Consider the following 64,740-nt stretch of genomic DNA (forward strand, 5'->3'; position numbering starts at 1 on the left):
TCCTCAGGTCCCTCGCACCCCCGTGCCCTAGAATGGCCGCTGGGACTGCTTCTTGGTGCCGGCCGGTCCGTCGCTGCCTTCTGAGCCGAGCTGCAGGGCTCTTCCCGGCGGCAGCCGAACTTGACGTTTCCTGTGGTTGCCCCCAGCTGTAAATAGCAGAGGTGTATTAAAGCAGTTTCGGTCCCCGCACTCTGTGATGACGACCTTTAATGCAGCACCGCCCCAAGTCAAGCGTATTCCAGGGATTCAGACTCAGACGAACCTTCTTGTCCTCTTTAATACCAGACGCTGGCGGTAATTTGCTCAGCTGCATGACTTCCTTTAAATTGAGCAGGTGTTCTTTAAATACTTGTGGACACAATCTTGTGCCTTAGCATTCCTAGATCAGGAACCATGTTTCCTGATACATGCATGCACCGCTAATATAAAGACCTCTATGCATTTTTGCTGAAGGGCTTTTGTGGCTTTCAAGATGATTTTCTTTCAGGTCACATGTTCCTATAAATCGCTGGCTGCTAATTACATGAAAGCAACACCTAGTCAGTTCATGAGGAGTAATGAGCCTTTACATGCAGTGTCCAAGCTAGTAGTCATTCATCAAAGGTAGCTGGCTGTATGTTTTTATTCATCCAAAGTGCTATAAAACTGCTAAAGCATTTCCCCTCCCTGAGCCTAAAACCAAGTGTGTCACCCTGGAGATAAGCATTGGGATAGTGTGTGGCCAAGTGCTTGCTTGCTCTTAGAGCGCCTTAGTCATTGCTTAAGAGGAGTCACACGTGAGTACCTTTACTTTCATGTCGTCTTCTATGTCCAGTGCATGTTTACTTGAATGAATTATCTGCATTAGAAAGGTATCTAAAACTGACGGAGCGTTCACTTAGCTAATGTGTAGTTTTATTTTTAGAAGGCACACTTTTAGGTACCTAATTTTAGGGATCAACAAAAACAACAAAACCCACCATTTTTCAAAAAGAGAACTATGGAACAGAAGAACATTTTTTTGTTGTTGTTGTCCGAGATAGGGTTTCTTTGTGTAGCCCTGGCTGTCCTGGAACTCACTCAGTAGACCAGGCTGGCTTCAAACTCACAGAGATTCGCCTACCACTGCCTCCGGCATGCTAGGATTAAAGGCGTGCGCCACCACCGCCTGGCAGAATTGAATTTTTTAAAGAAGAAAATCATTTATTGCTAAAATTGAGTAGTTGTCTAACTTTGCACTTTCTTTTATTTAGGTAAAGGAATCTGGTATCTTAGCTCTATTATACACATGGTGAATGCCTAACAGTTATTCTTGAAAAAGCTAAGTGCATGGAAAATGTTCTCATCAAAACATGTTAATTATGTGTGGTAACTAATTAATTAGCTAGGTTTTGTCATTCCACATGTATGTGTACTTCAGAACATCATGTAGACTGCAAATACATACAATTTTATGTCAGTGTAAAAAACTACACTTTTTAAAAATTCTGCTTTTTAAAATAGAGGAAATATGTAGGCATATGTATGCATGCATGAACAGTGTATCAGAGTAAAAGAATTTAAATTCTTAAGGGTGAGCGCATGGACTCATTACCTAAATGGACTGTGATATTCACAGTAATTAAGAACAATATGGGTGTTAATTTTAAATAATTTATCTCATATAAATAGTACCATGGATGGTGCATAAAGAAAACTATTATTTGAAAGATAATACTTTTCTATGCAAGACTGTAATCATAGCTTTTTGAAGCTGTTATCATGTAGAGCCTTCTGTTCCTTATCAGCCCCTTCAGAGTGCACTGCAGTTTTTCTTGGTCTGAGTCAAACCTTGTAAATGTTCCATGCTCAAACACTGAAATTTGAGGGAGGCTGCATTTGGTTTTATTTGTCTGATTGTCAAGAGAGGTTAACCTGTTAAGTTAGTCTACATCTATTGCCATTTGCTGTTTTTTGGTGGTGGTGGTGGCGCTAACCTTTTATCTATTGCTAAGTTTTGACCTAATATATTCTCAAATAGTTCATTCTTATCTCTGTGTGGGAAAATGCTCTAGGGATTCAAAACCTTGTTTTTCATGACCTTACAACAAAGGCAAAGTAGGATTCAACTTAAATACTAGAAAGAATAACTTTAAATCTAAGAACTGGCAACATTTTTGAGGCTTTAAAGAATACTTTTATTATCCTCTTGCATTTCTCTGTAAATTTATAAACATGCATTCCTGGGGACTGGAGAGATGGCTCAGCAGTTAAGAATGCTGCTCTTCCAGAGGACCTGGACTTGATTTCCAGCAGCTACATGGTGACTTCAAACTGTCTGTAACTCCAGTTCTAGGGGAATCCTATGCCATTTTCCAGCCTTCCAGGGCACTTGACATGTACACAGTGTGCAGACATACATGCAGACAAAATATCAAAACACAAAAAATAAAATAATAATGAAAATACTTACAAAGCTTATATTCATGAATAACATGGTATTTGGTTTTCTGTGATTTTGCACATGATTAAAAGAAATGAAAGCTCACTTTCCACATGTTAAAAATGAGTTCGTTTCTACTGCAATACAGCACTCCATTGATTGAGTCCTGCTACTAATGGGCTTTGCTGTTTCTTATCTTTTGCTGGTGTGGTCATTCTTTTAACATGCCTCAAGTGGGCTATTGGGTCATGACTTTTCACCTTTGGCGATGCCATCACTACTGGTTATACCGTATTCTTGCCAACCTCCTATAACTTTTTGCTAGTCTGCTGGATGTAAATATTCCAGCTTGGGCTTTGCATTGCATTTTATTTTTCTGATGAGGTTAAGCATCTTCACATGTGACTGCTGGCCACTCGGAATTCCTCATCTGTGAACTCTTTGCTCTTGTCTTCTGTCCATTTTCTTTGTTTATTTGACATTTACTTACTGTCCATAGGGAGTCTTCATGTTTTCTGCATCTTACTTTGAGGGCTATGTGTGTTGCAAATTTAATATATTTTTTCCTTTCACTTCAGCCTGTTTACCTTTCCTCTCCTTTTTGTTTTCTGTTTTCTCGTGATTTGCTTCCTTTGTGTTCTTCCCATAAAATCTGATAAGACTGCAGTCCAGCTCTGAAGGTAAATGCTCCCACTAGCAATTCCTGTAATTGACCAAGTCAAGCAAAACCCAATGAGCACAGAGACATATTGTCCCAGTGTCTTGTCAGTCACAGACAACCCAGAAAAAACTGTGGTGATGGTTCCCTTTACGTTTTTATTATTATTTATAGAGTCTCACTGTATAGCCCTAGCTGGTAGACCAGGCTAGCCTTGAACTCACAGACAACCACCTGTCTGTGCCTTGTGAGACCTGGGATTAAGGATGTGTGTGCCACAGCTGGCCCCTTGCTCTTCTTGTTAAACTTATTTTTGCTGTTCTATTTTGGGATAATTTTAAAAACAGCATATATCTTAGTTTTTTCAAATAACAGTTAAATGCCAAGTTAAACCCCAACCCCTCCCCCACACAGGGCTAGAACTCATGCCATGGGCTAGCAAACACATGCTTTGTTGCTGAGCTGCATCCCAGCCCAGCTAGGTTACTCAGAGCAGGAGCTGACTCCAGACTCCAGAGTAGTTTCCTAAACTTAATCTATGTGAAGTTTATACACTGAGTGAAATGTTTAGCTTCTCCCTGCCAGTGCACACACTGACTTCCCCTCCAAGCCCAGGCCTCTGGTGCTTTCACATGTCCTGCCTTCTGCCTGTCTTAGTGCTGGGCTTGTGATGTTAACGTTTGTCCTACCTTCTGCCTGGTGTAGCACTTGCTTTGTTAGAGTAGCTGATAAATCTCCTTTTCCAAAGCTCACTTCTAATAAACTGAGTGAAGATTTTGTTCCTAAGTTTTCTGTTTTTATAAACTTGCTTTTAAAATGAGTCATAGTTTTTTCCTCTTAACATTGTAAAGTTTATGGGTTGGAGTCATTTAATCTAGGTCCAAGTTCTCCTTTAAACAAATTGGATATGTGGGTACATATATGTAAAATGTTTACCTCAGACTGAAATGGGTTTGTCAAGATGTTAGCTCCTTGTGAATATGGCAGTATTAGTGTGGTTTAGAAGGCAGACTGAGGGTCATCAACTGACAACTGGGGTCTTTGAAGCTGATGTGTGATTCATAGTATTTTCAATTGTAGACAACTGAATAAGTTTAATACTAAGAGTATTTCCCAGTCCACTTAGTGTAGTTAACAGCAGTTGAGTCTCTAGCAAATATCATTTTTATTCACTTCATTTCCTCGTTCATATAAAATTCTTTATCTTGCTTAAGTCAGAGTTGTAAATCTCACACTCTGATAACAAATTCATACAATTATAAAATTGTTTAGATGAAATTCAAAGGTGCTAAAGCAATGGCTTAGAGGTTTAAGAGCACTGGCTACTCTTTTAGAGGACCCAGGTTTGATCTTTAGCACCTACAAGTTGGCATCCAATCCTCTGTAACTCTGGTTTCCAGGGGAATCTGATGCTGTCTTTGGCCTCAGACACCAGCCAAGCATGGACATGTAGTACACAGACACATGCAGGCAACATACCCCTTACATAAAATAACCTTTTAAAGATGAGAGCGGGGGGGGGGGAGAGAGGGGGGAGAGAAAGAGAGGGAGGGAGGGAGGGAGGGAAGGAGGGAGGGAGGGAGGGAGGGGGGGTGGGGAGAGAGGCGTGTAAGACCTAGGATTGCTACAAACCTTTAGAAGGATTTCGTTTTGATTTGGAGGGCTATGTCTGACACGCACACACGCAGCACTTGCTGCTGGAGATGCAGCTCAGTTGGTAGAGTGCTTGCAGTGCACACACAGAGCCCGGCATAGACCTGGTGTTGTCCCTCATGCCTGTGATATGAGCACTAGGGAGAGGGAGGCTGGAAGATCGGTGTGCAAGGCCAGCTGAGACTCATAAGACCTGTCTCACAAACAAGCACACCCTGTAAACATGCAGCCGTGGGACTGCGTGTTGAACAGTGTTACAGAGTAGGTAGTCTTGAGGGCTGAGCAGACATGTAGCCGAGACTGTCTCTAGGAATAATACCGACTCATTTTTTAAGTGCTGATTTCTTTCTTCACCTTGTAATTTCCACATTTGGCCCAAAGCACTTTGAAATATGGACAACAGAGGGTTGTAATGGTTATATATAATGGATATAAGCTTTTACTTAGTTAATAACCACAGCCAGTATTTGGTTTTTAGGAGAGTTGAAGTGTCAAAAATAAGTCAGTTTACACCAAGGGAGCAGGATACTCTGAGCTTTTTCCTAACCAGTTTTAGAACAGAATGGTTTCCTGGGAAGCCCCAGTTTTTTTCATGTATCAGTTAGTGATTTTACCTTATTGACTGCCTTTATTTTTCTGATTATTACCTACTTGCAGTTTAAGGCAGATGATAGAGTAATTAATTTCATTTGATTAACAGTCCCTGGGTGCTGTGCTGGTGTCACCTCTCTCCGCGTCTTCCTCTTGTCTCTGAACACGACAAGCTTTCAGGATGGGCTTAGGCCGCGTTCCCTTTCTCCCCCACCTCAGAACACCCTGGCCAAGTCACCCTGGCTCTGCCGCTTGGCTGTGGCAGCTTCCTGCTCTGTGTTCTCATACCTGCTCTGTTACCATCCATTTTCCAGAGAGGCTGGAACACAGTTTTTAAAAGGACACATGCCCCTAGACTGGCTGCCTCCCTCTGTCACCCCAGTGGTGTCCTTCACCTATACGCAGCGCAGCCAGTCTTGTAGTGTTGTCCAGCTTTGTCTGTCTGTTGTTGTTCCTCAAACTAGCTAAGCCTTTTCTTTCCCTCGGGCTTTCATTCTTTCTCAGTATGGAGTTCTCTCCCACCAGTTCTTCACATGTCTGACTCATTTTAGGGGGGTAGTTTATCTTACTCTACAGTCTGTTCATTTTAGGGGGTAGTTTGATTATCTTACTCTACAGTCTGACTCATTTTAGGGGGGTAGTTTATCTTACTCTGCAGTCTGTTCATTTTAGGGGGGGTAGTTTATCTTACTCTGCAGTCTGTTCATTTTAGGGGGGTAGTTTATCTTACTCTGCAGTCTGTTCATTTTAGGGGGGGTAGTTTATCTTACTCTGCAGTCTGTTCATTTTAGGGGGGTAGTTTATCTTACGCTACAGTCTGTTCATTTTAGGGGGGTAGTTTATCTTATGCTATAGTCTGTTCTTTGCAAGATTTCCTCACCCTGTCACTTTCTCTCACATCAACCAATATAATTTCATCGTGTGTCATTCTTACTTATATATTTGTTTGATATCAATCTTGCCATGTAGAACACAATCCTTGAGAGGGCAGAAAGCTTGCATGTCCCAACTCCTGAAGTGCCAGTCACATAGTCATTGGTCAGAAAGCATTCATACAATGATCATCTCTAATGAGAAAACTCGGAAGGAGAATCTGAAGATAATATCATTTGTAATTCTGGTGGCTTTTAAAGATGACTACCAAAGTTGTGATTAGATGTTTCCGGGACACTTTAACCTCTGTCATATGTCACAAGCCTTTCATTTTGTCACAGAATAAAGGAATTGAAGTAACTCTGCTCCAATAAACAGTTCAGGCACCTACAGGACCCCATACATTGACATCTTCTATCAGGAAGAGATTGCTGTGTGAAGTCGCCCCAACCGTGACGCCATGGTTGGTCTTCCCGCATGGAATCCCTGGGACGTGACTATAGTCTTAACATATACACAAGCCACTGAGTCGCTGTGCAGTAGAAAGACTGAATAAAAGACTCTGCAATCCTCTTGTACAAGTTAATCAAAGGGGGAAATCATCTTAGTGTCTATGTGTGAAAATGGTGTGAAAACCTGTTCACACCTCTCTCTTGCAGAGAGTAATTATCTGGTGGGACAAACAAAAGACTGTGTTCGAGTGAGGCACCCACCAGGGTACCCAAGCATCCATGGACTCCTTCAACAGACACAAACAGTGCGGAGAACAGATGGATGTTCTTTAGTATTGAATTTGATATGGAATGAAAGGGCATGAAGCCTTAAGCTCTATGCCGCTGCTCTTAAATTGCCTGTCTTTTCTGTTCTGACAGTAGGGAATTTTCCTTGTTTTGGTGGTGTTGGGTCCATAAATCAAAGTAAAGACTAGCTACAATCTAGTATTTACAAGTGTTCTATTGTTGTGGAATGTTAGCTGGAGATATGTTGCAGTTGTTTATGATGTGGAACTTTTGTTTAATGATGCAAAGATGTATTGCATTCTTTTTTTTTCTTTTTTTAAATTTATTTATTTATTTATTAAAGATTTCTGCCTTCTCCCCGCCACCACCTCCCACTTCACTCCCCCTCCCCCATCAAGTCCCCCTCCCTCATCATCCCTAAGAGTAATCCGGGTTCCCTGCCCTGTGGGAAGTCCAAGGACCACCCACCTCCATCCAGGTCTAGTAAGGTGAGCATCCAAACTGCCTAGGCTCCCACAAAGCCAGTACGTGCAGTAGGATCAAAAACCCATTGCCATTGTTCTTGAGTTCTCAGTAGTCCTCATTGTCCATTATGTTCAGCAAGTCCGGTTTTATCCCATGCCTTTTCAGACCCAGGCCAGCTGGCCTTGGTGAATTCCTGATAGAACATCCCCATTGTCTCGGTGTGTGGGTGCACCCCTCGTGGTCCTGAGTTCCTTGCTCGTGCTCTGTCTCCTGCTCTTGATTTGGACCTTGAGATTTCAGTCCAATGCTCCAATGTGGGTCTTTGTCTCTGTCTTTTTTCATCGCCTAAATGTTGTTCTTTGGGTTCATCTTCTTAATTAGCTTCTCTAGAATCACGCATAATAGGCTCAACGTCCCCTATTCATGGCTAGGAACCAAATATGAGTGAGTACATCCCATGTTCCTCTTTTTGGGTCTGGCTCACCTCACTCAGAATAGTGTTTTCTATTTCCGTCCATTTTCATGCAAAATGCAGGAAGTCATTGTTTCTTACTGCTGAGTAGTACTCTAATATGTATATATTCCATACTTTCTTCATCCATTCTTCCATTGAAGGGCATCTAGGTTGTTTCCAGGTTCTGGCTATTACAAACAATGCTGCTATAAACATAGTTGAGCATATACTTTTGTTGTATGATAGGGCATCTCTTGGGTATATTCCCAAGACTGGTATTGCTGGGTTCAGTGGTAGGTTGATCCCGACTTTCCTGAGAAACTGCCACACTGCTTTCCAATGTGGTTGCACAAGTTTGCATTCCCACCAGCAATGGATGAGAGTACCCCTTTTCTCCAAAACCTCTCCAGAAAAGGCTATCATTGGTGTTTTTGATTTTAGCCATTCTGACAGGTGTAAGATGGTATCTTAAAGTTGTCTTGATTTGCATTTCCCTGATTGCTAGGGAAGATGAGTATGACCTTAAATGTCTTTTGGCCATTCGAACTTCTTCTGTTGAGAATTCTCTGTTCAGCTCAGTGCCCCATATTTTAATTGGGTTGATTAGCCCTTTACAGTCTACTTTCTTGAGTTCTCTATATATTTTGGAGATCAGACCTTTGTCAGTTGCGGGGTTGGTGAAGATCTTCTCCCAGTCAGTGGGTTGCCTTTTTGTCTTAGTGACAGTGTCCTTTGCTTTGCAGAAGCTTCTCAGTCTCAGGAGGTCCCATTTATTCAATGATGCCCTTAATGTCTGTGCTGCTGGGGTTGTACGTAGGAAGTGTTCTCCTGTGCCCATGTGTTGTAGAGTACTTCCCACTTTCTCTTCTATTAGGTTCAGTGTGTTCAGACTGATATTGAGGTCTTTAATCCATTTGGACTTGAGTTTTGAGCATGGTGATAGATATGGATCTATTTTCAGTCTTCTACAGGCTGACATCCAGTTTTGCCAGCACCATTTGTTAAAGATGCTCTTTTTTTTCCATTGTATACTTTTAGCTCCTTTATCAAAAATCAGTTGTTCATAGGTTTGTGGGTTAAAGCTAGGGTCTTCTATTTGATTCCATTGGTCGACTTCTCTGTTTCTATGCCAATACCAAGCTGTTTTCAATACTGTAGCTCTGTAATAGAGTTTGAAGTCAGGGATGGTAATGCCTCCAGACAATCCTTTATTGTATTAGATTGTTTTGGCTATCCTGGGTTTTTTGTTTTTCCATATAAAGTTGATTATTGTCTTTTCTAGATCTGTGAAGAATTTTGATGGGATTTTGATGGGGATTGCGTTGAATCTATAGATTGTTTTTGGTAGAATTGCCATTTTTACTATGTTGATCCTCCCAATCCAAAAGCAAGGGAGATCCTTCCATTTTCTGGTGTCCTCATCGATTTCTTTCTTCAAAGATTTAAAGTTCTTGTCAAATAGAACTTTCACTTCCTTGGTTAGAGTTACCCCAAGGTATTTTATGCTATTTGTGGCTATTGTGAAAGGTGATGATTCTCTTATTTCCCTCTCTGCTTCCTTATCCTTTGTGTATAGGAAGGCAACTGTTTTTTTGGAGTTGATCTTGTATCCTGCCACATTCCCAAAGGTGTTTATCAGCTGTAGGAGTTCTTTGGTAGAGTTTTTGGGGTCGCTTATGTATACTATCATATCATCTGCAAATAACGAAAGCTTAACTTCTTCCTTTCCAATATGGATCCCCTTGATCCCCTTATGTTGTCTTATCGCTATTGCTAGAACTTCAAGCACTATATTGAAGAGGTATGGAGAGAGTGGACATCCTTGTCGTGTTCCTGATTTTAGTGGGATGGTTTTGAGTTTTTCTCCGTTTAATTTAATGTTAGCTGTCGGCTTGCTGTAAATAGCTTTTATTATATTTAGGTATGATCCTTTTATCCCTAATCTCTCCAAGACCTTCATCATAAAGGGGTGTTGAATTTTGTCGAATGCTTTTTCAGCATCTAATGAAATGATCATATGGTTTTTATCTTTCAGTTTATTTATATGGTTGATTACATTGATAGATTTGCGTATGTTGAACCAGCCGTGCATCTCTGGGATGAAGCCTACTTGATCATAATGGATAATTTTTCTGATGTGTTCTTGGATTCGGTTTGCCAGTATTTTATTGAGAATTTTTGCGTCGTTGTTCATGAGTGAGATAGGCCTGTAATTCTCTTTCTTGGTTGGGTCTTTGTGTGGTTTTGGTATCAGGGGAACTGTAGCTTCATAAAAGGAATTTGGCAATGACTCTTCTGTTTCTATATTGTGAAATACATTAAGAAGTATAGGTTTAGCTCTTCTTGGTAGGTCTGGTAGAATTCTGCATTGAAACCATCTGGTCCTGGGCTTTTTTTGGAAGGGAGATTTTTGATAACCATTTCTAATTCTTCGCGACTAACCAGTCTATTTAGATCGTTCACCTGTTCTTGGTTTAGCTTTGGTATATGGTACTTATCTAAAAAAATGTCCATTTCTTTTGCATTTTCCAGTTTTGTGACATACAGGCTTTTGTAGTAAGATCTAATGATTCTCTGAATTTCCTCTGTGTCTGTGGTTATGTCCCCCTTTTCATTTCTGATCTTATTTATTTGCGTGTTCTCTCTCTGTCGTTTAATTAGTTTGGATAGGGGTTTGTCGATTTTGTTGATTTTCTCTAAGAACCAACTTTTTGTTTCATTGATTCTTTGGACTGTTTTCTGTGTTTCTATTTTGTTGATTTCTGCCCTCAGTTTGATTATTTCCAGTCTTCTACTCCTCCTGGGTGCTTCTGCTTCTTTTTTTTTCTAGAGTTTTCAGGTGTGCTGTTAAGTCCCCAATGTATGCTTTCTCCGTTTTCTTTAAGTGGGCACTTAGTGCTATGAACTTTCCTCTGAGCACTGCTTTCATCGTGTCCCATAGGTTTGATTATGTTGTCTCTTTATTTTCATTAAATTCAAGGAAGACTTTAATTTCTTTCTTAATTTCTTCCTTGACCCAGGTGTGGTTCAGTAGTTGACTGTTCAGTTTCCATGAGTTTGCCAGCTTTTTGGGGGTAGCATTGTTGTTGCCTTCTAACTTTAATCCGTGGTGATCTGATAAGACACAGGAGGACACTGATATTTTTTTGTATCTGTGGAGGTTTCCTTTGTTACCGAGTATGTGGTCAATTTTCAAGAAGGTTCCATGAGCTGCAGAGAAGAAGGTATATTCTTTCCTATTTGGGTGGAGTGTTCTATAGATGTTGGTTAAGTCCATTTGCTTCATTACCTTCAACAATTCTCTTAAGTATCTATTAGTTTTCTGTCTGATTGACCTGTCCATTGGTGAGAGAGGTGTGTTGAAGTCTCCTACTACTAGTGTGTGTGGTTTGATGTCTGCCTTGAGTTTTAGTAATATTTCTTTTACATAAGTGGGTGCTTTTATATTAGGGGCGTAGATATTCAGGATTGAGACTTCATCCTGATGAATTGTTCCTGTTATGGGTATAAAGTGTCCATCTCGATCTCTTCTGATTGATTTTAGTTTGAAGTCCGTTTTGTTAGAAATTAGTATGGCCACACCTGCATTTTTCTTAGGACCATTTGCTTGAAAAACCTTTTCCCATCCCTTTACTCTGAGTAGATGCCTGTCTTTGTGGTTGAGATGTGTTTCTTGCAAACAGCAGAATGTTGGATCCTGTTTTCGTATCCAATCTTTTAGTCTGTGTCTTTTTATAGGTGAATTGAGACCATTAATATTAAGTGATATTAATGACCAGTGGTTGATTACTCTGGTTATTCCTATTGTTTTTTGTAGTAGAGTTTTTGTGTCTCCCTTCTTTGAGTCGTGCTGGTGAAGGGTCGCTAGATGCTTGGGTTATTGTAGGCAGTGTTGGCTATGTTGGATTCCTTGTGTTGTGATTTTCCTTCTATTACTTTCTGTAGGGTTGGATTTGTGGCTACGTATTGTTTAAATTTGTTCTTATCCTGGAATGTCATGTTTTCTCCATTGATAGTGAACGATAGCTTGGCTGGGTATAGTAGTTTGGTTTGCATCCATGGTCTCTTAGTTTCTGCAGTACTTCTATCCAGGACCTTCTGGCTTTCATGGTTTCCATAGAGAAGTCAGGTGTAAGTCTGATCAGTTTACCTTTATAAGTAACTTGCCGTTTTTCCTTTGCAGCTCTTAATATTCTTTCTTTAGTCTGTATATTTTGTGTTTTGATTATAATATGGCGAGGGGATGTTTTTCTTTGATCCAGTCTGTTTGATGTTCTGTATGCTTCTTGAATATTCAAAGGAATATCTTTATTTATGTTGGGAAAGTTTTCTTCTATAATTTTGTTAAAAATATTTTCTGGACCTTTGAGTTGTGACTCTTCTCCTTCTTCTATCCCTATTTTTCTTAGGTTTGGTCTTTTTATTGTGTCCCATATTTCCTGAATGTTTTGTGACAAAACTTTGTTGGTTTTGCTGTTTTCTTTGATCAGTGCGTTTATTTTCTCTATGTTGTCTTCAGAATCTGAGATTCTTTCTTCTATCTCTTGTAGTCTCTTGATTATGCTTGTTTTTGTAGCCTCTGCTCGTTGTCCATATCATCCAACTGGTCCTCATTTTGTGTTTTCTTCCTTGCTTCAATTTCCGTTTTCAATTCTTGAACTGTTTCCATTACCTGTTTGATCGTTTTTTCTTGGTTTCCCACGGCATCATTTACATATTTACTCATTTCATCAAACTTTTTGTTATACTTCTCATCCATTTCTATAAGGGTGTTTTTTACATGTTGTTTAAGGGACTCTATTGCTTTCATAAAGTCAATTTTTTCCACTTCTTCTTTGTTAGGGTGTTCAAGTCCTTCTGTTGTAAGATCATTGGGTTCTGGTGTTTCCATGTTGTTTTTCATATTGTTGGGTGAATTCTTGCCTTGACGCCTGCCTACCTCCTCCTAACAATGCTATCTAATGGGTTTTTAAAGTCAAGAACAGGTTTCCCTGATGGCCAAGGGCTCTGCTTACAAAGTGCCCTCGCTCCGTTTCCTGGCTCCCACCGTGGGCCAAGATCTCTCTTACCACTCAGAAGGATCTTCAGGACCAGGACCAGGCTCCCCGTTTGCCCAGGACCTCGTCCACAAAAGGCCTACCCCTCTGTAGGCCAGCCACCAAAACAGAGAAACTCCCGCTGTCCTCTGCCCCGAGCTCCCGACCCAGTGCCCAAACAGGCTATACTGGGTGATCCCGCAGCCCCGCAGAAGGGAGGGGGAGTGGAAGAGGGCCCTGGGCACAAGCTGGGATGGGCCAGAAATAGAGAGGTCGCAGCAGAGGAGGAGCAGCCCCCCCAGAGCGTATCAGCCTTAGCAGGCTTACGGGGGGGGGGGGGGGGGGGGGGGGGGGGGGGGGGGAAGGGGGTCTGAGAATGCTCCTGCTCCGTTTCCTGTGTCCGGGCGCGGGCCCAGAACACTCTCCCCACTCAGGAGGGTCTTCAGGGACAGGACGCGGCTCCCAGTTTGCCCGTGGACCTCGCCAATAAAAGGCCTTCCTCTCTACAGGCCAGGCCCCAAAAAACCTACTTGATTTAACTGTGTGGGCCGGGGTTCTGTGCTTCCGTTCGCCGCTTCCGTCCGCCACTCCCGTCCGCCACTTCCGTCCACCGCGGGCCAGGTCTTTTTTTTTAATTTAAAATGACATGGAAATAAAAGCATTTTTATTTATATTCATGTAGGATGTCTCCAGTTCCTTGAAGAAAGGTTAGGGGAAGACAATATCAGACATCAGAAGTATAGGAATAGGTTGTATTGCATTCTTTTATGTTGAATTTGTTTAATTCTGTGAAGCTGTTTTACTTTGCCTGTCTAAAACACCTAGTTGATCTAATAAAGAGCTGGAAAGCCAGTAGCGAGACAGGAGAAAGGATAGGTGGGACTGGCAGGCAGAGAGGATAAATAGGAGGGGAAAGCCGGGAAGAGAGATCTAGGAGCGAGGAGGAGATGGGGTGGAGGACTTCAGAGGTCAGTCACCCAGCACAGCAAGCCATGAGTAAGAACAGAAAGGTAAAAGCTCAGAGGCAAAAGGTAGATGTGACAATTAGGAAAAGCTGGCTAGAAATAAGTCAGGCTAAGTAAAAATAAGAGTCCGTGTGATTGTTTGGGAGCTGAATGGTGGCCTCCCAAAGACAAAAGAGATCAAAGAGCTAAGAATTTTTTTAAAAAGCCCAACAACATTCTATACAGCTATAGAAAAATGCATTCATTAGTTTCAAAAAATTCAGACAACTCAATATTTATCTCTAGGCTGTGTCCATACTAGAAAGGACCCATCTAGTGTTCTCCTTCCTCCTCCTCCTCCCTCTCCTCTCCTTTTCTCACATCCCTTCCTCTCTTTTCTTCCTTCTCCCCTTACTAAGTAGCATGGACCCTGAAGTCTCTGAACAAGGCGGTGACGACAAGAACACTTCTGTCTGTGTTGGCCGAGAGGATGACATTAGAAAGTCGGAAAGAATGACGGCTGTTGTCCATGACAGAGAAGTAGTCATTTTCTACCACAAAGGGGAATACCATGCTATGGACATTCGCTGCTACCGTAAGATTTCGTTTTTAGAATTTGTATTTGTTCATCACAAAACTATCAAAATTCAGTTTAGTGATTAGATATAATATCAATTCCTTTTCAGATTCTGGAGGACCCTTACACTTGGGAGAAATTGAGGTATGTAAAATTAAATTTACTCTAAGCAAATTCAGATGTTTCCAATATTTTTATTATTTTAACCTCTGTGGGAACCACTTTAGCACGTCTGTTTCTGGTGTACAGGACTAAAGCACATGCCCATGTGAGCACTATAAAACTGTCAAGGGTTGTAGCCCATGAAGAACTTGCTACTCAGTGTGTCTGCCACAGCCCAGCACTCTTGACACAGTGGTACCTATTGGATATGGAGAAGCCCGCTCCCACAAACGCTTACTGAAGTTAAGCAAACAGCTGTGTTTAAAGCAGATCCAGGTGGTGCCCATGCTCCTTAAGGCTTGGCAACACGTCCATAGGACAGTTTAATAGTTGGGATCATAGATTTCTTGTCCATTTGCACTCAGACCTTCAGTAACTCCCAGGCCTTACAATTCTGCTAGAAGCTAGTGAAAATTCCTCTGGCAGCACTGGAAGCCCCACCCCTTTTTTGTGGCTCAGAGGCCGCGTGGTCTTCTGCCAACCAGCCCTCTTCCGCTGGTGCTCCCGCTGAGTTCTAGCCCGCGACAGAAACTCCATTGTCCTCCTTTTGCTTAGGGCTGGATAAATTGGAAATTGGAAATAGGAGAGGGAAGCACTGCTTTTGTAATAAACATTTTTAGTATTTATTTAAATATATTGATATAAACATTTGTAATGTTTATTTGCTTATTTGTGTATGGAAAAAGAGAGTCACTGTGTGGACATGGGTCTCCTCTTCCATCACGTGAGTTCCCGGGAACTCACATCATCAGCCTTAGTGGCAAGTGCCTTCACCTGCTGAGCCATCCCACTGGCAAGCTCCCCATTGTTTATGAGACAGTCTCATTGTGTAGTCCAGGCTGGCATCAAGATCCTCCTGCCACAGATCCTGAGAGCGTGCAAGTCCGCCTGGTGTGGTTCTTTAACCCGGTTCTCCTGTATTAGATTCTTAACTAAATCTGAAACCTATCTTAAACTTGTAATGTCAGCCTATTAAATCTTTTGTTTTTCCCCTGTAGGATTTCAATGGACAATCATGTATAGTTTGCCCCTGGCATAAATACAAAATCACTTTGGCAACAGGAGAAGGATTATACCAGTCTATAAACCCTAAAGACCCATCAGCAAGACCTGAGTGGTGCTCCAAGGGAATAAAGCAAAGGATACACACTGTGACGGTGGATAATGGCAACATTTATGTGACACTTTCCAAGGAGCCTTTTAAATGTGACTCTGATTATTATGCCACTGGAGAATTCAAAGTGATTCGGAGTTCTTCCTGATTAAAAAATACATATGGTAGCAAAATTATGTGTATGTTTGAAAATATTTTACAGTAATTTTGTTCCAGTACCAAAGATAATTTTTTTCCAACATAGGTATATGTAACTTTTTCCAGGGCCTGCAGATGGGCCAGAGGGGCTCAGAGCTCTTGCTCCTCTTCCTCACCTTCACACCTCACAGTCGCCCTGACTCCAGCTCCAGGGAATCCGATGCCCTCTTCTGGCCTGTGTGGGCATCAGCACACATCTCATAAATAAAATACATAAAAATAAAAGCAAGTATTTTTTAAAGTCCTGGATTTGGAGGTTTTTGAAAGCACGTTTACTTTAGTATGGCTCTGGGCCACTGAAGGTCGACAGAATATATCCCATCCCTCTCTGGACTGATTGGGATCTGTCCTTTAGAGGCTGAGATGATCTGCTTAGGAAGGTTACACAGTCAGTAACAGATGAAACAGAAGGTGTAACAGGAAAAGTTGAAGTGGGAAAAGATTTCTTTTAAATCCGCAGTCACAGAATGGCCTCCGTCCCTCTCTCCTATGGTTCCCAGCATTCCTCTGTTCTTGTGTTGCTTTGTCCACAAATTATCTGCCTCCTGTTTTAAATTATGGTTTTTATAGTTTTAGAAGTAAAATTAGGTACACTGAGACACTCAAATTTTAATTGTATACTTTTGCTTACAAATGTTTAGCAGACATTTATTTATATCTCAAAATTGTCTCTAATGAGGCCATCATATGTGTTGTACTTAAAAAGGAGAAACTTAAAACTAGACATACGGTACACACCTCTAATTCCAGCATTCTGAGGCAGAGGCAGGTGCATCTCTGTGCATTTGAGGCCAGTCTGGCCAGTCTACACGGTGAGCTCCAGACAGCCAGAGCTCCATACTGAGACCCTATCAGGAGAGGGGAAGGAGGGTACTAGATGTAAACCAAATAAAACTTGGTTTGACTTGTCTCTTAACAGCGCTAATTTCTGAATTTAAAAAACCACCTATGCTAGCAAAGTCTCTCAGGAACCAAAGTACTTTGTTTGCATGAAACTTTCAAATAGAAGTTTAAAAGAATTTTGGAGAACAGTGTGTGCGTGCATGTATGTGCATGTGTGCGTGCGTGTGCGTGTGTGTGTGCGTGTGTACAGGTTCCCATAAATGTGTAGTATTTGTTCCTCAGAGTTTACAAGCAGACTGATGTTCTCTTGGTTTACCCTGACCTTACTACACCAGTAATTTGTGGCCACTGCTGCTCTGGCTGCCTAGGACCAATATCGTGCTTGTTATTGAGCATTTAGAGCAACACCCTAGTGTCTGTCATGGAGAACTTAGCACTCACTCAGTAAAATGTAGGTGTAAATGGGGCCAGAAAGGGTGTATAGGATATGAATTCACGGTGAGACTGTTAGAAATAAAACTAAGTCTCAAACATAGTAATTTTCATGATGCAGGGTGAATTAAGTGTCTAAACCTAGTGCTTAATGTTCTCCTTTACCCGGACTTTGACTGGGTTGTTGTGAAAATGAGCCAAGAGCCCCAGAGAGACAACTGGCTAGCAGCACTTGCTGCTCTCACACGAGGGACTGCAATGTGGGCCGCGGCACCCACCTAGTGACTCACGGGAGCTTGGACCTTCTGCTGTATAGTAATACATTTCCTTTTCTCTTGGGATATGGGTCACATGACAAAAGAGATTTGTTACTCATTTCTGATAATACTAACAAGCCAGACTTGGTCTTTTCAATAATGTTTCCATCAACAGTTACTCCCTGGGTTCCGAAAATGCGCCATCTCTGAGCAGAGTTCATACAAGCCTGTTATTTCTTGGATAGCCACAAATCTTATCATATCTTAGAATATAAAGTGCTTGAAAGCAACTGAAGTTGCTCCATTCATCAAATCTTGGACTTGGTTTAGAGGAACAAGGATAGCAGCATTTCTGTCAGGAGCCAATGGCAGTGGCAAGCAATATGGATTCTTGTTCTAAATTTCTATCTTTAAATTTGCAAATAAAAGTGATCACTTTGCCAGCTTCAGTGCTGTGACCCTGTAGTCCTGGCATCGCAGGAGGTTGAGGCAGGACAATCATTTGACCCAGGAATTCAGAGCCAGAATGGGGATATGACCAAACTCCATTAATAGATAACAACCTCACCTTATCATCCTATCTCATCAGGTATGCAATTTTTTTTTTTTTTTTTTTTTTTTTTTTTTTTTTGGTTTTTCGAGACAGGGTTTCTCTGTGGTTTTGGAGCCTGTCCTGGAACTAGCTCTGTAGACCAGGCTGGTCTCGAACTCACAGAGATCCGCCTGCCTCTGCCTCCCAAGTGCTGGGATTAAAGGTGTGCGCCACCACCGCCCGGCAGGTATGCAATTTTTTAAATAAATTTATGGCATCTGAATTTTAAGTCCTTCATAACTTTACAAGTGACTTATAAAATCAGAAGGGAGACTTGGCTACTCTGCCTGCAAATATAAAGAAATACAGTTTTTACTATCTCTGAAAGTGTAGCATTTTTTAAATAAAGTTTTTGTCTGCTGTATGAATGCACACCACACTTCATCTGGTATGCAGAAGCCAGAAGAGGGCATTAGATCCCCAGGGGCTGAAGTTGCAAACAGTTGTGGATGCTAAGAACCGAATCTGGCCTCTCTGTAGAGCAGCAAGTGCTCTTAACTGCTGAGCCATCTCTTCAGCCTCAAAATGCATAACTTTTTGTTATGAAATTTTCCTTTCCAAATAAGCATTTAGAACAATTCTTAATTAAAATATAAATGAATTATGAACACATCAATATTATAAACAGTATAAACTCTAGCTCAACAAAATATGAATTCTCTTATTCATTAGAAATATTGTATAGTCAGGGCAGGGAAGATGCTCAGTGCTTAGGGGCATGTTCTGTTCTTCTAGAGGACCTGTGTTTGCTTTCCAGCATCCTTGTCAGGTGGCTCCTGGAGATTTGACACTCTCTTCTGGCCTGTGTAGGTACCTGCACATATACATATGTAAAATATGTAAAAAAATAAAAAATCCTGGGTAGTCAGACATATATTGTACATTGTTTCCTTTTATTCTCTATGCTATATAAATACAAGAGAATGATGTCATCATTTTCCCTGCTCTGCCCCTTTAAAAAGAGCATTCAGCATATGAAAACTAGTCTTCTGGTTTTGTCTGATGAGATGTTCCCATGGATAGATGACTACTAAGCTCTCTGGAGTGGTATTTGCCTCTGGATTTCTCATTCATTCAGTTCAGCGGATTGGTCAAACACAGAGTGTAAAACCTGGATCTTGTTACTCTGCTTGTTGGCAGGAGGCTTGGCGAGAGTCGTGAGGTGGTCCGGCTTCTCCGGCAGTGATCTGTAAGGTTTCGCTGTGATTTCACCTTCCGAGAACATGGGCTGTGGAAGCGCAGGCTCAGAAAAGGCTTTCCTAAAGTTCTCACTCTCTCTGTTTTCTCTTAGAGATTCTTCTTCTTGGAAAATGTTCTTTATCTTTGCCAGCACGGCATTAACACAGACTGCCTGTATCAATAAAAAATGTGAAAAGTAATGTTTCTTTTTAAGATACTAGCAACTACACACAAAAAGTCAGTAGTATGTCTAGTATAGTCAATAATCTACATGTTTTAATTTAAAATGCCCTTTGAGGAAACCCTGACACATGGCAAGCAATAGATTGATTTCTTATCCTAAGTATGGAAAAGTGTTTAAATAAAATATGCATAAAACTAGTCTCAGAAGTGAGAAATGCAGCAAGTTTATTCATTCAGCTTATTCTGCACTCCTGATGATGGCAGTGAGCCGGGGGAGGGGGGGGAGCAGCATCGTCCACGAAGCTAAAGGAACTGCCTGAGGATGGAATGGTGGATAGCAAATACTGCAGTGTTCCCCCCTCTCCTTCAGATTTCTAATAGAACCTTTATTGCAGTGACACATTACTTCGTTGTGATATTTCCGTACATGTGTATATTGTATCTGAATCTCATCCACCCTCTCTCCACTCCCCACCAGCGCCTTGCCTCTCTGGTAGCCCTTCCACTAAAGGAATCATTAGAGTTCATACGTAAGGAGACAAAACATACAGTACTTTCTCTTCTGTGTCTTTCTGCTTAACAGGACGACCTCGAGTTCATTCCTTTAACTTGTTCCAAATGATATAATTTCATCTCAAGGGTTTATTCTGCATTGACATGGATGATCGTGCCATTTCTGTCTTCCTTCTGTTTATATACTGTATTAAATGTATTGATTTGCAAATGCAGAACCATCCTAACATCCCTGAGGTGAAACTGACTTAATCATGTTAGATGATATTTTAAGATATATTTCTGAGTTCAGTTTGCAAGTATCATATTAAGAATTTTTGCTTCTAATTAATTTCAAAGATAAAGGGTTATCAAAGATATTTGTTAAATCCATTGACCTTATTCTATCTAACTCATACATATTTATAACCATTGCATCTCCTCAATAGATTGTTCTTCTTAGATTTGAATGTGAAATGTTCTCCCATAGGGTTGGTCCCCAGGTGATGGACTTAGTTTGGGATGTTCTGGTAATTTTAGTTCATGTGTACTACCTGCAGAAAATATTTCTAGGGGTTATATCTTGCCCTGTACCCATGTCCTCCCCTGCTTCCTGTGTCGTGCTGTTCTGCCTCATGTGCCCTTTCATTGGTTCCTCCTATGGCTTGTCTTTTCATGTTGATAGCAGATTCTTAAAGCACAGTTTCTTAATTCTCATATAGTTCAGCTTATTAATGCTTTTCTTTATATTGTGTGGGATTTTTTCTGTTCAAAGAAGTCATCAATTATACCCAAGGTCATGAGAACATTCTCATCTATTGTATTCTAAAAGCTGTTGTGCTTCACTTACAGATTTATAATCTATGTGGAATAGGTGTGAGGTAAGAGAGAAATACTTCCCCCAATCGTATTCAATTGATATGCCCCTACTTACCAGGAAAATCCCTATTGTATTGTCTTACAACATTATTGCCCCCAGTTTCTTTGTGTGTGGGTCTGTTTACAGGAACTACATAAAATGTCTTCTATTTTTCATTTATTTATTTATTTATTTATTTATTTATTTATTTATTTATTTATTATTTTAGTTTTTTGAGACAAGGTTTCTCTGTGTAGCTTTGGAACCTGTCCTGGAACTCACTCTGTAGACCAGACTGACCTTGAACTCACAGAGATCCGCCTGCCTCTGCCTCCCAAATGCTGAGATTAAAAGTGTGCACCACGTTTTTATAACTGGAAGAGTAAGTTCTGCTAGTCTGTGAGCATGCCACATCCTCTCTTTACTTCAGTCTTTTTAAAGTTCTAAATTTGTTTATGATTTTTGCCATAGTTCTTATACATTTTGTTAACGTTTATCATATTGCATCATGCATCAATATTAAACTTTTCCCACAATCTATAAACTTGATGCAGTCTAAATTAAAATCCAAACAGCACATAAATCGACTAGCTGATTCTAGATTGAACAGGGAGAACTGAGGGTATAATTCAGCTCAGTTAGTAGGGTTCTTGCCTAATGTGCACAGATACCTTAGGCTTGGCTTCAAGCAATGCATAAACCAGGCATGGTTGTAAGAGCCTGTAATCCCAGCAAACAAGAGGTGGAGGAGTTGGGGTTAAAATTCAAGGGAATAAGGGAAGCGTATGTGTTGATGTGTTTTACAGTAAGGAGCATGCAAGGCAGGGCAGGAGAGCAGCCTGAGGCCTCAAACCTTTTGCTGCTAGTCTTTCAAGAAAACCAGAGCTGCATCCACTCCCACAAGACGGCTCTGATGCCTTCTGTAGCAGGATGGTGGGATAGAAGTGTCCTCCACATGACTCTGCAGGCGAGAAGAGCCAGTCCAGCGACAGCAAGAGTGAAAGCTGGAGGACAGCAGTGAAGGGAGAATTGAAAGACAGCGAAGCAGCAAGGCCGCTCGGACAAGGTTCCAGACAGTCAGCAGCTCCAATCTTCATGCCGGAATACCAAGTGCGTCAGAGCGCTGAGCGTCCCAGTGATGCTGCCGCACCGCCTTAACAGCTGGAGAAACCCGTAGTCTGTGCAAGCCTCATTGTCCAGTGCTGCGCTTTGCTCTGAAGGTGACTCGCTGCGTAGAGTGTCTTACTGGAATCCAGTGGGGAAAGGACATACTGTTAAGGACTGCGCTACGCTGGATTTCAGACTCCACAGAAAGGTCAAAATCCCGAGGCCCTGAGGATTCCAGAGCAGTGACAAGGTGTGACAGTCAAGGAGAGCAGCTCTGCCAGTCTTTGAGAAGTTTATGCAGAGGGAAGTGCAAGCTGTGGGGCACAGCTGTCAGTACCCACAGAGGTCTCAGTTGGAGTGCTGAAAGTCAGTAAAGTTCACTTCCCACGGGTTCCCTCTCTCCCATCAGCAGTCAGAGGTTAGCTGTCTGCTTCCCATACTCTTTGGGGTGTCCGAAGATACACTTGGACATTTGCCTGGGCATCTGGAGTAAGGGCGTACTCACCTATCAGAGGTTGTTGGGGTTCAGGAGAGGCATGCCCACTCAGCCCTGTTACTGCTGGGGCTGTCATGGCTCCTTGGCATGCACACAGAAAGCCTGTGGTGAATACGGCTCTGCCACACGCATCACTGGCCAAGCCAAGTAGAAAATGCAGGGCAAGCTCGGGCACTAGTCTGTTTGGTGGGGGACAGGCCTCAGCTTCATCCACTATCCCCACTTCCCCGCCAATCACATTCGGCAGACTGCAGTGTTAGAGGACAGGAAAGAAACTGCAATCCATGGGCCTCAGCTAGGGGGAGGTTTTAGTGTTTTCTTCCTTTCTTTACAATTTTTTTTCTTGCTTGTGTCTAATTATATTTTTCATTTTAATTGGATTTTTAAATTCCTGTCTTACTGCTTTTAGCTCTTTAGTTTATTCTATATTGTCTCTGCCTCATTCTTTCCTGTTGTTATTGGTGGTGGCATTGCTGTTATGTTTCTTAATTGTCTGCTGTGTTTCTGTATCCAGAAGATTTGCTTTCCTGTTGTTACTATGATAATCTTCATCCCTTTGAGTGATACTTCATACAGAACTCTCAAGAAAAGGCTTCTAGCCGGGCAGTGGTGGCACACAACTTTAATCCCAGCACTTAGGAGACAGAGGCAGGGGGATATCTTTGAGTTCAAGGTCAGCCTGGTCTATATAGCAAGTTTCAAAACAGCCAGGACTACACAGAGAAACCCTGTCTCAAAAAACCAAAAGGGGAAAAAAAGGAAAGAAAAGGCTTTTTGCTAAAACCCTCACATAACATTAGAATAGATGTCTGTCTAATCGGTGTGCAAATCCAAACATAGAAATACAAGAGCTAGGAGTAGAACAAGGCCCATGACTCCTCCAAAAGTTCATGTGTGAATCCAAAGATACTGAGGCGTATGAACGCCAAGAAATTCAGAGACTGTTTTTCAAAATGATGACTGAATTTGAATAGAATGCAAATGAACAGCTGAATGAAATAGCCAAACCACCACTATAGGCGAAACTCAAACTAGAAAATAGAAAAGTCACTTCCATCTCGCCAATAAACAAGGTCAACTGGAAGGCATAGTGTCAGAGACTGAAGACAGAATGAACAAATAGCACACTCAGATGGCAGTGGAAAGGTAAATCATGACGAGTATAAGTGGTAATTGGGGCAGTGATTAGAAGACTACGTTTATGAATAACCAGTATTGATGAAGGAGCCAAGTTATAAAAGACACAGAGATGCTTATTCTGTGAAATAGCAGAAAACTTCCAATATATTCCCGGTGCAAGAAGAATTTAGAACCAAGTAGCAATGAGAAGTTTGGATACCTTATGTAAATAGGAGTATATGCCTTAAATATACAAAGAAGCAGGCCAGCACACAGGAAAACCTGAGCACTGGTTGGTGGGGAGTGGGGAGGGTCAGACGAATCCCCACAGGTTATGCAAGTCAGCCTAGCTGAACTGATGCAGTCTAGGTTCAGTGAGTCTGTCTTTGAAGACCAGGTGAACAATGATCAAGGAAGAGCTCCAATATACTCTTGTTCTGTGCACACATGCATGTGTACATATACACATAACACACATACATATAACACACATATACATACACACAACTTTCCAAACTGGCTGATTGCATTTCACGCAAAACCCAAGACATTCTGCCTGCAAGGAACTCACATCACTAACAAAGTCATATACAGCCTGAAAGTAAAAGACCAGAAAATTATATTCTACAAAAAGTAAATAAGAAACCAAGCAGGAAAATCTATATTCACATCGAACAAAATATACATCAAACCAAAATGGTCAAAAGGGACAAAAAGGCCTCTATCAACAGAAGGCACTATATACTAAGTGACTTTTCATTGTTCAGAGAAGTAATTGAAAACCCATTTTAAAGAAGGAAAGGTTGGTTTGGCTCAAGGTCTCAGAGGTCTCACCTGAGGCTAGCTGTCTCCATTGCTTTGGCATTGGAGATTTTAACAGAAATTCACAGATGAGATATTCAATTAACTTTTGCAATGCTAATAAATTTCATTAATAATCAAGAACATGTAAACTAGAAGCAGTATTATAACACCCACTTTAAAAATGGCTAAAATAGAAAATGTTGACAGTATCAAGCACCACTGGTGACATAATAGAACTGTTATGATCTTCTAGGATGTGTTTTAATTGCTAAAAGCTATTTTAGAAGCTTTTTTTACAGCATGTATTTAGTGATAAATGCTTGCATTTCCTATAACCTAGCAATTATTTATTTATATACAGTGTTCTGTCTGCATGTATGCCTTCAGGCCAGAAGAGGGCACCAGATCTCATTACAGTGAGTTGTGAGCCACCATGTGGGTGCTGGGAATTGAACTCAGGACTTGAGGAAGAGCAGCCAGTGCTCTTAACCTCTGAGCCATCTCTCTAGCTCCATAACCTAGCAGTTTCAACAAAGGACATGTACAAAGGTATGTATGGCAGCTGTGAAGGTTCAAACTAGGAGTGATCTAAAATGCCCATGGGTAGCTGAGTAGGAAAAGGAATATCAACCACTAAAACCCTATACAGCAATGGACAGGAATAGACTCTGCTGTAATAAGTAATGAATTTCGTAATGACAATGCCAAGTAGCAGCAGCAGATGTGAAAGAGAATGTATGCCGTGATTCAGTCTACATTCAATCTAAAAAGCTGAATCACACACAGGTCGAAATGTCTGTCACACATATGGAAGAGAAGCAAGAATGATGTTGTTGTAGTAGCTGGCGAAATAGGCCAATAGATCTTGTGATAATTCGTCAAGATAAGACCTTTCTTGAATTGTGTTTTTAATAAAGCCTATATGGATATTTTTAATTGATGGAAATTCATATAACTGATACAATCTTTTATATTTTTGTCATGCCCAGCACTTATAATCAAAATATAGTAGCTGTGTTCTTCAAAGTCATAGACCCCAAATAATGGAATACTGAACTAAAGCCATCATGAGACAATGGCTATCACTAGACAACAAGATATCTCAAAGAAAAGTTAATCTGTTTTGAGTAAATTTTATCAAATTTACTAAATTTGATTAAATTTCATTAGATAGCAATTACCTTTAGAGAAGTAAAATCATATAAGCAAATTGTGTCCCGAGGTTGTTTTGGCAGGAATCAAACGACTAGTATGGAATCATTTTGCACAGCCAGTGGTGTGCCTTGGCGAGTGACATTAAAGCTGATACCAGACGCCATACTATGCTACTTTTTAACAATGTGTGAAGTACATTTGTGTTAGAATCTAACAGTTAACTTACCAAATAAATTAGTGCTGCGTAGGAAGCATACATTATGCTAGTTAAAGCAGTTTTTGCTGGAAAAGAAATTATTTCAAACAAAGAACCCTTTCTGACCTGCAAAAACAACAAAAAAGTTTATTAAAATGAAAAATTTCAGGATTTCGATGTTATATTTTACAATATTAAGATAATTTAAGCTTTTTATCTAAAGAAAGTTGTCTCTATTTTTAACTATCTGGACTTCTCACCCTGTGAAAATCCATTATTTTTTGCTTCTCTCATTAGCAAGAAGACATATCCTTTTACTAATAAAAACCAGCCACAAATCTACACAAGTCTGAAATTTCTGTTTCTGAAACCTGAAAAATGCAGCGTTACAGCTGTGAAATGTGCTGGCTGGGAGGTGCTCCCCGAGTATTAGAAAAGGCTTTCCTTTGTCCAAACCCGAGCAATCGTTCTTTACAGCCTCAATTAAGCCAACAGTAATCAACATGCTAAGCATTTCCTGGAGATTAATGACCTGCTTGGAAATGTTAATTATGGAACTGCTGCAGCCAGCCTTGACCTTAGATGATCAGTAAGCTTCAGGACAGGCTCCCTGCTCTTAGGCAGCCTGCCGCTCTGAAGGATTTACGCTGATGATCCTAAACACACCACTGTGGCATATTCAGTTTAAGGGGGTTTTTCATACAGCCACCCCTTTGCTTTGAACAGGCTATGAAATGAGGCTGTGGAAAAGCATTTCCTTCCCTCTCCCAGTGAAGTGCAGTTAGCCATGCTATTCATCAGCTTCGGTGCCTGTCCAAACGGTAGGGCTGTAACTAATACAGTCCTAGAAACACGCAGTAGACAGTGCACTCATGCTAGAAAGAACAGTGCGTACACGGCCTTAGAAATGCTGACGCTGGAACTGGAGCTTCAGCTCAGCGAGTGCATGCTTGCCTAGTGTGCTCCAGTTCCGACTTATTCCCTAGCATCACCAAAAAAACCCCAAAACAATCAAAAATTTACCCACACATAGGAGCATGTGTTTCAGCTATTGGGGGTGGAAGGGAAGCTGAGGCAGGAGGATTCGTTTAGCACAGCAGGTTGAGGGCAGCCTGGGCAGCATAAGACCATCTCATTTTGCAAAAGTTATTTACAGTATCAAGAAAAAAAATAGCCAAAATAATCAATGATAGCAGACAGGTTAGGAAAATGAACTTTAACCAAGAATATATTCTGCAGCCTTTAAGTGTGCTTCTGGAGTGTATTTTAATAAATATTTATGGTACAGGTGTTGTGCTGCCCCCTTTGTGAACTGACAGGGTAGGAGACAGAATGACCCTGATGTTTATAAAATGTTTTATTTACTTAGCTTAAATAAAACAGCAGTAATGCCAAATATGTGCTTATTAAACACTCAATTCTATCCTTAGAACAACCCTAGGAAGGTGACATTTTTTATTTTTACCATTCCACGAAGAGCCAAAGAATAAAAGAAGGACCCTCTGTGGCAACATAGCTGCTAACGGCAAAGTTAGACGTGCATGAGGAATCACACCCAGGCCTGCCCCATGGTTGGACCAGTTGGCTGTCCTGCTGGGAAAGGGGAGGATGGAACTAGCACATATATGCCAAGGTTTTGTCCGGAAGACAAGAAAATGCTAAAGTACTTAGTGAAGTGCCTGGGCACATGTCAGGAGCCATTTTTACCCCCCAAAACTATTATAGGGATCATCGCCCTGAGGAGTTTGCAGAGGGCTCCACTTCCCAATTGTATTGAGAATTGTTTTATTGACAAAGCCTATCCCACACCCAAATTATCTGTTAATAGAGAGCTATCTGTTAGCGGAACTTGCCTCACATTCCAAATTATCTAGAGAACTAGGTGTGTCAACTCGTAAACTCCTGGCAGAGGAACCGTCACCTGACCGATCATAACCTCTTGGCCTACGTGACCGACGTAGACCACGTGGCAAGATCCCGTGCCCCAGCCCCCCAAGCTCCTCATCCAGGGGCTATATAAGCTGCTGCCATGATGTTAATAAAACGGAGGCTTGGCCTTCTTCCTCTCTCTTGCCCATGTCTTTTCAGGTAGTGCCTCTCCAGGATCCTGAAATTACTGGACCTGCCAGGCGGGTTACACCCCTAGACAGAGTAACCCGCCAAGGCGGTCAACAGGCACAGATAGCATTAAGTGATGTGACAGCTGTTAATATCTCATGGCATATGAGAAAGAATGGGGTTAAAGGTGTATGTCCAGCAAATGATCAAACTCTAAATAAAAGAGAGCCATACTGGTGGAAGTGAAGGAAGCAGATGCCTTCCTTACAGAGGTGAGATCAGTGCTGAAGAAGGTAGGAGACTTTTGGGATGTAGCTACCATAAAGAGTGTTCTATTTATGAGAATTCATCGAGTTATGCTTTCAATGACTTGCACACTTGTCTGAATATTTTGATTTAAAATTTAAGAATTCTGTCCATCTTTCATGGATAAAAAAAATACAACTAGTTTTTTATAGAAAAAAATGGACAGAACTGTGCCAAAATTGAAATAGCTTCTGTTTGAATAATACAACAGTCTTTCACTAACATTTACAGAACATTCCGTATATGCCAGCATCTCTTATTTTAATCTCTAAGAAATCTGTGCAGTAGGAAGAGGGACTCAGAGACGACTCTTATGTGCTGTTCAGCTAAGCTGAAGAAGCAGAGGCTGTTGTGCGAGTGTGCTGGCTTCGCTTTGGCTTTCTGCTGCCAGCAAGGGGTTTGTGGAATGCAGAAGCTAATAAGAGGCCAAAAAAGCTCTCAGCTAGGAGTGGGGGACTTAGTGTGAACTGCCTGGTTGTCTCTTCAGGCCACACCAACTCCCAGATATCCTTTCTTATTGCTGTCAATAAATGCTTTCTACTTCTGTAAGAACTCATCCCAAGGAAATGGATTTCCTCTAACTTATCTCTGTAAATTAACATGGAGAATGTCTCCACTTCCCTGGGAACTGAGTCAAAGGCCACATCTTCTTTCTTCCCAATGCACAGATGGTACAGCCGTTGACTCAGGCTCATGGCTGCAGAGGGCAAGCATGCGGGGAAAGAGCAGGAGAAGGAAAAGCAGGCTACTCCAACAAGATGTCTCTTTGTAGACCCAGAGGAAGGTCTGTGCCGAACGAGTAGGGAGTCACACCAAACAAAATAAAGAGGTGTCTGTAAGAAGTCGTACTTTGTTTCTACACAGTTCCCTGGATTTATTCTCTTATTTAAAGGCAATTAAAATGATTAGTTTCAAAATTAATTATGTGGATACCTGTTACACTTGTAAGTAATTAATTTTGTCTGTTGCCAAAGGATTGCTGTTTTCAATATCATTCTGCTTTCGATTTCTGTAACAAATCGTCCCGATAGGAAACATTTCCTCCAAAATTTATGTGGCTACTAGCAAGCAGCATTTTTTCAGTTTTGTGGCTCACGTGTAGTGGTGGTTTGGATAAGAATGGCTCCCATAGGTTAAAATAGCTTAGCCATCAGGGAGTGGCATTATTTGAGAGGCAGTAGAAGGTGTGGCCTTGCTGGAGTGAGTGTGTCATGGGGATGGGCTTTGAGGTTTCCAAAGTCCATGCCAGACCCAGTTTCTCTTTCCTGCCCTGTAGTTCAGGGTCTTAGCTACTTCCCTGGCACCTTGCCTGCCTGCCACCGTGTTCCCTGCTATGATGCTGCTGCACTAAGCCCTAAAACTGTAAGCCCCAGTGAACTGCTTTCCTTTGTAAGAGTTGCCTTGGTCATGGTGTCTTCATAGAATACTACATGTTTTCTTAATATTATAAACCACTTTGCTTTGCTTCTGCCTGTTAGCAGGAGTAGCTTATAGATAAACTAAAATAATAAGCAGGAGATGTTTGGAAAAATAGGAGACTTTGTTTACATTTTCTTGGCCTACCAGAAATATTTTATCATACATTTGTTTCTGTAGCCGCCTCGACGGGTTACTCTGTCTAGGGTTTGTAACCCGCCTGGCTGGCCAGTTATTCCAGGGTCACGGAGAGGCACCACCTGAAAGACATAGGCTGATAAGCAGGAAGGAGGCTAAGCGTATTTGTCAAAGCCTCCGCTTATTAGAGTCATGGTTACAGCTTATATAGCCCCTGAATGGGGAGCTTGGGGGGCTGGAGCACGGGGTCTTGCCACGTGGTCTACGCCCGTCACGTAGTCCGAGAGGTTACGATGGGTCAGGTCAAGATTCCTTGGTTGGGAAGTCACAAGGTGACCCACCTAGTTCTCTAGATAGTTTGGAATGTGAGGCAGGTTCCGTTAACAGATAACTCTCTATTAACAGTTAATTTGGGTGTGAGATAGGCTTGGTCAATAAGACTATTCTCAATACAATTGGAAAGTGAAGTCCTCTGCAAAAACTCCTCACGGTGGTGCTTCCTGTAAATTTTGGGGGGACACGGCTCCTGACATATCCCCCTTCCTTTTATAAAAGCAGGCATCTATCAAGTGGAGGGCACCAGGTCAGAGTCTAACCCTGGTGTCAGATCTAAATGGGAAGGGACTGGGACAAGGAGGGACCCTTCTCTCGAGTGGTGGAGCAATTTACCTCCCCTGGGAACAGAGGGGTGCCTTATAAGTAGCATTAGTTCCTTGGAGGTCCTCAAATAAAAGGTATCTAGCAAGACCTAAAGTAAGCAGGTCTTTGACCACAGGGCACCCTGTCTTAGGCCATGTGGAGGGCAATCCTCGTGCCTGGCACCATGCCATGTTGAGCCGGTTTTTACAACCTCTGTATGGTGTGCTGTTCAGGCGAGGGTCCACACTAACTCCCGTCATTGGGCCCCTGTATCTATCATTAATGAAAAGACTGTGAGGAGCTCCTCAAATAAAAGATATAATGATATAATTTTGGCACCAATAGCTCCATCTTCCAGACAAGAAGAAAGGGCGTTTTCCAAACCCAGTATTCACCTTTAGTCTGGCCTAAGGTATATCCTCCTTCCTAAATGCCTACTCCACAATAAGATTATGAGTGCTGCCTGCCAAAAATTAGGGCAGTGTAAAAGGGATCAAAATCTAACATTTTTAACATATGCATTAAACCTGAACACTTTACAGCATGTGTCAAACTTTTCCCAACATCTATAAGCAGTTACAAATATCATTAAGTCAATTCCAGTAAGAGTACATACATTGACAGACATTTTTGTTATCAAATATCACCAGTTCCAGTCTCTGAGCAACAGTCAAAACCCCAATCTTCCCCCTTCTTAAGTAAAGAGGGGTTAGTATTTTAATTAAAATGAGTTTTTTGTGTCCCAAAGTTTAAAACAGTCAGATGTTTAGTCTACACCTCAGCTGCAAAGCAAACAGAATGCAGACTGCAGAGGTAGCTCAACGTTTGTGCTTCAGGGCAGGTGGGCTTCCTGGGTGAGGTGAGCTGGAGTCAGCTATCTGAAGCACATCCTGGCAATTATCTCAGCCGTCTCCCTGGACTCTCTTGGAGGCAGAGTGGCGTAGCAGGTTCTGTTATCTGGCACTCCTCTCCTTGGGGGCAGGGAAGACTGGATCAAGGATTCCTCTCCAATCTCCTCTGGGAAGTCCTCTGTGGGGTGTCTGCAGCCACGACATCATCAGGTCCAGCTTTTATATATATTTTTTTCTTTCTGTGAAAAAAGCATAAATATCTCCTCGACCCCAAATATATATAGGTCGGGTTTATTCATAATGCATTGCAAGGGCTTTTTTACCTTGCCTTAGTAAAGGTCAGTTTGATGTCATCTTGCTAGATCCGTTTGCATCAGGATCTGTGTGCAACTGTTATAAGTTGCTGTGTGCAACTGTTATAAGTTGCTTTCAAGGAGCCTTGGTACGCTCCATAATTTCTTTTTATTAATTATTAACCATATATGCAGTTCTTCCATTGGAAGAGCCATTTGTAAAATTTAGCATAAAATCCTTTAAGGGATTTTTAGCTATAACATTAGTAAAATACAGGTGTGTGAATTGTAGCAATGATCATCTGGGAAAAGATTATTGTTTTGGCCTTTGAACTGAGCAAAGGCAATTGTCCAGGAATCAATCTTAAAATTATCAATGAATCTATTGTTTAGTATAAGAAACATTGATCATAGTCAATATTCTGTTAAACCGTCTCCCAGATTTTATCCTGCCCTTTTGTATCAGACAGGCAGTTACTGTTCTAAATTAAGAATTTAATATCTTAACTGGCAAAATTGAGAAGGTTTAGCCATAAACAGCATTTTTTATAAAACTGTTGTAGAACAAGTTTTACATTTAATATACACACTTGTCATAGCTGTATTATAATTAATATACTGTACCTGTTGATTTATATTTTACCTGTTTGAGTACCTGTTTGGCAGCTTTTTAAGCTCTCTATTGGAAACTGCTTTTTGTAAGAATTTTACCTAGCAGCTCAAGGTCTCCCATAAGAATATTATAACTAGAGCGAACTGCTTTCCTTTGTAAGAGTTGCCTTGGTCATGGTGTCTTCATAGAATACTACATGTTTTCTTAATATAATAAACCACTTTGCTTTGCTTCTGCCTGTTAGCAGGAGTAGCTTATAGATAAACTAAAATAATAAGCAGGAGATGTTTGGAAAAATAGGAGACTTTGTTTACATTTTCTTGGCCTACCAGAAATATTTTATCATACATTTGTTTCATTGATTTTCTTTATTCACATATTTGAATTAAAGTACAGTATCAATGCTATGTCAATATTTTTTTAGTTTGGTTACGTTAATATGCACAATATATACAGTTTGAGACAAGAACCGAGTTCAACTTTTCCACCCCTTTCACATAATCGACTGTCTCATCTCATAAAGAACCACATCTGTTCATAGCTGTAGGGTGGAGAATGACCAGACCTGACTTCATGTTGCTCAAAATCCCCTTGCTGAGGACAGGGGAAGAGCTGGGTACAAAGTTCTCTCTCTGGGACTAATGAACAAATGTAAAACGTGCTGTCCGCTGTTAAGAGGGAGGCCCATGAAGAAAGGCTTTCCTGTAAGTTGGTAAAAGCTGCGTGGCCGCGTCTTTGTGCAATAACTCACTGCCACACTTACAAGGAAAGCTGCTAGCACTGTACTTTTCTAGTACAGAAAGCCTGGCTCAGCATCTTGTGCAGCATCTTTCCTGAGAACGCCTTTATTCCGATGGTCCAGTAGAGGTCAAATGCCTTCTCCTTTTGGTCAACTTGGAGCAGTATGTCTTTGAAAAGTTCTTTTCAGGAAATGGCTTTTCCCAGGTCCAAATCACACCTGCTTGTTAGTCTTGTGGCAGGCACATCACCCACAGAGCTGATATTTGTAAATGTACATTTCAATTCTTAACTGGAGTATACCCTGCAGGGTGCAGGGAAGACGGGGAGGGGTAGAGTTCAGTGGGCTTGAATGAAATCTCCAGGCAGCATTGGGACTGAGGTTCACTCGGGTTTTGCACACATCTTGCTCTATCCCTCCCATGTTGCCTCTGCACAATAGAAACAGTCATGTCATCCTCTCAGCCCAGGAAGATCTTTCAGTTCTGTGGCCCCACATTAACTGGCCTTCCAGAATCAACAGCCCTGTCTGGAACTGACGTGCCTTGGCTGAAATCAGCATCTAAGCTGACTATCTAGGTCACTGCAGCAAGAGCAGCTGCAGGCTGGAGTCCTGGTGCTAGGGATGCCGGAAACCTCCAGGGCATCCACCACTCGGGGTTTGCATTCCTGAGGCTCGAAGTTATTAGCTACTCTTCCATCCCTGCGGTCTCAGCTCAGCAGAAACTGGGAGAGTTTGGGGAGTCTTATCTGTACAGTCAGGTTCAAAACCTCTGTGCTCAGGTCAGTCTGACCTTTGGAAATTCTTTAGGTGATGTGTTTGGATTGGGTCTTTAGGCAGATCATGTTTTGTACATATTTTTTAATTTCAAACAATAAAACAATAAAAACAAAATATGTTTTGCACATATTTTAAAGGCCCCAGATCTGAACATCCATTCAAAAGACCTAGGTGTAGACTGTCTTAGGAGCTCTGCAGCATCCTTTCTCTGCTCATCTTAAGGAAACCATTACTGCAGATTTTATGGTAGACTTCCCCTGTACCAAAGGGCTCAAATATCAGTGTAGTTACATCATCGGTGTGCTAATAAAAGTGCTCCTCCATGTTCACGTTTTACAGGGAAGACATCTGCTTCACTGGTATTCCACATTAATAGGATAAGTTTGGTAGAACTAATTAAATTGTTCCAGGTACGAAGGATGCTTCTTTCTAGCGCCATCACTCTCAGAGACCCAAGGTCACTTGTAAAAGAGATAATTTCAGATTGGTTACTAGGTCGCCATATTTACATAAAGTGATATCCTCCAGGCATTCAGACAGCATATTCTTCTGAACATTAATTCCAGCTGTCACCACCTGAAATTCTCCACCACAAAGCTTCACCTGGAAGCAGTTGGGAATATCAATTGTGGGTTATTAAGAACGAACATAGCTTCTCTATGCTGTGACTCTCAAGTCTCAACATACCGTATCCATGGATGCACTCCATCCACAGAGCAACCCCAGGCCTCCCTACACGTCAGACCTCACCATGGCAACCCCAGGCCTCCCTACACGTCAGACCTCACCAGGGCAACCCTGGCCTCCCTACATGTCACACCTCATCAGGGCAACCCTGCCCTCCCTACACGTCAGACCTCATCAGGGCAACCCCAGGCCTCCCTACACGTCAGACCTCACCAGGGCAACCCCAGGCCTCCCTACACGTCAGACCTCACCAGGGCGACCCTGGCCTCCCTACACGTCACACCTCATCAGAGCAACCCTGGCCTCCCTACACGTCAGACCTCATCAGGGCAACCCCAGGCCTCCCTACACGTCAGACCTCATCAGGGCAACCCCTGGCCTCCCTACACGTCAGACCTCACCAGGGCAACCCTGGCCTCCCTACACGTCAGACCTCACCAGGGCAACCCTGGCCTCCCCACACGTCACACCTCATCAGAGCATCCCCTCTCTTTCCTATGCTTCATACCTCTTACATCCCTCTTGTACCCTACTCTGGTGCTGCTGTGCTCACATTCATACTTCTGTCTATGCCTCCACTGTGTCTTCAGGTTTGACCTGCTGTTTCCTTCCTCACTACAAATGGTTTCCTCTCCGACAAGCCTTCTCGCCACTGGTCATCATAGTCGCCGCAGTGTTTCCCTCACCCCTAATGCTCAGATATCCTGAAACCTTGGACCCCAGATTCTCTTCTATATGCTCCCTCTAACCACATACTACTATTTCTGCTTCCCTAAAAGGCCATGTTCTCTCTTACTCAGACCTCCATTATGGACCCTTCATTTCCTCTAATGATTTTCCTGCCACCTCATCTGGTTCGCTCTTCTTCCTTCCAGTCTCATGTAGAATACTGGGTTTCCTAGGCAGTCTGCAGTGGTCACTCTGAATGCTTCTACAGTCTGCTTTGCATCCTTTGGTCATGCACTTGCTACACGTGACTGACAGTGTCTGCATGTCCTGTTAGCTTCGTAGTCCATGGAACAAGGATAAAATATGCCTGGTACCTAAACAAGTAATTTTATATATCAGCTTTTAATAAATATTTGCTGAGTTAATTAAGAGGTTAAATTATATTCACTTAATTCCCAAAAGAGATTTAGATATCTTATATTAAATTGTAAGAGAAGTAAGTTGGGCAGAAAGAAAGCTGGTTCCAGGGACACATCAGACTGAGCTATGTGTGAACACTTACACAGAGCCACTGAGAATTCCTTCTAGAACCAAATGCCCAAAACATCATGGAAGGGTAAGACTACAAAAGAGAACAGAGAGAGAGAGAGCTAACAGAGAAGCCAGTATGTGAGCTGCTGTCTCAGCTTCTCCAGTCCCTCACTGGACCAGATGCCTTCACACAACTGCGTGTGAGGCCTGGGTGCACATGCGGTGCAGGGGGATTTACAGCGCAGTTCTGAAGGTGAAACACAAACAGCTGTAACCACCACAACAGGGAAGAAGGAAGCTGCTCCCCACAGCCCTGGAATTTTCTCTTTGGGATCATGCCTTAGAAAGGTGCCTGAAATTCTCAGGGTGGTGCAGAAAACCCTGAATTGAGAAAGCTTGAAGGTTGGTCCCAGATTATTCATAGACCCCTGGAGCACAAAAGAGAGAGAGAGAGAGAGAGAGAGAGAGAGAGAGAGAGAGAGAGAGAGAGAGAGAGAGAGAAGAAATATTTAGCTAAAAATTTTCAAAAATTGAATTGGTTATTGTTAGATTCAGAAGTTGCTCAGGGAAGCTCACCCTTCCTGAAGTACAGTTTGAGTTAGTGAAGACTGAAGAAAGAAGATCCCTCTTGGAGACAAACCCAGACAAGGTCTCATGCATGTGGGTGGGAGACGTCTATAAGCATGCTAACCAAACCACTGTTTGTAAAAGAAAAGAACTGGAGATTAAATTGTTCATCCTCCCAGTAACAAACTCCAGATTATCTTTTTTTCCCAGAATACCAGAGAGGAGCTAAAATAAACTCCAGCTACATTTGTCAGTGTTAGCTAAAACCAAGAATTTTCAGAAGGTTACTTACAGTAGAATGTAGTCTCTGTGAACCGTAAGCATACATGACTATGGAAGTAGACATGTCCAATTTAATAAAAAATGAAAGTATAAAGCTGGGCGGTGGTGGCGCACGCCTTTAATCCCAGCACTTGGGAGGCAGAGGCAGGCGGATCTCTGTGAGTTCGAGACCAGCCTGGTCTACAAGAGCTAGTTACAGGACAGGCTCCAAAACCACAGAGAAACCCTGTCTCGAAAAACCAAAAAAAAAAAAAAAAAAAAAAAAAAATGAAAGTATATACAGAAATGTTCACCTCAGCTTCACAGTGATCAACTCTGAAACAATGGAGAAAGGGCTAGAGTGTGTTTCTTTTTATGAATGAGGGCAATCTGAAACACATTAGGGCTCACTTCTTCTGGTCGTGAGAAACTTCTGCTAACTTATTTCTGTATTTTGAACTATTTCACTGCTAATTAATTAAAGTGACATCATTAGGCAGTCTCCAAGAGGAAATTTTTTTTTTATATTTGCCAACTGTAAATTGATGTCAAAACAGACAATGACAGCACATCAGCCTTGGACCAGTCACTCCATCTCAAAACATGTTTCTAGAGTATGCTAATGCAAATGAGGTAGATATATATGATACAGGTCTCAAAGTCTCATTGTCAGTCAAGGCTAACGGCAAATACATTGTGGGGTTTATGAGGGGTGGTAGTTGTTATTTGCTTTGTTTTTATTGTTCTCAAAAATGGTTAAACACACACACACACATTATGTGGAATACAAAGACAGAATTTTTCTGCCACTACATTTTTATGAGTACAGAGAGATTATTCTCCATGGATTTCTCATATTCCTGCACAAACTGTATGTTCTGAGCAAGGGGCTTCTTTAAACGACAAAAAGCTTTCAGAGCTACAACGAATGCATTCCTGTGGAGAGATGAATCCTCCACATATGTCAGAGGGCGCCCATGATAATGCCCTCTCCTTTTTCTTCTGCAGACACATTGCAGGGTAATGGATACCCTGCCCCTTTAGAAGAGAAGCTAGGCAAGTGTTTCAGTGTCCCTGGAATAGGCTGATTCTTCATTTCATGGTTCCTCTCTCTTGCTACAACATTAAATATGAGCACCTAAATATGCACAGTTATCTGTCATCCTTTTGAATGAAAAGTAGGGAGCCAACAGGATATAACTCTAGCTAATAATTTACCGTGAACAGCAAATCTGCATCCCTGACACATGACGCACAGACACACATGAAGGTGAAGCATTCATAGATGGTCTCAAGTCTCCATTGCATCCCATTTTCCTGGTAAAGGCAAACACTGAATGTGCACCATCTTTCACCAGTGAACCCAAGAAACACTGGCTCAGAAACTTGGTTTTCTGCAGTTATTACTTGAGCTTGGAAGGATGGAGACCCCTCAAACACTTACAAGTCATTTTAGATAGTCTAAGAGTAGAATGGATGTAGAAGAAAGAACGAAAACATGCAAAGAAAACAAGTTAGTACATTGCTTCATCATCTATGCAAGCGCCTGAAATCTTAACTCTGGGCTGTGTGTATGAACTAAGAGTCTTCTCTTTGAATTTAACCCAATGTGAGCATGGTTTCCTCTCCTTTCAGCCAGTGTTCAAGCCAATGTGCTGGCATGAGATGCTTGTTGTGAAAGTCTCCGAGTCTCCTGCAGAGCAAGTTCAGATGTTTGAATAGCATCCAGTTTGAGGTATCCGGAGTTATGGGTCATACATAGCATTTAAAAAAATTCAGACTTGAAAACGTTTTAACAGTTACTTCCCTTAACAAGAAATAACAGAAGTTCCCTGAAGCCATGCAGCAAACATAATTAGAGATAATCATAAATACTTGTGGGTACACTGAGTGACCTGATAGATGGATACCCCAGATAGCACACCAGAGGTTGTTTGGGGAACACTGAGTGACCTGATAGATGGATACCCCAGATAGCACACCAGAGGTTGTTTGGGGAACATTTCAATGTTCTGGGAGGGAGGAGCAAAACAACTGCTCTGAAAAATCATCATACTTATATTTTCTTTGAACTATTTGAAATGGAAAGTTTTACACAGCTCGATTAAATAAGATAAAAAACAAAAGTCATCATTATTTTCCCTTCCAGACTTAAACATAAACTGTGCTGCATTCATTTCTCTTATTCAACTTTTTCTGTTTCACATGAAGGATCCCAAATTCACTTCAGTTTTATTTTTAAATTAAAGAAGTCTTAACATGTTATTTATTCTTTCACAGTTCTGTGCAATATAATGTACTTTGATCATAATCTCCATTTTTCTCTCTGCTTTCTCTCTCTCTGACACCCTCTTTCCCCTAACCAGTCCCCTTCTACTTTTATTCCTTTTTGCGGAAGAGGGGTGACCCACTACTGTAATTGGGGTGTTTGTATGAGATAGGTTTGGGGCAATTTATTTGTGCCTGTGTCACTCAAGAAAAATGACTCACCCTCCTCAGCAACCATTCGGTGCTTCCCAGCTGGTGAGGGAGTATTGGTGGGCTCAGCCTTGTGCAGGTAGCCACCGCTGCTGTGAGCTCGTGGGTGAGAAGGCATGTCACATCCAGAAGATGGGGTTTCCCTTCATTTCTTCCCATGATCTGGCCCTCGCCCACCACCCTTTCCGTGATGCTCCTTTAGCCTTGAAATGGTGATGTAAATGTCATTTAGGGCTGAGCACCCAACATTCACTTATCGTCAACACTCCACAGCTCATGTGAAGGCAACACCCACTTGCCTGCGTGCTGTACAGGGGTTGGCTTGGTGCATTCATCTCTCTCAGCAGCCGGTGAGATATGTGCCTCAGCTCCAAGAGTCTACATGCCAGCTGGGGCTGCAGGAGTTTGGCCACTGACTTGGAAGAGCTGGATATGCTGGTTAGTCCTTGGATTAGTGTTCCCCGGTTGATCTGGGCTAAAGCTAGAGCCATTCTGACTCTGGATGTTCTCTGTACTGGCTCTTTTTTCTGAAAAAATAAGTTTTGACAAGAATCTGATATATGTTTCTCTGATATGTTATTAGCATTTACTTTCAGCAGAAACTGAGTATATAACAACACTGTACATTACATTGTAAACTTACTCAGCCCAACAAGTACACCCTCTACAATTTACTGATACACCTAATTAAAGTTGTATATGAACACATTAATTTCTCCTTAGGATAAAGATTGAGAATCGAATTAACCAAAAGATAGAATTGTTTCATTTCTGTTTGGGTTTATGAGTTTTTGCTTGTTTGTTTGCTTTATGAAACAGGATCTCACTGTGTCCTCCTGTGTCACCCTGATTTGTCTTGAATTTTCTATGTAGAACGGGTTGGCCTTGAACTCATAGAGATCTACCCATCACCACCCGCCTTGAGTGCTGGGATTGAAGGCATGTGCTACTATGCCTGGTGGTCTGTAGTATTTTTACATTGATTTTAGGGGATGTTTTAAAAAGTAGACAAGATTATGTTTTTCTTTCTTTTTTCTTTCTTACCTTCCTTTCTTTGTTCCTTTTTTATCTTCCTTTCTTCTTCCTTCCTTCCTTTCTCTCTTTCGTTCTTTTTCTTTCTTCCTTTCCTCCTTTCTCCCTTCTTTTTTTCCCCAATACTTGAGATTTAACCCAGCATCTTGTACATGCTAGGCAAGTGCTTTACCACTGAGCTATGTCTTAGCTTTATTTCTCCCTTTTATTCTTAGACAAGGTCTCGCTAAGTTGTGCAGGCTGGGTGTGAACCCACTCAGCAGCCCAGTGAGACCTGGGATGTGCAGCCATTCTGCCTCATCTTTTGCACGGCTGCCCTACAGCCCTGTACTTCTAGGCTCGACTCTAAACAGTAATTCTTAATCACGCACTGCTCGATATATGAAATATTCAAGCAGTTACTTAAGACCATTAGGATTATTTTTGCAAGTTTAAAGGTTTTATTCATGAGCTAGAGTATAGTAAAGGAAGCTAAATCAAACATCCTCTGTCAGTCAGTAAGTCTAAGAAACCCTGCGTCTCAACACTTCAGAAATCCTAGCAATTTCTAACAAAACTGTAGCTTCGTCAAAATATCTAACATGAACACGTGGTTTGTATGCTCTGCTCAGTCGTTCACCACCGCAACACCGCATAGAGTGTGCTTAACTGTATTCCAGGCAGCAAACAGGCAGCTTCATCACTAATTTAAGCAATTTGGGGGTCATCAGACCATCCTTAGGGGAAAAAATTAGTTAGGCATTGACTACAGATAAGCAACATTTGAGTCTGTAGTATTTTATTAAACTTAATATATACATAGAAACTATCTGGCCTGGCAGTGGTGGCACACTCCTTTAATCCCAGCACTCGGGAGGCAGAGGCAGAGGCAGGCGGATCTCTTTGAGTTTGAGGTCAGCCTGGTCTACAAGAGCTAGTTCTAGGATAGGCTCCAAAGCTACAGAGAAACCCTGTCTCAGAAAACAAACAAACAAACAAAACCCAAAAAACAAAAAAAGAAAATGTCTGTTAAGTTTTTTCTTTGCCGTGAACATGTGCTCACCTAAGCACTTACATTTTATATATTTACTTTAAAAATAGACATTACCAGATTTCAGCATTTTTCATTGAAGACAACTGGAAGATGGTCTAGCCCACCGTGATGATGCATTTTTGCCCCATTTGGTGTCCTGATATGGTTTGTTCTGTTAACTTTTCTGAAAAGTTCTCGGTCTCCCAGGCAGCAGTAACAGTAGCTAGCACTATCCAGACAGCTGAAACTGCTCCCCTCCTAAGCCACACTGAGGAAAGCAATCTAAAAACAAAGTGATCAAAACAGGCCAAAGGGATAGTGACTGTGGTTTTCTTCCCTGGATGTGGCTGAAGGGCAGCCCAGAGAAGTCACACTGCCTGGAGGCTGAGGCTCCAGTGCCTGACCCTTTGCAGCTCCTCCTCCAGCTGGAATTGGCACTGGTTTGTGCTCGCTTGTGACTGCAGTTCACTACACTCTCCCTCACCATAGTTATTACTAAGAGTAGTCAGGACAAACAGGCATGGGCATGGGAAGTTTCCCCTTGTAAACTTTGTCTCCATGTTCGAGTGGTCAGTGTTTGGGGAATCTACCGTGGTGGCTTTTAGGAACGAATACTGTTACTTCTGCAGATTCCTCTCCTTATTTTCTACATGACAGGATCTTTGACTTTCTTCTGATTGTTCTGAGACACAGTCTTGCTGTCCAAGCCAAACTAGTCTCAAACTCTACCTGGGCTCAAAATCTGGACCTCCTTCCTCTCACTTGACTGATGGAGTTGCAGTCATTCACTATTTGGCCTTAGCGTCTTCACTAGGCCACGGCTTGGAGTCACTGTTTCTCTTAAGCAAATTGATTTATCCCACCAGACTAATCAATCTGTCCCACGCCGCTTCTGCATTTTCCTTTTTGCTTTTTTTGTCTTATTAAAAATAAGGTTAATTATCATTGATAATTTGGCCAGCTCCGATCTCATGTAGGGCTCAGATAATTTAAGTTGATCAAAATATGAACGATTGTTAAAAACATTTTTCCATGCAACCCTGCATTGAAATACAGGCGTATTTAGCTCTCACAGTGAAATCCTGGCTACTTTCCGTCTTTACCTGTGGCTCATGGCTATGGTCTTTGTTTCCCTCTAATGCTTAGTTGTTACAATTTGGTCTTGAGCAGCTATACATGCCTTTTAAAACGCTTTGTTTAAAATAAAGCAAAACAAAACAAACCAAGAAACAAAAATTTTCCCATATACTTTTCAAGGCTTTGTTACTTCCAACAATGCAATGCTCTTGATCACTTGTATCTTCCCAACTACAAACCGTAGAACTGGCCCTTTCCCAGGAAGACATGCTCATGCCCCCTCAGGAAACTGATGTAAGAAAGCAAAAGCAGCGTTTGCATACGCATGTACACGCACATGCGAGCAGGTGTGGTTCTCGCCTGCACTCTGAACAAACGATAACAGGGAGGAGCAGCTGCCTGCATTTCTCATGCGGAGTGCCATATTTGTGATGATGTCAAAGCACTATTACTTGTCGTCTTCTTCTTCTTCTTCTTCTTCTTCTTCTTCTTCTTCTTCTTCTTCTTCTTCTTCTTCTTCTTCTTCTTCTTCTTCTTCCTCTTCCTCCTCCTCCTCCTCCTCCTCCTCCTCCTTCTTCTGCCTATGCTGTGTTATTTGTCTGTTTTTCTAATTTTTTTTGGTTTTTGTTTTCTGAGAGACAGGGTTTCTCTGTGCAACAGCCCTAGCTGTCCTGGAACTAGCTCTGTACACCAGGTTGGCCTCGAACTCACAGAAGTCTGCATGCCTTTGCTTTCTGAGTACTGCTCCCCTCTCCCGGGCAGATGCCATGAAGCAAGCTGCCAGGTCAGACATGCTGAATCTTTCCCGGTAAGACTGATGCTACACAGATTATTAGAGATGGGTTGATCGGGATATGAGAATTAGCCTGTAAGGGCTAGAGTTAATGGGCCAAGCAGTGTTTAAATGAATACAATTTGTGTGTTGTTATTTCGGGGCATAAGCTAGCCAGGCGACCAGGAGCTGGGGCGGCAGGAACACAGCCCGCAGCTCCCCACTACAGAATGGGGATCATGTGTGTGGTTTTAAATATAGACATTGACCCCAAATGAAGCGATCTTCATGCTTGCCTGCTAATTTTCCCTTAGACGCTTAGCCTAGCATCTGGTTCCAGTGGAATTGTGGGAGTTCCTTTGCACACTGCTCGCCATCATCTTAGCAGTTCCCAGAGACCAGGAAGTAATGGCCCCACCCAAGCATCCAGAGGGCAAGTCAGTAAAGTGGCTTCTGGAACCCTGCTCTAGATTTCCCCGTTTGAATACATAATCTCCTACCCCCACCCCGGGCCTTCCGGTTTCTATGTTTGTGGGGGTTTCCCCCTCCCCACAGGTGTGTTGTCTGTGGTTTTAACGCTGACCTTTCATTTCTTTTATCACAGCTCTTACTATCCTCTGCCTATAAAACCAGCCCGTCAGCAAACGTATTCAATTCTTCCTTTGTACTGTCCCAGAATTTGACCCCTCACCTATCCACCCCTAGTCTAAAATATATTGCCTCTTCTCTAGGTTAGTGGATTAGCCACCTGCACAGTTTCCTTGTCCCAACTTTGCTTGTTTTCATTATTTCAACAGCAAATAAACCAGAGAGATCCCGTTCAAACAGGTGTCAGATCACACATCTTCCATAGGCTCAGTTGAGGTTGAACTCTGACTGAAAACTAAGCCCATACAAGCCCTGTGGAGATGGTGGCTTCACTTCCCTGACCCCACCTTCTTCTCTTTCCTTTTTCAATATTTGTGGAACTTAATCAGGAACGTTTTGTGAAAGTTGAAATTGTTCTTGCCAAATCCAGACAAAACCAGAGCTAGGAGATTGGGGGGGGAGGGCATGTACTGAGGTAAGCAGGGGTAAGCACTTTCTCAGGAGGGTTCTTCTTCTACACATCCTATGCTTTGTGCATCTCACACACAAATGGGTTTGTGGTCTAAGTCAGCAAAGTGAATGGGGAACAATGGGCGAAAGCTATCATTGCGTTCCTCCTTAATTGGCCTAAGATGCTCATAAGGAAAGAAATTCAAGGTGTTGGAAACAGAATAGAGCTCTCTTTAGGGAGAAGGTACCCATCAGTCTGAACATAAATCACAGTCTTGGATCAAGTGACAATGATACTATCAGAAGATAGAGCAAGGTGAAAGGGGTATAAAAATTTGCAGGTTTTTTTGGTTGAACAAAATCTCAACGTCTCTAACTTTGGCGTTGGAGGAAGCCCATTTTGGAAAAGAAATAAGTCATTTCTAGCATGTCTCTGGCCTCTAGGGCTCCCCCTGATGCTTTTTCTATAATTATTGTACCTACTGTCCTAGGTTCACTGGACACCAGTTCATCTCTATTCTCAGAGCTCCAGAATATGGCCAAGAAAAGTCTCTGGCATTTCAAAATACTTTGTACGAAGTCCAGGGGAATACAGAGATGGAGGTAACTAGACCCTATCTATCTAACTTGAAGGTCTGAAATTTCAGAATTTTGCCTTTCCTCTGGAGTTTTCTATCCTTAGTCTGTCTTGCTCAGCTGAACAACCTGTGTGCTGCCCAACAACTGTCCACCTGGGATCCCGCACTTCACGTTCACTCTCCTTCCAGATCTAGACATCCAAATACAGAAGGCTTACTTTCTCTATTAATCTAAAGTCAGAATTATAAGCTAAGCAACTTCAATTTACAGCTCAACTACATAGATTGTACACAATTTCTTACATTCCTTGAATCCAAACTGCTAAAATAATTTTATTATGTCCCAACTCTCTCTCCTTCACTATCCCCCTTAATAGTCATTATTCTTCCAGTCACTCAGGAAATGCAGACTCTTCCTTACCCCACATGGCCTTGCCATCCCACACTATCAGTTTGTGATAAACTAAGTACTACACCCCCTCTATCTTCCCAGTGTTTCTGGCAACCATTTATAGCATAATTTTAGTAGAAACTCTGCCTCCATTAAGAAAACATTAGCACTGGAGAAGTACTTTTTTTCTTTTCTCCTGTGTGTGTGTGTGTGTGTGTGTGTGTGAGATGCACATGTCTGAGTTCATGTGCATGGGCCCATGGGGAGGCCAGAGGAGGGCTTCCTATGTCCTCTTGTATCGTTCTCCGCCTGATATTTCAAGACAGGTCTTTCACTGGCTGCCACACTTTCAGCTAGGCTGATCAACCAGTGACACCCCAAGACTCACAATGCTAGGGTGATGGACATGTGCAAAGGCCTGGTTTTTTACGTGAGTTTTGGAGACACAAACTCTTGCTTGCATAGCAAGTGATCTTACCCATTTAACTATCTCCCTAGCCCTAAGAACTACATTCAAAGTGAAAATTGGATGTCATTTCCATCCTCAAAATCTTCTCTGTCATATGTTTGTGCTATAATTAAGACAAAGGATCAGCCTCTTTTGTTCCATGACATCCAAAGATCTTCATGTCCTAGGTCTGGGTTAAATTAATAATACTTAATAACCTTACCATTACAACCAGTCTTCATTAGATTAAACTCACTGACAGGGATCACATCCTGTTTGTCTCCACAGCCTTTTCTCCCCAATCCCAAGCAACAGGGAGGTGATGATAAGTGTTTGACATGGTTTATCTTGAGACATGGCTAAAACAGCCCCAACATCTTTCCTAATGAAACATGTAAACTTTATGATTGTCATGTTCCTCAGACTGCTTTTGGGTTCAGTTTCTGGTTTGGACTAGAAACTTGATATATGACGTTGTCACACGTCTTTTCCAGCGTCATGTAACTACACTGTATTGTACTTCAAAGTTGATACTTGGTATAATTAAATTAGATAAGATCACGTCTTTCTTTACTATAAACATTTTCAGAATTCCTTCTTTCCCTCTGTCTCCAATTCCAATATTTTATCTCCTTCAAATCTTTTATGAAACGGACACTTTAAAAACACAGTGGGTGTGTATTCTGTTTAAGGTGGTAAACTTTCCACATTAACACACATATTCACATTGTGTCTCTCCAGGATTAGTTTATTCAGTTAAATGTTTATATTCACTTAATTGCCTTAGATTTTACCTAAGTGTTTCTAGCTACTTTTTCTAATTTTACATTAAACAAATCTTAAGTGAACTACATTGTCAGTTTCTGCTATGAAAAACTTTCAGATTTTTAATCCGATGGCACAGTGATTAATTTAATCTTAATTGATCTGCCTCACTCACTTCCTGGTTTAACTTTCTGCTATCCAATGACTCCTCCCAGTAATTAAAAATTTCTTTTTCTAAGCAAAAATAATGTTTTCTTAAGCTTTACTTACTGATATCAGTATTAGTGATTTGTATGATACATAAAAATCCCGTATTTTGTCTTCCTTTGAAGATTATAAATCACATTACCTGATTAGACTGTGATATTCTTAGGATGGTAGGGAGATCATCTTTAAACTCATCTATAAGGTCCATGACTGCCTTCTGGATCCCCTCAACTAAGGAAAGGAGAAGTTAGGAGAAATAGCCCTAGACATTCACAGGCTTTGGAACACCGGCCCACCTCCTGGGTAACTGGGAAAACGGGGAAACCTGTGAGATTTGTCCCCAGTTGTTCCCACGCCCATATCCCAGTTTACAGTAAGGAAGTCATACGTCTTCCGGAGAAGTTCTTCAGCACCTGCCCGCATATCCACCCAATAGGTCTGACTTCCATGATGAGCTGGAACTTGGGTTCAAATTGTGAGCAAGTTTCAGGCCTGGGAAAAGGATATCCTTCCACTGAGGACAGCAAGCAAGGACAGAACCTGATTCTCCCTGCTGGAGTTCTTTTGTTACTGCACAATGGGGCCTCTGAGAACCTGCTACAGAACCTTCTGAAATAACTGTGGAGGTGCGAGGAAGAAGAATGTGTTTGGAGGGGAGGAGAGGGAGCCTGACAGATGAATCACTTAGGAACTTCTACAGTACAAAATGAGTTTGTCCTAAATCCTATAGTGATGCTTGAATTAATGGATGTTCTGAGAACAAAGCTCCCCTTGAAGGCAGTTGGGATGTGATTTAAAAGAAATACTTCATATAGTGTCAAACACATGTGCGCGCGCGCACACACACACACACACACACACTCGAACGAATGCACACACATGCACACACACACAAGCCATTAATTTGGAAAGATTTCTGAACAAATTGCAGTTTGCCCAACTGGAGATCAATAAGTAACATCAGGCAAAACTGTGAAGTTTTTGATTTGTCTTTATTTCTTTTATGTAGTTTTTGCATACCTAGAAAATCATTGCCCCTCACTCACCATACAAGGAACAAAGTGAATATCAAGTCAGTTTAGTTGTTGGTGTGGATGAGTTAAAAATTTTCCTCTTAATAGTAGCTTGGTTGTTGTATTCAGTGAGCTTGCGGCTGTGGAAAATGGAAGCTTGTTCAGAGAAACTGGAAGAGAGCTAATTGGAAGATCCCTACTCTCACACTTTTCTCAGCCCTTAACCTGATTGTAAATACTTCATATACCCACTTCTAGCCAAATACAACCCTCCTTCCTTCATCATCTTAATTCGTTAATATGTGTTAACTTTGAAAAGCACAATGCACTACCAGAAAGAAAATCTTATTCACTAATGACTAAAAATGTAACCTGGGGTAGAGTGAGATGCTTTCTCTGTTCTATCTGAACCTCTTGGCTGCCGAGATCCACCTTAGAGCAGCAGCAGAAGCCCACCTTGCCACACCTCAGGGCAGCAGAAGCCCACCTTGCCACACCTCAGGGCAGCAGAAGCCCACCTTGCCCACCTCAGGGCAGCAGAATTCCACCTTGCTCCACCTCAGAGCAGCAGCAGAAGCCCACTTTGCTTTACCTCAGAACAGCAGCAGAAGCCTACCTTGCTCCATTGAGGGTAAGGTTTGACTTTAGCATTTTGCAAGTGTGTCCATACATCTATGTTGGTCCATGACTGTTTCAGTATTAGACAGAACAATACCACATTTTTATGAATACAAACTGAGGTGTCTTGGATTTTGCAGTAGTGTCTGGAACAATAACACCTGAACTATTTAGAATTGCTTTAACTTCTCCTTTGTTTTCTTTACATTTCATTAAAAGTCAGTTTCCAACTTTTGCAATTATCACATGGCAATATGTGTTTGAATTTCCTTGGGTAGCTTTGCTAACTTTTGTTTCTCCAGCAACTCCTCTACTACAAGGGTTTTAAGTATGTTTCCACGGGGCCCTATGTAACTGTATCAGGTCTTTCTATGTTATTTTTATCTTAAATGTTTGTCTCTCGTTTTTCTTAAATAAAAAAATTACCATATTCTTAGTTTTTCTTTTTTTTTTTTCGAGACAGGGTTTCTCTGTGGCTTTGGAGCCTGTCCTGGAACTAGCTCTGTAGACCAGGCTGGTCTCGAACTCACAGAGATCCGCCTGCCTCTGCCTCCCGAGTGCTGGGATTAAAGGCGTGTGCCACCATCGCCCGGCTTTAGTTTTTCTTCAACAATGAGAATACTCTAAACATATCTTTCACATATTCTACTGATTTTTGAAGGAACAGTTCTTTTCAATGATTCCTTTGATTTTCTATTTGCCCCAAGCCTTATCTTAACTATGTTTCATAATTTCCAAGTAATTACATTTTAAGGTCTTATTTTTGGTTAGAATTTAGGTCAGAGAATATGGCCTATAAAATCTCAACTTCCCAGACTTGAAGGTTTCCTTCTGAAAAACTACATGACCATTTTTCATGAATATTTGAGTTATACAAAAGGATGTAATCAAAGAACAAAATAGATAATAACAAACTGATTCAATTACTTAATTTTTAGAGTCCGCTCTATCTACCACGGGATAAAACAGTGTTAAGATAATCCACACATTTTATTTTTATACCTTTCCTTGCCTTTCCATTGCTTTTTTCTCATTTTAAGTTAACAAAGGAGTGAACCTTATAAATTCTCTTGTGCTCTAGTGAGACCCAGAGCCAGTGAAAATGCACATGAACTCCCCATTGTTCACGTCAATATCCAATCCTCATGTCTATCACGAGGGTCAACTAACACCCATCTTACTGATTGGTAACAAGCACTGATGCACACGTTAGAAGGGCTTCATTCAAATCATTTAGTTTGCCTGAGCATCCTGCCATCTCACATCGCTGTTCTCAGGACTGGGAGAGAGAAATCTTTGTATTAGGGAGCTTACATTCAGTTAGAAATAGAAACAAGGCATTTTCTGTTTTCTAAGAACCTAGAAAAATGATTCCTTTCACATTTTGTATGTGGAAAGGAAAACTTCATATGCTATAAAACATTCCTCTGCTTTGAAGGGAGACTCATGGGCTGGAGTGATGACTTAGCAGTTAGGAGACTGGCTGCTTCCCAACAGACATGGGTTTGAGTCCTAGCGCTCACATAGTGGCTCACCTCATTCATAATCCCAATTCCAGGAGATCCAGTACCTTCTGCACTCAAAGGGCACCAGGTATGCACAGAACACTTGGAAATACACGCAAACTAAACATCCCACACCTAATTTTCTTTAAAGTTGTTCCCATCAATATCAATTTTTAAACAATTTAATATTGAATAATTTCTTTTTAAAAGATTATAATACAATTACAATATTTCGTCCTTCCTTTTCCTCCCTCCTAACCCTCCCAAATACCCTGACCTACCCTCCTTCAAATTCATGACCTCTTTTTCCACTAATTGTTATTTCATGCATATGTTCACACACATGCACACGCACATGCACACGCGTGCACACACACACACGTACACTTTCGTAAATACAATCTCCTCAGTCTGTGCAATGTTGCTTGTGTATATGTTTTCAGGACTGACCATTTGTCACTGAGCCACCCATGGTGTGCTCTTCCCTAGAGAAGAGCTTCCGTACTCCTAGTATTCCCCGGTTCTTGCTGGTAGGGTTGAAGCCTTGTGAGCTAACCCGTTCACATGGTCTTGTGTCGAAATATGGGCCCACAGTCTTGTCCATTGGTGTCATCCTTGTTCAGCTCAAGTTTGAGCAATCATGTTGGTGAGACTATCAGAGTGTCACTTCTGACATTTCTAGGGGACACGGTCTTTTATTAAATCCCTTGATCCTCTGGCTCTTACACTCTTTCTGACCGTTCTTCTACAATATTTCCTGAGCCTTGGTTGTAGGAATTTTTTATAGCTATATCCACTGGGACCAAGTGCCATAACTCTGCATTTGGATTGGCGATGATTTTCTTTAGTGGTGTTGGAACTTATATGATGGCCTTCTGGTTTCATGAAAGCTAGTCCTCACAAAGGAGGCATTCAGGCCAGCTCAACAATTTCTTCTTCTGTTTTTTTTTTTTTTTTTAAGGATTTTATTTATTTATTTTATGGATATGAGTGCTCTATCTACATGAGTACCTTTATGGCAGAAGAGAGTATCATATCCCATTATAGATGGTTGCGAGCCACCGTGTGGTTGCTGGAAACTGAACTCAGGACCCTTGGAAGAGCAGCCAATGCTCTTAACCACTAAGCCATCTCTCCAGTCTGAAGAATATCTTAAAAGAAAAGAAAAGTAGATTTATATTGGCCTTAGAAAATATGATGCAAAAAATATCAAATGGAAAAAAGAAAGCATATTTAACAAGTGGTGTTGGCATAACTGGATATCGATATGTAGAAGAATGAAAATAGACCCATATCTATCACCATGCACAAAACTTAATGTGCAAATGGATCAAAGACCTCAACATAAAGCCAGCCACACTCAACCTTATAGAAGAGAAAGTGGGAAGTACACTTGAACGCATTGGCACAGGAGATCACTTCCTAAATGTAACCCCAGTGGCACAGACATTGAGAGAAACAATTAATAAATGGGACCTCCTGAAACTGAAAAGCTTCTGTAAAGCAAAGGAGACGGTCAACAAGACAAAACAACAGCCTACAGAATGAGAAAAGATCTTCACTAACCCCACATCAGACAGAAGTCTGATCTCCAAAATATACAAAGAACTCAAGAAATTGGACACCAAAAGAACACATAATCCAATAAAAAAAAATGGAGTACAGACCTAAACAGAGAGCTCTCAACAGAGGAATCTAAAATGGCTGAAAGACACTTAAGGAAATGTTCGACATTCTTAGTCATCAGAGAAATGCAAATCACAACAACCCTGAGATTCCATCTTACACCTGTAAGAATGGCCAAGATCAAAAACACTGATGACAACTTATGCTGGAGAGGTTGTGAGAAAAAGGGAACACTTCTGCATTGTTGGTGGGAATGCAAGCTGGTACAACCCCTTTGGATATCAATGTGGTGATTTCCATAGCAGCTACTCATATTTCCAAGCTTTACCTTAATTATAGACTCATAGAAAACTGCAAAAATAACAAAGGCTCAATTACCCTTCACCCATTTTCCACAATAATGACCTCTTATAAACCACAGCATAACAGCAAAACCAGAAGCATGATGTTGTAATGACCACTAAATTCATTCAGATTTCAACAGTATTATGTGCCCTTATTTGTGTGTGTGTGTGTGTGTGTGTGTGGTTCTAAACCATGCTCTCCCACATGAGGAATTATGTAATTTATCTTCCTTATTCAATAAAATAGTTTTTTTTAAAAAATAGTTCTTTCTCATTCTAGTTACTTAGCATAGGAACATAAAGAAACTAAAAGCATAAAATATAAATGTATTAAGTCTTATTGAAAGTATAAATAGTACTGCAATTCCTGGGAACTTAACTAATGTCTTAAATGTTATAAATTGTTTTCCATTTGCATGTTTTAATTACAAATTGCTGTTACCATAGCCACTACAACCTTGTAAAATGCTTCTTGGATTCATGTTAGCATGTTGGTAGCAACTCAACTGATAGAATATTGACTTCTTTTTCAGAGAACTAAAGTCAACTGACAAAATTATCTTTCTTTTTAAATGGATTTAATACATTTTGTTCATTTAGATGCTTTATTACAATAATCTTTACAAATGTAACTTAGTAAAAATATTTTTGCATTTTACTGATACAAGTAAATATTAGAAATGTCAAATGCATCAAAATCCATGAAGAGTTGACTGAATGTATTGATCTGAGCTTTTCTGAGGGCTTCGATGAGTTAACTACTCACAATGTTATTGGCACAATGAGACCTGCAGTGTTTAAAGTTCCTGCTATCCATGGTGGTCAACAGCTCCAGAGCAATGGCCCTTAGGTCACTCAGCATCTTCACGTGAAGCAGTAGCTGTGCAGCTGCAATGCTCTCAAGGAGTTCAGGACAGTCTGTTTCCTGAGCAGGCCAGCGACTGGGAGGCAACACCCTACTCAACATGGTACCACAAGTGGCTGCTTCCTCAAATGACTTGTCAACTTTAGACTATGGGAGAATAGAGAATAAATCAATGATTAATTGTGCTAACAAAAGTAATTTTTATGTTTTAATGAAAATATAACTCCATTGTTTTTAGGAACTAAACAAAACATCACAAGGTGTTACTGTCTTGGCAGCCGTCATTACTTAGCCATGAGCTTCATTCCAACTGAAATATGTCAAAATATGTGATGCCCTCTTGTAAACCAGGCAAAGAAGCATCTTCTGTGTAGAGAGAATATAATAGTGGGCAAGCTGCCAAGAAAAATATTTACAAACTAAATTTCCCTTCTCAAAAAAAATCTGCAACTAATTTCATAAAAGTGACAAGAGGTTGTTTCTTGTTGTTGATGTTTATTTTCTGGGGGTGTTTTTTGTTTTTGTTTTTTTTTTGCTTGAAAATATGCTAGATGATCAGATTGATGTGACTAAATATTTTCGGGCTGAGAAAGTGCTGCTTTGTGAAGGTTGCCTGAGATGTAGCCTTTGAACAACAGTGACATTCACAGCACAACAGCTTACATATACTTTACATCTCAATGCAAACAAAGCCAGAGAAAAGCTAGCTTCCTGATTCAGGAATGTTCAAACAAACAAACAAACAAACAAACAAACCAAGAATAGATTGAGTAGTCTAAAGCACTTCATGATATTACTTTTTACAAATAAAAAGATTATTTTTTGGTTTTTGGATTTTTAGTTTTCTCCTTCCTTCCTTCCTTCCTTCCTTCCTTCCTTCCTTCCTTCCTTCCTTCCTTCCTTCCTTCCTTCCTTCCTTCCTTCCTTTTTGTTTGTTTGCTTTTGAGACAGGGTTTCTCTGTATAGCCCTGACTGTCCTGGAACTCACTTGCTAGGCGAGGCTGGTCTTGAACTCAGAAATCTTATTTCTGCCTCCTGAGTGCTGGGATGAAAGGTGTGAGCCACCAGTGCCCAAATTTTGTTTTTAAACTACATTTATTTATCTACACGTGCACATACACGAGTGTGCGTTGTGTGTGTGTGTGTGTGTGTGTGTGTGTGATCTCATGCATGCCACGATGAGTCCATATGGAGGTCAGAAGACAGTTTGTAGGAGTGCCTTTGTTCTTCCCACATTGTGGATCTCAGGGATGGAACTTAGGTCATCAACTTAGCAGGAAACATCTTTATCCACTAAGCCTCCTCAATAGCCTCATGATATAATTGTAGTGCACTAGTTAGTGAAGATCTTAGTCTCTGCTCTGTTGCCAAAGAGACAGACACTTTGACCACAGAAACTCTTAGAAAGGAAAGCATTAATTGAGGACTGGCTTACAGTTTCAGAGGGTGAGTACATGATCATCATGGCAGGAAGCAGATAGGCATGATGTTGGAGCAGTAACAGAGTTTACATCATGATCTATAGACAGCAGGCACACACACACACACACACACACACACCCTTTTTTGCACTTTTGAAACTTCAGATCCTACCTCCAGTGACACACCTCCTAAAGAGTTCATCAGCTGGTGAGCAAGCATGTAAATGTATGAGTTTTGGGGTGAGAGGGGACATGCTCATTCAAATCACCACACAAAGTGTATTTAAAGCCTCAAAAAAGCTTTTCAGTGGCTTATTCCATTTTCAATTATGGTAATAATTCTATATAATACCATTATTTTCTCAAGGGAGAACTTAGAAACACATAGTATTTGCCTTGAGTTAATGGATTTAGAAGGAAGAAAAAAAACCAAAAAGACTCACATCTTTCTAAAAGATAAAAGGCATGACAAAATAAAATTAGCCCATTTGAAAACATTATGGCAAAACAAAAGTGCTTACATTTTTAAGTTATTGTCAACATTTTAACAGAGAACTTGACTTCCTCTAAAGACCTAGGAAGGCTTTGTTCTTACATGCCAGAATAAAATCCTGTCTCAAAGCACTCCTGAATACTTCCTGTGTGCTGCACACTCCCCGGATTGCCTCTGGCAGATAGTACTTTTACTGACCTCCAAAGGCATTAGAGACTTCCAGCTCTCTTCCCCAGTTGGAGAGAGGCAGAAAGAAGAGAATGCCAAAGCTGTCTGACTAAACAATGTAGACCTTTTGAACACATTCAACCCAAATCATTCATTTCTAGATAAAGAAGCTTCACTGGGGATCATCACTAAGTACCTTGCTCTGCTATATTATATACTTTATTTATTTCCTTGAAATTTGCCATAAAGCATCATCTGTATTAAATTAATTCTTCACCAGAAATTGGCTTTGCTGCTTAAAAGGATTTGCTGGCTAGGGATGTAATCCTGTGATAGAGCATTTATTTAGCACTGGTGAGGTCCTGGGTTCTACCCTTAGCATAGTACGACAAAATGAAACATAAGAAAAATCCTAATTTTATGTATTATTTAAAAATATGTTTATTTAATGTGCACACATGCATAGAATGTTTGGGTCAAATGTGCCCCATTCCCTCCCCTCCAATTTTTTATCCATCACCTACATTTTTTCCTCCCAACCTCATATTCTCTCTCTCCCCCATCCATATATATCTATACCTATACCTATACCTGTATCTGTATCTGTATCTATATCTATTTCTATCTATCTATCTATCTATCTATCTATCTATCTATCTATCTATCTATCATCTATCTATCTATCTATCTATCTATCTATCTATCTATCTACCTATCATCATCTGTCATCTATCTATCTATCTGTTGAGTTCAATTACTATTGTCTGTACAGCTGTAGAACAATCCACTGGAACATGGGCAGCCTCTCAGGAACTTCATCTCTGAAGAAAATGACTTTCCCTCCCCTAGTAGCCATCAGTAACCAATGGCTCCTCAGACAGGGCTCGAACTTTGTGATTGTCTCCCCCATCTATGCTGAGATTGTAACTGGCTTGATCTTGTCCAAGTCTTGTGTAAACAGTCTTAACTGCTCCGGGTTCACGTGTGCCCCTATAGTGTCATAGCTCAAGAACATTATAATCTCTATGTGTTTAAAGAACCTGATTAGCCTAACTATAAGTATGACAAACATGGGTGACTATTGACCTATAATATTTAATATCTGTATATTAGAATAATAAACAATTTTTAAATGACTGTGCAGCAAATGAGGACAATGACTTCAAAATGTAAACAATGTATAATAAGTATCCTGATCAGAGGTAGAAATGTATAGTGCAATATGATAAAAATATTCTAAAATTGTATCAATATACAAAATGTCTTAAGCAGAGGTAGAAACATGCATGCATACAATATGACAAAATAACTGCAATAGGTGCACAAATATTGTAAACAGAAATAAGAGCATATTCAATATAAAAAATATAATTTAAATCTGTATCAATATACAAGAATTCACACCAATGTAAATTGTCTATAAACAATAACTCACAAGTACTCACTCTATTACTCATTATTATTATTATTATTATTATTATCATTAGTGTAAGTATGCTCACACTACCTATTATCCCATCTAATTTCCTTTTTTTTTTTTTTTTTTTTTTGGTTTTTCGAGACAGGGTTTCTCTGTAGCTTTGGTGCCTGTCCTGGAACTAGCTCTTGTAGACCAGGCTGGCCTCGAACTCCCAGAGATCCGCCTGCCTCTGCCTCCCAAGTGCTGGGATTAAAGGCGTGCGCCACCACCGCCCGCTAATTTCCCTTTTTTTAAAGAGATCCCTGAGCCTACATAATTCCCACCCCAACCCCCAACACTATACCAGTTATAATCAACCCCTAATTGATGTCCCTAACCCTGAGGACAAAGTTGGTTGGGAGAGGGAATGTCATCTTCTAGAATTACTTCCAGCTGTTATGGGGCTATGCTCTTTCTATGGGATCCTGTGAAAGTAAAATGATGGTTAAGTTTCAAGATTACTGTCTGGTGTAATTGTAAAGTAGATGATAGGGTTTTTCTGAAGTTCTCATTTTAAGTTCTGTCTAGAACGTTGTAAGAAGGTTCACCATTCCAGCATCTAAGGTGTAATCATCTTGAGCAGCTAGTACACAAAACCATTCTTAAATTAGCTCTCTCAGCATCACGACATCATATCAACCAGGAGAGAAGTTGTTGTTTTGAGGCCCCAACTTCTTCCTGGCAACTTCAAAGATCACTGCAGGAAAATTTATTGTTCATTGTGGAAAACTTAAACATTATTCATATAGACATATTCAATGAAAGGTACCATAGAGACAAAAGTATTTATGGGGAAAAGTAAAATCTTCCCTAAATTCTTTCTTCTTTCTGTCCCATACTAGATGGTTCCTTGACATGAGACAGAAACTCTGAATTTTTCTTTTAACAACATACTTGGATTTAGAGAAGGATAACCATTGTCCAACTCCAAAGCCAGTTTTTTTTTAAAGTGAGTCACAACTATTATTATACTGAGATTTTATATGTGTGTGTGTGTTAAGGTAAAGAAATTTTACCCTGTAGATGACCTGTCCTCATAAGTCAGATTTCTCTTTGCTTGGTGATCTTTTCTGGATAGTTATTGTTTCTTCTTTGGGCATCTAAATGTCCAAAGTCTCTTCACTTTTTGAAGATGAGTGTTTTGCTGCAAAGACAAGATCAGAACCCTGCCCTAACACTCATGAGGTTTTCTTACCACCTGTATGATTGTCACTTCTGTGGATGAGATGTCATTTCTCTTTCTCAAGACCTTTCTCCTTTCCAGACCAAATCTTTAATAATTTTGATGGTATCCATAGCTTTTCTTCTCCTGTGGAAACAAGAGCAAATCCCCTTGCCCAACATAGCACATTTCCTAGGTTCCATTCTGAGGTAAACTCATCCTAGAAATACACTGGCTGATTTAATTCAGAAGTCCTTTCTTTTATCCAATATCTCTCCACTGCCATAGTTCCTTTCTAATTAGAATTTTAAAAATTCAAGGTTAGTAAAGCACTATGTAATCTATTTCTGGAAGTATTTTCCATCCCTTTCAGTTTGTTTAACATATCCTTTATAGCTCGATTTGATCTTTCTATAGTTGCCTGACCTGTATTAAATATACCTATAATGTGCTTTTTGTTATAATAAGCAAAAAATTGTTTTATTTTCTTAGAAACATATGCTGGACCGTTACCTGTCTTTATTTGTGCAGGTATACCCATGATGGCCGTAACCTCTAATAAATGTATGATTGCTGAATCGGCCTTTTCTGAGCTCAAGATAGTTGCCCATTAAAAACCTGAATAAGTATCAATGGTGTGGTGTGCATATTTTAATTTTTCAAATTCTGTTAAGTGCAACACATCCATTTGCCGGATTTTATTTCTTTGAGTACCCTTTGGATTATTCCCAGCAATTAGCAGTGTTTGGTTATAGAAAGAGCAAGTAGGGCATCTCTTTATAATCTCCTTAGCTTGTTGTCATGTAATAAAAACCTAAGCCTTTGCTATGGACATCATGTCTTTTTATAAAATTCTGAGGTCTTCAGCACATTTCCAATAAATAATTGATAAATTTCACTTTTACCTTGTGCTAGAGGACCTGGCAGACCCATATAGGATCAGATGTGTATTATGTATATGAGACAAAGCCTATTCCTGATTATATCTTGAACCTGAATAAATTATGAGGTTAATTTTGTATCATCTGTTATAATTCAGTGATTTCAATATGTAAGACAACTCTTTCTGCATATTGTGAATCAGTAACTATATTAAGAGGTTCTTTAAAATTCCTTAGTACCATGAGAATAGTGTATAATTTTGCCTTTTGGACAGAATTACAGAATTATAAGGGCTTTGCTCTACCTTATTTATATCTTCTAATTTTGTAACCTGCCTTTCCCGATTTATTTGTATGGTCTCTAGTTACTGGTGTTTCATATACAATGTGGGGAAGAATCTAAGTAGTTCTCTTTATAAGGTTAATTCTATTGCTTTTGGTATAATTGCTATTAATCTCCCCTAAAAAATTAGCACAAGCTCTTTGCCAGGATTTGTTGTCTTCCCATAATTTTTTAATTTCATCACTATAAACTCTGCTAGGTCAGTCCTGTTAGTTGATAAAGTATCAATTTTCATTTTATAATTTTCAGAGATCTTTCCCACTTAAGTTTTTTTAATTTTTTACTTGGTTTAAGTGGTAAAAAGATTCATTCTAAGATAGTATCTTCCCCCTTCTTTAAAATTCCTGTAGGGGAAATTCTGGAAGGCGTTATGACTAGAATGCAATTAAGATTTGAATCCACCCCATCCACATGTGCTTCTGTAATTTCTCTTCAACCACAGTTAATTCTTTCTCAGCTTCAGTTGTTAATTCCCTGAAACTATTTAAGTTTTTGTCACTCTAAGGTTTTGTTTCAATGGATTATTAGATCTGGTGTTATCTTAACAGCAGGTCATAGACTGGAAATGTCTCCTAACAATCTGAAAGTCATTAAGAATCTGTAATTGTTCTCTCCTAATTTGTACCTTTGGTGTTCTAATTTTCTGTAAACCTATTTTATAACCTAGGTAATTGACAGAATCTCCTCTTTGTATTTTTTAGGAGCAATTTGTAATCCTCATTTTGGCAAAACTTTCTTTACTTCTTCAAATATTCTTTCTATTGTATCTATGTTTGAAACAGATAGCAATTTTTCATCCATGCAATGGTAAATTATAGATTTAGAAAATTGTTTATGTATTATTTTCAATTGCTGACTTACAAAGTATTATTGGCACAGAGTGGGGCTATTGAGCATTCTCTGTGGGAGGGTCATTCATTGATACCTCCTAGTAGGCTGAAAATTAGGCTGAAAATTATTATATGTAGGAACTGTAAAAGCAATTTTTTCTGTCCTTTTCTTGTAAAGATATAGTGAAGAAACAATCTTTCAAATCAATAACTATAAGAGGCCATCCTTTTGGTAATAAATAAGGCAGAAGAATTCCAAATTGTAGAGGTCTCATAGGTGACCTTTTTTCATAGTACCTTATAATATCCTTCCCAGAAACATGAGTTTCTGGGACAGCAGAAAGGTTAATATGGGTATTATATTGCTGCAGCAGGTCATGACCCCAAAAGTTCACTGCAATATTTGTCACATATGGCCTCAGCCTTCCTCTCTATTCTCCTGGTCCTATGCATTCAACCTACCTCATGCTTTATATCACTTGAGATAGGGTTCCAATTTCTAGGAACTGAACATCTGCCTCTTGAAGAGGCCAATTTGGATGCCAAGTTTATGGAGTAATGATACTCACATCCACACCCATGTCCAGTAATCTGTCAATTGCAAAGTTATTTATAAGCACTCTTAGCTTTGGTTTTTGATCATTTATAGAAGTCTGCAAAAATATATGTTTCCTATATCCTATTGAAATGTTTGATTCATCCTCCAGTTTTAATCCATCATCCAGAGAAGTATTTTTCTTTTTAACAATAGGCACTGGATTTTTTTTTTTAATTTTTCTGGTGAGACATGTCCTCCATAGTGGCTGGGAATGACTGGACTACATTTGACCTGGGGACCTGTGAGAGGTCTCCCAAGGAATTTCCTGATGGAATCAGGTTGCCTTATCTGTCTTTTGTTGATCTACACTCATTGGTCCAATGTTGGCCTTTGCCACATCTTCTACATAATCCGGAAGATTGAGATCTTCTATTTTTGCCATTCCCAGAGGAGACATTATTTCTAAGAATTCCTTGTCTACACTCTCTTCTCATATATCCTCTTCTACCACAGTTGAAACATTTGACCTTTTGATGTCTCCTCATACCACTGGAAATTGCTTCTCCTTCCCATGCCTCAGTATTATTGTCAAATGTCTCAACATTCATGATATGCACAATTCATTCATCCATTAGTGCTAATATAACTTTTAAAGTCCCAAGTATCTTTTTGCATTCTAAGTTGGCAATTTCAAAAGTCAGAGATTCAATAAGTACTTTTCTGGCTTCTGGGTCTGTTACTCCTATTTGTATAGCCTTAGTTAATCTTTGTAAAAAGTCACCAAAGGGGTCTCTCTGGCCTTGTTTAACCCTGGTATATGATTCAGTTCTTTTTCCTAGTTCTTGAATTCTGTCCCAAGCAGTTAAGGCCGCTGTGTGGCATAAGACAAGGTGTGTTCTTTATAAAGAGCTTGATCCTGTGAATTTGCATAATAGCCTTCAACAAGAATTTGATCTTGGGAAGCTTCAAATCCTTTCATTCTTCCCTGATGTTCTAAAAGAAGCAAAACCTCTTCGCGCTAGCAGCATTTCCATAGCAGTTGCCGTCCATCCTCAAAGACCCCTGAGACTAATTGAAGCCAATCATGTGGGGTAGCTTTATTACTTAAAGTCCATATCTTTGTCATCTCCCTAAGAAATGGTGAGTTCAAGCCATAAGATACTACTTGTTGCTTAATTTCCTTTAGCTTGTTCATACCTATAGGTTTCCATTTACATTCTTTAAATCCTTTTGGGTATTTACTACTAGGTGGTTTGTCAGAGAAGATTAAGGGTAGGTTGCTTAAATACTTGGTAAGTCATCTCTGTCTCTGACATGTACTGGTGATATCCTGTCCTTGTACCTTCATCCTGCTCTTCCAATAATATCTTCAACCATTTCAAATGCCTTTTGTAAAGCCTTAGTCTCTTGACCCATGTATAAGTCTATTGATTTCATTGACACACATAAACTCTGGTCCTCATTCTGCACATATGATTCCAAGGCATAAAAGTTTTCTATTAAAGATAACTTCTCATCCTTGGATATTATTTGGATGAAATTCAAATTGCCTTCATGGAGAGATAATCTATCTGCTAACTTATCATAACTTTTTAACAGATTTTTATTGTTAAATTCAATAGTATGAATTCTTTCAGATAATTTCTCAGCACCCTTTGACATGGGTTAAATTTTGTCTGTCAAATTGTTATCCTTTTCAATTGTATTAATTTTTTTCAGCTAACTTTTGATTTTTGATGGTATTAATCCTGTCAGCTGTTCATTATTAGTCTGTAAAGATTGTATCAATTCTAAAAGTGCCTAATTCTTGGCTGTTATCAAACCTTTTCTTAAGGATATAATATGAAAAACAAAGCTAAGTAACAACATCAGATAAATGGACATATCAGAAAAATTACATAAGCCTTGTGGAGTTCCATTCATATTGTGAGAAAAAGATTATGAAATTCCTGGGTGGTGATATTGTCTGTCATTATATAACTTTCAAATTTACTGATTGATTTATGTAAATGAATGTACCTCATTATGGGTTTTTAGTAAATTCTTGTAGGTATGATAATCTTTATTGGCCAGCAGGGGTCACAGTTGCAGGTGCACACAATTGCCAGTGGCAACGCAAGTTCCAGTACCTGAATTACCTGGGATTTAATTAATTAATTAAAACTATCACATTAATATAGGAGGATTTAGTTGGCCAGAATATCAAGGAACTCAAAAGCTTGCCAGCAGTCCTGAGCCACCAATGAGGCCTGGGAATGGCCTGTGGACAGGAGTCAGCAGAGATTGCAGTTTGAGAAAAGCGAGGCCTGGGTGCCAGCTGGAGAGGTTGCAGCAGTGTGCTGCTGGTGGGGCAGACCTTGTGGTCTGGGTGCTGCCTGGAGAAGCTGCAGCAGTGGGCAAAAAACATGTCTGGGTTGGCAGGCCAGGGAGTGTGTGGGAGAAAACATGTGCGGACCTTTTGGGCTGATCCTGACAAGGTATGGACTCATGCCCTGCATGGACTCGTGCCCCACAGGGGCATCAGATGTAGGTGAATGCAAATAGAGTAGTCTCAGACTAGCTCAAATTGAGTATATTAAAGAGGGCAGACTCACAGATCACAATCCTCTGCACAAGCGGGGGAACGGGAACTGAATCTAGCAGGAGAGGGGTGGGGGAAAGAGGGAGGGAGAGAGAGAGGGAGGGAGAGAGAGCACATGCATTTTTGGTCTAAGGCCACGGGTCTAATATCTCAAAGGCCATTGGCTAAAGGAGTAAAGAGATGTGTGACAGAACTTAGATAAATATAAGCAGGTTAATTTAAGAGATAAGAGCTAGTTGGGAACAAGCCTAAGCTAAAGGCTAAGCTTTCATAATTGATAACAAATCTCAACATTATTTTTGGGAGGCTGGTAGGTCAAGAAAGTCTGACTACATTTGACACTCCAATGCATGGCGTGACCACACTGATGGAGAGTCATGCCAGCCTGGTCTCTCTGCAAGCACTACAGTTCAGTTTGCCGGAACTAGTGGGTATGAAACTTTCCAGAACTGAGACAGTTAGGTGTGGATCCTGCTGGTACCTGTGGAACCCAAAGGGGACAGAGTCAGCCATGAGCACTATGTGTTAAGCAGAGCCATACCATTTAAGGTATGGCTCAATCAGAGAAGGCTACAGATACATAAAGCCAGGTCCAAACAGAATAAACCATCTGAAAAAGTATATTATCTTTTAAAATGTACTTAGAGGTTAAAGAAAGAAAAAATGGGTATAGATTTTCATAATAAATAAATAGTTTAAAAATAACCAAGTCTTAAAAAAAGAATAACTCAATATAAAAAGAGTAAGCCATGTAAAGATGGTAAATACAAAGAGCTTCTGGGTTCTGTATGATGCTTTGCTGACTTTGAATTTTTTCTAATGAGAGAATGGCAAACATTTCTGGGAGACATTGGATTATGAAAATGCTAAATCAAACCAGCCTATTTATTTTAAGCCTGTCTTAATTTTAGAATGGAAGTCAGGAAATGTGTTGCACTGGGGGAGAGGTTATGCTTCTGTTTACACAGGAAACAAAAAGCTATTTCTTCAAAATTAATGATCAGATTTGATCAGGGGAGACCTCCTTAAAATCTTTGTTGCAGAAATGAAGGAAGAAACCAAGAAAAACTAAAAGACAGGTGATTCTAAGCTGATCCCTTGACACAGAAACAGCTCTAAAACTGGAGGAGACATGATAAATGTTGTTGGCCATAGAATCTTAATGACATTATTGCATGCCATCCTTTCATATGGCATGGATGGAGATTTATATTACAATTATTATACAGTTCAAACAAACTTATAAAGTGTACAGATTCCTTTTCCCTGCTCAAACATAGAGCAGAGAATCATCTTTAGATGATTTGTGCACACCACAATTCCATACTTGTGTTAACACAGATATTTATGTTACTTTTAAAAGTCTATGAGTTTTTAGAACAAAAGGACCAGATATCAATGAAGATAGGTAACCCAAGTAATCAAGCCTCTCAGAATGCATCTGTTGCAGTTTCTTCAAAACTCTATATCCAGAATAATTTCAAAGCAGCTAGCTGAGATGATCCAGCCTCACAGACTACTCTAGTCAGGACTTGAGACAAGCTCTGCACTTTCCCATTACCCAGAGACTGGATGACAAATCATACCATAAGCTCTCCCCAAGCTTGGCCGTTATCTTAATTTTCTCAGGGTCCCCTAAAGATGTAATCACCCCCAGACAATGAAAGTAATTTTAAGAATATGATGCCCACATTCCCAAGAGGTGGGGTGTGTGATTTTGGGTCATTCAGTGGATTATGGATGTTCATCATTGTTTAGGGGGACTGGTTACTGGTCATGGCTAAGGAAAAAGCTAAGCAAAGGAGATTATATTAGGAATCTCTGTCTGTAAAGAAAATGGGGGAGTATAGGATTGATAAGTAAACAAGAATGTTGGCAATAGTCTGTTATGTTTGGGAGGGTGGTCTATTGGATCCCATTGACTAAAATTTGAAAAGAAATAACTCATACCTAGCATTGGGTTTTTAATGTGAGAGCCCATGGTGTCTGGGGAAAGCATTGTTTTCATGCTATGAGGTAACATAATTAAATTCTTTTTCATATATGTATATGTGCATATGTATGTATATATGTATGTGTGTATGTCTACATGTGTGTACACATATACATGTGTGTATATGTGTGTATATATATGTATGTGTGTGTATTTAGGAAGATGCTACAGTAGTGAGTTTCTATATGAAATTCTCAGAGCTTTGTAGTGTTAGTTAGCATCTTCCATACTTCCTCTCTCCTCTGACCCCCCATTGAACCCTTGCTATTCTATTACTCCCCTCTTCTTCATTAAACCGGCTGTGTTCTATCCCTCTTTCCTTGAAATCTCCCGGGCCCCTAATTAGTTTCCTGTTTCCTATGAGTGCTCCAATTTAAACACATATGTCTAAAGATTCAAAGCCAATCTCTACACACAGGGGAAAATGTGCGTTCTTTTGGATCTGAGTGGCCTCACTAGGAATGACTGTTTCCTGCTCCAGCCATTTACCTGCAAACTTCATTTTTCTTAATAGCTGAATAACCATCTATTGTGTACATGAACCACATTTTTAGTATCCATTCTTCTGTTGATGGCATCTAAGTTATTGCCATTTTCTGGCTATTGTGAAGCTAGCTGTAGTGAACGTGGACAGACAGGCATCTCTTTAATACAACATTCCTTTGGGAATGTGGCCAGAGTGGTATTTCTTAATGTTATATCTTTATATAATAAGTCAATAATATCTTTTATACACATACATGTGCAAGACTTGACCTCAAGAGTACATACTTATTAAATTTTCACTTAATAATCCGATTTCACAGCTAAGGAGGCAATGAAACCCATATGACCAAAGAGAAAGTGGAACATGATGGGACAATGTAGAGCTTGATTTGCCTTTGGCCTGCACCATGATTAATTTTATAATTCAACTCGCCTAAGTAATGGTGCCCATAACATTAATTTGGGTGTTTCTGTGTAGGTACTTTTTT

The 64,740-nt window shown here is 40.5% G+C and overlaps 2 protein-coding genes across 5 annotated transcripts in view; one reads left to right on the top strand and one right to left on the bottom strand.

Annotated features, from left to right (window-relative positions):
• Rfesd (Rieske Fe-S domain containing) overlaps positions 1-16,012 on the top strand; it is a 16,243-nt gene extending 231 nt beyond the window's left edge. The window contains exons 1-4 of one of the 4 annotated variants that reach the window (XM_057789894.1): positions 1-776; positions 14,235-14,410; positions 14,502-14,536; positions 15,553-16,012. The exon at positions 1-776 is cut by the window's left edge and continues 65 nt beyond it. In XM_057789894.1, the coding sequence (XP_057645877.1) occupies positions 14,239-14,410; positions 14,502-14,536; positions 15,553-15,816 (471 nt within the window). In that variant the 5' untranslated portion in view covers positions 1-776; positions 14,235-14,238 and the 3' untranslated portion in view covers positions 15,817-16,012. The remainder of the gene's footprint in view (positions 777-14,234; positions 14,411-14,501; positions 14,537-15,552) is intronic. The other 3 variants (XM_057789893.1, XM_057789891.1, XM_057789892.1) reach the window with 3 other exon arrangements.
• Positions 16,013-19,056: 3,044 nt separating this feature from the next.
• Spata9 (spermatogenesis associated 9) lies at positions 19,057-46,375 on the bottom strand. The gene is made up of 5 exons (XM_057790185.1): positions 46,315-46,375; positions 46,069-46,157; positions 38,906-39,133; positions 25,611-25,706; positions 19,057-19,341 (listed from the first exon to the last, which is right to left on the bottom strand). The coding sequence occupies exons 1-5, from the start codon at positions 46,373-46,375 to the stop codon at positions 19,057-19,059; spliced, it is 759 nt and encodes a 252-aa protein (XP_057646168.1).
• Between the last annotated feature and the right edge of the window lie 18,365 nt (positions 46,376-64,740).

This window comes from Chionomys nivalis, chromosome 15 (genome assembly GCF_950005125.1).
Source record: "Chionomys nivalis chromosome 15, mChiNiv1.1, whole genome shotgun sequence".
In the NCBI taxonomy this organism is placed as follows: Eukaryota; Metazoa; Chordata; class Mammalia; order Rodentia; family Cricetidae; genus Chionomys; species Chionomys nivalis.

Excerpts from the sequence above, each read along its gene's own strand:
- Spata9 (XM_057790185.1), bottom strand. The coding sequence starts at position 46,375 with ATGGAAGTCAGACCTATTGGGTGGATATGCGGGCAGGTGCTGAAGAAC. Across the intron at positions 46,158-46,314 it reads GAAGAACTTCTCCGGAAGAC|TTGAGGGGATCCAGAAGGCA; the intron begins GTATGACTTCCT and ends TCCTTTCCTTAG. Across the intron at positions 25,707-38,905 it reads AACCCCTGTACAGCACGCAG|GTCAGAAAGGGTTCTTTGTT; the intron begins GCAAGTGGGTGT and ends TTGTTTTTGCAG.